At 40.9% G+C, this 54979-nt stretch overlaps 2 protein-coding genes across 6 annotated transcripts in view; both read left to right on the top strand.

The window, feature by feature from the left end:
• The window catches only part of ncoa2.S (nuclear receptor coactivator 2 S homeolog), a 93123-nt gene extending 74875 nt beyond the window's left edge, over window positions 1-18248 (top strand). For 3 of the 5 annotated variants that reach the window (XM_018268607.2, XM_018268606.2, XM_018268608.2), the window contains exons 11-21: window positions 1-171; window positions 821-1027; window positions 1288-1494; window positions 2155-2284; window positions 2518-2683; window positions 3533-3808; window positions 4429-4518; window positions 5361-5859; window positions 8728-8899; window positions 11038-11239; window positions 16837-18248. The exon at window positions 1-171 is cut by the window's left edge and continues 37 nt beyond it. In XM_018268607.2, coding sequence (XP_018124096.1) covers window positions 1-171; window positions 821-1027; window positions 1288-1494; window positions 2155-2284; window positions 2518-2683; window positions 3533-3808; window positions 4429-4518; window positions 5361-5859; window positions 8728-8899; window positions 11038-11239; window positions 16837-16848 — 2132 coding nt within the window. In that variant the 3' untranslated portion in view covers window positions 16849-18248. 5 annotated transcript variants of the gene reach the window in all.
• Window positions 18249-34021: 15773 nt separating this feature from the next.
• Window positions 34022-44993, top strand: prdm14.S (PR domain 14 S homeolog). Its single transcript, XM_018223789.2, has 8 exons — window positions 34022-34308; window positions 37856-38520; window positions 38732-38779; window positions 38861-39018; window positions 40754-41024; window positions 42048-42256; window positions 43286-43387; window positions 44536-44993. Exons 2-8 carry the CDS (start codon window positions 37905-37907, stop codon window positions 44761-44763), a joined length of 1632 nt encoding a protein of 543 aa, XP_018079278.1. The 5' UTR covers window positions 34022-34308; window positions 37856-37904; the 3' UTR covers window positions 44764-44993.
• The last annotated feature ends 9986 nt before the right edge of the window (window positions 44994-54979 follow it).

The raw sequence follows: 54979 nt of genomic DNA, 5'->3' as shown, positions 1-54979 counted from the left end.
ATGACCTGCAAAACAGCCAGCTAAGCCAGCTTTTCTCCGACACACGGCATGATGGCAACTCAGCGGATAAACAAGCCATCATGAATGACCTGATGCAACTGGCTGGTGAAAACAGCACAGGTCTCCCTGCCTGGGCCCAAAAGCAGAGAATGCTCCGGATGCAGCAGAACAGTAAGTGATATCAGACCCTCTGAGTTAAACTTCCTGTTACTTATCTCTACAAACAACATCATCTTGTCTGTACCTCTGCCAGTATAAAGCCCCAACATATTTGTATATCTACATAAATAGTGCCATCTGCTGGTTTCTGAAGGAATGATTGATGGGGAAGTGTGGAGCCACACATAGCATGTACAACCCCAAATGTTTAGCATAAGATTATGATTTATTTATTTACCCTCCATATTTTTTCACATTTGCATAATATAAATTGGTGCATTCATTTACCCTAATAAGTCTAGGGTACTGGTTTGCACTTAATTCCAGAGGTGGATACAAGTACAGGGGAGCAATGTGAATTTTTGGGGGGAAAAACATGTCCATGTTTTTGGCATTTTTCATTTTGCTATAGTAAATGCTGTTTTTTAAGCCTCCTCTCCATCCCTAAGCCTGTGGATCTTATAGTCTCAGGCCCCTGTTATATTCATGTAGCACATACACAGCTAGGTCTGTTTGGAACTTTTCTCTATGTAAAATGTGCACCTTTAAATTCTTGCAGCTTCGGTGTCTGTCCCTATCGGCCATTGGCCTTCTTAAATACCTATATACACGTCTTTTAATTATTGCCTGTCCGTAACATTTGTTTCCTATTTTTATTAAGATGGTTTCAATAGCCAACTGGCCGCACAGCTGGGACGCTTGCCAAACCAGAATTTACCACTGGACATTCATTTCCAAAGCCAAGCAAGTGCAGGATCTTTTGCACAAATGAGGAGCAGCGGTCCGTACACTACTGTGCCTCAGTCTGGAGTGATTAATAACCAGGCAATGATGGGCAGTCAAGGCAATGTCCGTAACAGCAGCCCAGGTAATTGTTTACTTCCACGTGTGACCCCAATATAAGGAAAGGCTCTTGAGGGAGCTACTCAGTTCATAAAGCAGTATAATAGCGTTTCAGAACTTCAGAGATCAGCTCACATTGCTCTGAAGAGTAAATCCAGCATTGGGCATTCTCACCAGATCCAGTTAATCTGTGGGATCCAGAGCTGTAGCTCCAGGAAGAGGCTATAGAATAACTTGTGTTCTTTATTCATGGATTGCTAAATTTCTAAATGTGCTTTTCTGCAGGTATTGTAGGAGTGAATGGCCCTAGGCCACCATTAAAGCCAGGAGACTGGGGCTCTCAGGCATCTGCTGTGAGACCAGCATGCCCGACCACAAGCACTGCTATGAACAGGCATGACATGACCCGCAGTCCAACTGCCAGCATTCCTATGAGGCCGGGCAGCCAAGTGTGCCCTAGGCAAGTGCTTCAGTCAGCAGTAATGAATATGGGTAAGTGACATTAGCGCAAAGCAGTGGGGTTCTTATTGGGAGTTATAAGACAAACCAATGTGTTTATCCTGCCAGTAGGAAGGTTGGTGAGTATACTAAAGCTGCACATTGTTCTGTTTGGATGTACAAATGATGACATTTTGGCTGGCGTCTGCCTTTAATAAAAGTTGTGGGGCTCATTTATCAACACTGGGCAAATTTGCCCGCGGGCAGTTACCCATAGCAACCAATCAGTGAATAGCTTTTTAAAGCCAGCTGCAAGTAGAACAATGAATGCAGCAATTTGATTGGTTGCCATGGGTTACTGCCCATGGGCAAATTTGCCCAGTGTTGTTTAATGACCCCCACTGGATGCAGATGGCACTAGGCTGATCCAAGAGTTTGCATACAGTATTCATTACAATTAAGGATCAACTGCAGTCAGTGCAAAGCCTGTAATGTGAAAAAGCACTTTTCAGTGATCAGTAGCAATATATGTTTTCATGCCTGGTAAGAAGGTATTCATGTCTTATTATGTGCCTCAATATAACAGGTAGCATATGCATAACAGTTCCACAAAATAACCATCTGGGTGGCATGAAACTGTATTTGTTGTGGAGTCTATTATAGTAGCTATTATCTTACATAACCCACAATTTTCCCACTGTCCAATATTCTTAGGGTCTTCTGAGCTCGATATGAACATTAGCGGTCCTCAGTACACCCAGCAGCAAGCACCCCCTAACCAAACCGCACCCTGGCCTAACCGTATTTTGACTATTGAGCAACCCTCCTTCAACAATCAAAACCGGTGAGCTGAAATTATTCAGTAAAACAGTAAAGCGAATATAACCAACAGAGATTAGAAAGTTACTTTACTGCATTGCTACAAATGATGAAAGAATTGTTTAAAATACTTTATATCACCTTTAAAAAGGTGTATTCGTAATACAGTATTCTGGGTCCTACCCTAATAGGGGATTAGCCAAATTATCTAGCACTGTTCATAAACAGCCATTCTCATTTGCATGTGATCGATTTTAGGCAGCCATTTGGCAGTCCTGCGGATGATTTGATTTGTCAGCCAATTGTGTCCGAGTCTCCTGCAGACGATGGGAACCTTCTGGACCAGCTTTATATGGCCTTGAGAAACTTTGACGGACTAGAAGAGATTGACAGAGCCCTTGGAATCCCAGAGATGGTTAGCCAGGTAAACCAGCACATTGGCAATGTTTAATCTCCTGTTGAGGATGGGCTGATTGTTACAAAGCAGGATGTTACCCATGTTCTGGAGTAGTTACACAACACATTTATGATGCTCCTGTGATTATTTGTACAACATGATGTAAACTGTCAATCACAGCACTGACTGTCGGTGTCCCTAGCACATTCTACCTGCTGCCTTGCTTATCCTCGTCCTTGTTCTGTACTGAACAGGTCTCAGCCCAAGCCTATAGATACATATCATACACTTGCTTTCATTGTGAGGCTATAAATTAATATTCACTTTTAAGGGAGAACATGCACACTACACAAAGGTGTATACAGGCTCCTTGGCATTTTGCTGCAAGAGCCACCCACCCAGCCTGCTCAAAAATGAATTTATAAGAATCCTGAAATTATCAGAAGCCAGGACCTGTCGGTAATTCCATGACTCCCTTAGCATTTTCCATCCATAGCCCTGCAAAGCTCATTGGATGATAATATTGGCATTGACACTGCACACCAGAAGTGACAACATATGCAATTGCAAAGAATACTATTATGCTGGTACGCTAAACACAAAACAATGCCAGTCTCTGTAATGATGTGCCCAGTTCAATGCACATCGGTGAATTAAGATCCTATGGCACCGCACCCATGGCATTTTGATCACCTACGACTTATAGTGGTGATCAAGGATTACTACTTATCTGTGTTGTGACTGCTGTAATAAGCTGCGCGATCACAATGCAGTGTGGGCCATAAGTCTAAGGTGTAATATATTGTTATATTTTATCACTGTTCATTTTTTTGCCTCTCTCTCTCTTAATGAACCACTGTTTGTGTATTTGTATAGGGTCAGGCTGTTGAACAAGAATCCTTTGGAAGTCCTGAATCAAACTTAATGATGGAGCAAAAGCCGCCTGTCTATAACCATGCATATGCAAATCAGGGCCAGATGGCTCAGAATAGTTACCAACCAATGCAGGATCCTGGTTTCAACCCTATGGGCCAGCGTCCAAGCTATGGAATCTTGCGTATGCAAAACAGGCCTGGGCTACGACCGACAGGAATGGTGCAGAACCAGCCAAACCAGCTGAGACTCCAACTGCAGCACCGCCTTCAAGCGCAGGTATTCCTAACCATGTTATTATTTCCCTGTACTCGTGTCACCTCTAGCAGCAGTCCATATAGTCTCTGTATAAGGCCATATTTAAGGTAAAGAGGCATCTTTACAGATTTTATTACATACATTGCACAGAACACACAACGTATTCATTTGTTGGCTATAAATGAAATGGCTGTGCCAAATACAAAACCTGTTTAACAGTGCAATGAGTCAGGTGGAGGTTTTACTATTACAAATAATAAGTCCTGTAATTCCAGCATCGAGTACTGCAGGAAGTAATTAATAACCTGTGTATGTGCTCTTGGTCGAAAGGGAGTTGCACTATCTCCCCCACCCACCCTCTGAGTCAGTATGCACTGCACTTCTATAACCTGTAGATTAAGTCCCTATTCCAACAGGATTAGCCTTCCCAGTGCAGTGTGGCCAGATTTGTGCTTGACATTAAGGAGCAGAATTATTAAACTTTACACATGGGCATTTCATTTTATCAAATTGAGCAGGTTCTTTGGGGCATCTCTAACACCCCTCCCATGCAAATTGCAAGCAAGGAGTAATTCTGACAACAGAGAGTGGGCATTATGAGGATAAGTTTACTTACATTTTTATTATATTCTGTTGTTTAGAACCGGCAGCAATTAATGAACCCAATAAATAATGTCTCAAACATGAATCTGGCAATGAGACCTGGAGTACCAGGGCAGCTGAGAGAGCAGGTATGTACACTATGTAACAACACTTCTTTCCCTTCTCTCACAATGGATGTGATATTTAGCCAATTGATCACCATACTGAAATTTAAATCCAAAATACATGATGGTCTTGATGATGGTGGTCCCTCAAAGGATCAGTAAACCTTAAAAATAAGTGAAAAAAAAAAATTGGGGAGGGTGCTATTCTAAGCACTTTTGCAGTGTACATTCATTATTTATTTTTTAATTCCAAGATATTAAAGGATACATGTACTGTTAAAATGAATGAATTGTGTTACAGCAGCGCCACCTGCTGGTCATTTTCTGACCACCAAGTAGCCAAGGAAGTTGTCAGGAGAAAGAAAGAGTCTGCTGTGATGTTCTTCTGGTTAGGAATGATTTGAGAAAGGTTTCTAAATTTTTTCCTAACCAGAAGAACATCAGAGCAGCATCTTTCTATCTCCTGACAACTATTTCTTTGACTACCTGGTGGTCAGACTTGTCGGAAAATGACCAGCAGGTGGCGCTGCTGTAACAAAATTCATTGATGTTAACATTACATGTGACCTTTAATATCTTGGAATTAAAAAAGTGCTTAGAATAGCACACTCATCAATTTTACAATCACTTGTTTTTAAGGTTGACTTATCCTTTAACAAACATTTTGGCCTTCTCCTGTAGGGGCCTATAAGGATGAAACAACTGGACATGTCTTTTCATTTTTCATTAGCCCTGGTAACACGGTTACTGTGTTACTGTCAGAAACCTTAAAAAATGCAATAATTGTCATTATGCTTTGTCCTGACGGAGAAAAGAAGTCATCCAATCTGTATATGAAAAGGATTAATTATGCTGTCTGTTTGCAGGGGCCCATCAATGCACAGATGTTGGCACAGAGGCAGAGAGAGATATTGAGCCAACACCTACGCCAAAAGCAACTTCAGCAGCAACAACAACAACAACAGCAGCAGCAGCAACAACAACAACAACAGCAGCAACAACAACAACAACAGCAGCAACACAGGGCCATGATGATGAGAGGCCAAGGCCTGGCTATGCCCCCTAACATGGTGGGCTCTGGAGGCATTCCTGCATCAATAAACAGCCCACGGATCCCACAAGGCAGTACGCAGCAGTTTCCATTTCCTCCGAACTACGGTACTGGAATTCCATCCCCGCCACCTTTCACCAGTCCTTTTTCCCCAGTGCCCCCCAGCCCTGGGTCACAGTCGCTCTCTCACAGTTCTTTGCATGGCTCCCAGATGAATCTGGCTAACCAAGGGATCATGGGGAGCATGGGAGGACAGTATGGGCCTGTCATGAATCCCCAAATGCAGCACAATGCCTTCCAGTTTGCCAACTCAGGTACCACCTTCAACTTTAAACGCAGGTCTTGCTTATCCTATCTGGCATTGCGCAGGCCTGCAACCTATTGCAAAGCAGTACATTGCAGTCCTTCCCTTCAGGGACCTTTACATGTCTGCAGTCTCCATAGGCTTGACTAGTTCTTACAAGTGACTGGATTTATATTCCTCAAATATTACTGTATAGCTAATTCACTTCACAAATGCCTAAAAGGCTGAATATGTTTATCTGAAGCACCACGTCTGTGCCTCTAATCTGGCTGCTTTGTGAAGTCCTCTTCATTCATAATTATAGGAAACCGACTACTAAAATAGGAGTCACAGCAATACCTTTATGGATGCCTGGAAAGTGGCACATTTCACCAAGAGGCAAGTTATTGTGCTGTTCCGTATGCCTACTGGTGTGGCGTAGGACATTATTACGTGTCAGTCCCCAGCAGCTGACATCAGGAAACACCCCCTAGAAAAGACCAATTATTTATCATCATAACACCTTCCCCCCTCCACTTTCCCTTGCCTTAAAAATATTCTGGTGGTACAAAACAAAGGGGGAAATAACTGCATGTGACTACTAACACATTATTAACATCCATTGACCTATAATTTCTATTCATTTATTTGTAATAGGCCAGTTCACTGAATTTGCCAAGCCTATACCTGTAACAGCAAAGGCAATTCCATCTGAATGTTCACTTACAATGGCTGCTGCTGTGTTGCTGTTCTGAGAACTTTACCTGCTGCTCTGGCACTCCCTGCATCTTATCCACTCATTTCCACTTCATGCTTTCACCTTGTCTCTGTGTGCCCATGGGCTTGGCTTGCTCCACTTGTGCAGCTGCTTCTTCTCTTGTAGATGTGTTTAATGGCTGTGTACAAATGTAACAGGAATTGGTGCTCTTTTTTTTACATTTTATTGAACAACTTCACAATATGGTTCTAGTGTAAATGATGCCACTGGTTACTATTTGCCACACCGTGTATTAGTGGCTGAACAGCTTGGACACAACACTATATTTCCCCTTTGAACATTATAATTCCAAAGTGTTTCACCTAGTCCTACCACATTTGTACATATAATATACTAGCTAATACTTCTACTTCTGAAACACATATCTTTAAAGGGAAACTGTCATGAAACAAAATAAATAAAAGCTTAATCTAATGGAAATCAGAAACATTCTAATCGTAAGACTCTTAAATAACCATGTTACTCTTTCCCACATCTCAGCAGTTGGTCTCTCTACATGCAGGCTTTGTGTCAGAGTATGTGTGTTGGATTGACAGTGAACTCTAATATATCATAGGTTTGCAATGCCCGCAAGCGATCCTGCTAGGGTCCACTCTATGCTCTGTTGGATATAGAATGTATTAAATGGTACCTGTACTATACAGCCCTATGGTACAAATTAAAACCTACTGAGATTTATCAGACAATGGGGCCTGCCAGATGCTTCCATTATCCTCACAGGCCAATCTGACCCTATTACGGTTTTCTGTCTTTCGTAAATCAAGGTCCAACTGGAGGCCTGTGGTCCAGATTTGGCCTCCCAAAATGCTCAAGCCTGCCACAGAGACCTCATTGTATGAAAAGCTAATTCTTTCCAAAAAACTGACTCCGATACAAAGCCTGGATGTAGAGACAAATTGTAGAGTGGAGCTTGTGTAGAGTATCTGGCTTATTTCAGAAGCAGTACAGAATGGCTAACATTGTATTTTGACAGTTTCTTCCGTGAAAAAAAGCTTATGTGGAACTTTTGTTTTCAAGATAGTTCCCCTTAAATTAATGTATTGTTGGAGATAGCAGTAGTATGCTGTTATTACATACTTTGCAATTGGTCTGTGATTTATTTGATTTTGGGGTTTTGTTATTTCACTATGTCCTGTTGTAATCATCTTGTCAATGAAGGGAACCGTGGTTACTTACATTACCAAAGAACTACTGCTTTTAAAGGAACAGTTCAGTGTCAAAATAAAAACTAGGTAAATAGATAGGCTGTGCAAAATTAAAAAAATGTTTCTAATATAGTTAGTTAGCCAAATATGTAATGTATAAAGGCTGGGGTAACTGGATGTCTAACATAATAGCCAGGACACTTCCTGCTTTTCGGCTCTCTAACTCTGGCAGTGACTTTAAGGGGGGCCACATGGGATGTACAGTAACTGTTGAATGAGTTTGCAATTGATCCTTAGCATTCAGCTCAGATTCAAAAGCAACAGTTATGACCCATGTGCCCCCTTCAAATCACTGATTGGTTTCTGCCTGGTAACCAATCAGTGGAAACCAAGAGAGCTGCAAAGCAGGAAGTAATGTTCTGTTATGTAACACATCCAGTCACTCCAGCCTTTATACATTATATTTTTAGTTTACTAAATATATTATATTTTTTATTTTGCACAGCCTATGAATGTACCCAGTCCTTTAATTCTGCAGTCCATGCAGAGCCAGATCTGTCAATGACACAGGACTGGTGTTGGTGAGATTCTCCTATAGATTAGAGTGAATTCATTTTCCTGCCTATAGGAATGTGGCTGCTCCCAATCCAGTGTGTCTGGCAGATCTGGCTCTCCATGGACAGCACCTGAGCTCTAAGAGTGTTGGAGTGTCATATAGCAACTCCTGTAATGCTTATAAATAGCACAGTGGTACTGATTTTGGCACAGTTCCCATAATTCTCACCTGGTTGTTAGGGCCCTGCTTACCCTTGCAACCAGGTTGGAATGACAGACTGGAAGATTATTAGTAGAGGGCCTGAATAGAAGGATAAGTAACAAGAATAGATATGCATCTTTAGAACAGATCTGCTTTAGGTGTTTGTTTGTTGCTTACACTTCTATGGTCCCCTAACCTCCCCACTAAACTGTTTCTTAGGAATGAGTCAACAGTCAGACCCAGGATTCACTGGAGCAACAACCCCACAAAGTCCAATCATGTCACCTAGAATGGGCCATATTCAGAGTTCTATGATGCAGCAGTCACAGGCCAATCCTGCGTACCAGTCGGAGCTGAATGGATGGGCCCAGGGGAATCCTGCTGGAAACAGGTAATTTGGCAATGTGTATTCTTAAAGGTTATCCGAAAACATTGGTTTAAGGCCTGATCTCAGTGTCATATTCTCAGACGAGCTAAGAGACTAGCTAGTTTCTGGCATTTTTAGTGGCTTCATGTGTGTTTAACAAACTTTAGTGGCAATGACACGTGTAGAAATTCTGGGCCTCTCATTGCCCAAGTGTTAAGTAGCTCTGTTGGCATTTGATTCCCATTAATCTCAATGGCAATCACTTGGTCCAATATCTAGTTCTGGCCAAGTAAAGGATTTCTAATAGAAGCCTTCTCCTGCATTATAGTATTTTCTATTGGTGTATAGAGAGGTATATAGCGCTTTGGTGCATTGTTTGTTTTACTTGGCACCATTTTAGTGGTCGGCACCCTGATATCTGCTTAAAAGGGACAGCATACCCCATTGTTCAACATGAGTGCAATGAATACGGCTGTCCTCTTTTTGTCTACTGCCAGGATAAACATATTGTTTTTGCCATTTTTTGAACTAGGGTTAAAGGGAGGGGTTGTTTCCTGGTAGTCTTACAAGGACCAAACATGGCATATCTTCAATCCCCCTGTTTAGCTCAAGAAATAACAAAACCATATATTTTTTGTGATTAAAACAATAGTAAAAAGTATGTTCAGCACAAACCCTATTCATTGCACTCATTGTGTCAACATACTGCCCCTTTAACCTTTAAGTTAAAGGGGACCTGTCACCCAAACATAAAAAGCTGTATTATAAAAGTCCTCTTAAAATTAAACATGAAACTCAAAATTATTTTTATATATTAAAACATCTCTACCTATTATATACTCGTTTAACACTCCCAGCTGTCAATCATATATTGCCTGTTCCTCCTCTATGCCTTAGGCATAGAAGCGGGGCAGGCAATTACTTTCACTTTCCATTCTGCACTTCCTAGATGTCACTGTACTTCTTACATCCCCCCTCCCTCCTCACCATCTAATGGTGTAGACCAGGGATCCCCAACCTTTTGAACCCGTGAGCAACATTCATAAGTAAAAGGAGTTGTGGAGCAACACTAGCATGAAAAATGTTCTTGGGGTGACAAATAAGTGCTGTGATTGGCCATTTGGCAGCCCTTATGTGGATTGTCAACCTACATTGAGGCTCTGTTTGGCAGTACACTGGTTTTTATACAACCAAAACTTGCCTCCAAGCCTGGAATTCAAAAATAATCTCCTGCTTTGAGGCCAATGGGAGCAACATCAAAGGGGTTGGAGAGCAACATGTTGCTCACGAGCTACTGGTTGGGGATCACTGGTGTAGACAGTGCATGGGTATGGGCATCAGGTACCCCATTCTGATGCATAAACAAGATTTTGGCATGATCTAAAGCTTGACTTAATAACAGTGTCCACAAAATGGCTGCTGCCTGTTTCAAGGGATTGTGAATTCCAAGACCAGAAGAAACCATATTTAGATACTTTTATATAGTGTGAGTAAAGTTTATTTTGCTAGACTTATATCATAAAATAGGATTTAGAGTTATTTCTTAGGGTGACAGGTCCCCTTTAATACACCACAAGTATCATATCCTTTATTTGCATTTAGCCATTTTGCATAGTACTTGAAAGTCCAGCTTGAAAGCCGGCTGCATAGTGTATCACTGCGCCAACCCTGAAGAACTAGGGAAAATATTTAAAGAGAACTAATGATTTAATGCGGAGTTAAAGGCTGTAAAGCGTAGGGTGCTGGGTAGTCGGCAAGTAAAGTGACGGCCCGCCAATAGCATCTATGTTTCTCCGTTTAAGGGGCAGAATTCCCTATCACCTCTTGCACCCTACGCAGAAGCTCTTGCCAACGAGAAGCCTTCTGAATAGGGCACTTTCCTCATGCTATTAATGAGCTATGCCAGGCTCTCGTTGGTTAGAGTAGTGCCCCAAACCCAGCACAGTGATTTAATTGCTTCTGCTGCCCTCTACCCTTGTTGTGCTCAGATGAAGTTACTGAATGAAAAGCACTAGCTATAAATCGTTGTTACTAGCCTTCAGACCAGCTTATTTAAAGGAGGCAAAATATATAGCACAATGGTATTAGCCTGTTACATACCAACATATGAATGAATTTCTTCTGGAGGACATTGTGATTAAATCCTCTTGTATATGTCACAGCATGTTTTCACAACAGTCCCCTCCACATTTTGGGCAACAAAGTGGCACCAGCATGTACAACAGTAACAACATGAACATCAGTGTGTCAATGGCAGCCAATGGGAATGGCATGAACAACATGAACCAGATGACCGGGCAAATCAACATGACCTCAGTGACCTCTGTGCCTACATCAGGGTTATCTTCAATGGGCCCAGAGCAGGTCAGTACATTTTTTGCATCTGTTTTTAACCATAATTCTTCTTTGCAGTATTTATATAAAGCAGCACTAATATTAAAGGGGTTGTTCATCTTTATATTAACTTTTAGTATGATGTAGAGAGTGATATTCCGAAACAATTTCTAATTGGTTTTCATTTTTTATTATTTGTGGTTTTTGAGTTATTTATTTAGTTTTTTTTCAAGCAGCTCTCCCGTTTACAATTTCAGCTATCTTGTTGCTAGGGTCCCAATAATCCTAGCAACCATGCGCTGATTTAAATGAGAGACTGGAATATGAATAGGAGGGGGCCTGAATAGAAAGATGAGTAATAAGTAACCGTAACAATACATTTGTAGCCTTTCAGAGCATTTGTTGTTTAAATGGGGTCAGTGACCCCTATTTGAAAGCTGGAGGGAGTCAGAAGAAGTTACCTTGAAGATGAAGCACCCCTTTAAGACTACTGCATGCTTTTTCTTTAAAAAAAAAAAAAAAAGATATTTAGTAAATCTTATATACTATTATGTGTTTGGCACAGTCCCTGACATATAACAGTATACTTCCCCTTTAGCCCCTACAAAGGGTTACATATGTACAATAGGGCACTTTCCTAATGTCCACATATACGCATAAAAACAGTTTCATTGCTGTAGTTCCAAAAGTGTATAGTGCACCCCAAACACATTCATCGCCACCTCCCTATTAAATAACAAGCTTAACTAGGACTAAATTATCCCAAAGAGGCTCTGGAAGGGGTAGTGGTATTCTTTTCTGTTTCCTTTTCTTCAAACAGCACATGTGGCGCAACCAAAACATTAAAAGGGCAGTCTTTCCCCCTTGTTCAACATGGTTACAGTGGAGAGGGCTTGTGCTGAGCATAGCTTTTGCCTGTTGTTTTAATCATGAAAAAATCTATGGTTTTTATTATTTGAGCTAAACAGGGCAACCAGGGAAACTGAAGCCACGCCATCTTTATTCCTTGTAATAGATTACAACAGTTTAAATAATTCCCTGCATTATGGACTCCTGCAAAGGGGTGATGGTAAATGGTTTGTAATCAAAATGTCTACCTGGCAAGGAACAAAGATGAAGTCGTTTCAGTTTCCCTCGAGAATTAAAAAAAAAATCTTTATTAAAACAATATGTAAAAAGTATATTCACACAAGCCCTATTCATTGTATTCATGCTTAAAGGGAATATACTGCTTCTTTAAAAAAAAATATCTGTGGTGTGTAGGCAAAATGCTTCCCCTCATATATGTTTTAATCTAACAACTAATGGAAAACCTTAAATATTTCTGGGTTTTCATAAAGGTTCGTCCACAAATAAACAATTGATATTTTTTTTTAGGATCAGTGTGCAGCCTTTAGCTTGGTTACTTACATCTAATGAACACAACACATAAATAATGTACAGCAATCCTTTTATATGTATGGCATTGGTGAAAAAAAATATATATATATATATATGAGCCATTAAAATAGATTCATTAGCCTCTGCCCTTTCAACCTACAAATCTAAATGTCATGAATGTGATACACAAAATACAAATAATTATTATTACAATACAATTCTTTCTGTTGCTCTGTATGGAAGTTTAGCTAACAGATGCAAGTCTTATAGGTTCGCCTGCTTGGTATTTGTGTTGCCATTGTGTGTGCCCAGCTTGTGCAATGGAATGCTAGTTTTCCTTTTTTTGGGCAAGAAAATATATATTGGCATGGCACAATGTTATTTACATTTATGGGCACATTTAGCTAAGTTTGAACTTTTCTGATCCAAAAATCAGAAAAAGTTGTGGGGAAACAACTGCCGGGATTTTTCGGGATTCATTATGCGACAAATGTGAATCGGAAAATACTCCAGCTAAAACCTGTCTTGTAGAAGTCAATGGCAGATATAATTTTTTTTTTTTACAATTGGACGAGGTATCTTGCCTTGTTGATCTTAGACAGTTTCAGGCATTTGACTCTGGTTTTTGTGTTACAGTCCAAAAAAGTTGTGGTTTTCTAGTCGATCAATTCGGATTTGGTGATCAATTTTGTCACCACTTTTTCCGCATGTGCTTCTTTTGTTCTGGTTTTTTTTTTTTTAGCAAATTAAGAGCATTTGTGGTTGGGCGTTTGTTCAAAAAACTTTTAAGAAATACCCCTTCGTGTTCTGTCACTCTAAGGGAAGGAATCAGAAAATCAGAAACCTGTTTCCCATCTCTTTCTTGAGCAGAGCAACATCAGAACAGCTCAGTTTTCCTTCTGAACAATTGTCTCCTATTTCTTCCATGTACAGCTACAGAAACTGACCAGAAGGTGGCACTCTTGTTATAAAATTCATTATATTGGCAGTTACTAAAAATGTAGATCTGAAACTAAAAAAAAAGTATAATATACAAAACTGCAAAAAGCACCCTGAGCTATTTTTAGATTTCTTTTTTAAAGTTTGATTATCCTTTCAGTTAGGATTGCCATCTGTCTGTTTTTTTACACAGGCTGTTTGGTTCATAAGGTAAAGGGTTGTTTCTGGTCTGTACAGCTGAAGAGGAATTGAATGTTCTGCTTCCAATTAAGTTGCTCTGTGCCAACAACTCCACTGTGCTACTGCCAGTAAATCAAAATAATAAAGGAAGGAGAACTCCGGCAGAATCTCTGCAAAACTTTTATTCCAGGTTGTGGTTTCATTACAAGTGTACACTTGATAAAGGGTATCTACCCGAAACATGTCGTGTAACCACAACCTGAAATAAAAGTTTTGCAGAGATTCTGCCGGAGTTCTCCTTCCTTTATTATTTTGATTTACTGGCGTTCGGTTCCTAACTGCCTGTCTAGATCTTAGGACTCTGCCCTAATTGATGCACAGTTTGGCCAGTCATGGGCTGCATGTCATATCCCTGATACCACTGTTCTGCCCCTAAACTTCACTGTCCCACCCTACCCCCCACCCCCGTCTACCTATCAAAGCTGTGAACCCTACCTTAAAGGGGATCCGTCACCCAAAAAAATTATTCTAAATCCTATTTTATCACATTAGTCAAGCAAAATGAACTTTAATTACACAATATAAATTATTTGAATCTTGTTTCCTTCAGTCTGGGAATTCATAATTATAGCAAGCAGGCAGCAGCCATTTTGTGGTCACTGTTATTAAGGCAAGTCTTGTATCATCTCAGAATCTTGTTTGTGCACCAGAATGGGAGACCCGATGTCCATCCCCATGCCTTGGTTACACAATTAATTAATGTTGAAGAGAAGGGGGCAATGTGTGGAGAGCAGTGACATCTAGGAAGTGCTGAATAGAAAGTGAAAGTAATTGTCTGCCCCGCCTCTGCCTAAGGCATAGAGGAGGGGCAAACAATATTCGATTGACAGCTGAGATTTTAAATGAGTTTACAACAGCTTTGAATGTTTTAATAAAAAATAGAAATTGGATTTCAGGTTTAATTTGAAAAGGACTTTTATTAAACAGATTTTTGTGTCTGGGTGACAGGTCCACTTCCAATATAGGTCAAGCAAAGTAAATATCACTGCCCCCCCCCCGGGGGGGGTCACTTACACTGGACTCTGGGCCTGAGCTCCTCTTACCAAAACACATACTGACGTGGGGAGTGTTCCTCTCAGTGGCACGTTCCTCAGCCGCAGGGCCGTTTAAATAAATTAGTAACATTTTGAAAAATATTGGACTCCGTTTTTTTTATTATGGTGCTGGACCGCTGGCTTGCAACATTGTTTCAGGAGTCGCAGCCAGGAGTGCCGAGAATGTAAATAGACAAATACTGCTTTCAGTAATTTACAATGAATGGGCATTGGAAAGTTGCTTGGAATTGTATTTTTTAGTATGTAAATGTGTCGGGGTAGAGAGACACAAAGCTTCAGCCCTCTACTGCCAGAACAAAATGCCCTAATACAAGCTTTGTCCCTGATATACTTTATTAAATACCCCCAGACGACCTTTAAAAACCACAATAAATAATTAGGTCAGTGCGCAGCTAATTACAGCTTTTAGGGTTTGATGGTATCCATAACTATTACGTGCCATGAAAACTACAAACTGCATCAATGATTCATGTTCCCTCCCCATTCTTAAGCAACTCGTTATTCTGTTTTTTATTTGGCTTTAGCTTCAGATTTTATATCTCTGTCCTCTATCCAAAACCAGTTGTAGTGAATAATTCAGTGCTTGCCCATTAGCGTGGCAGCCATGATGTAACCAACGTTGGGTAATAAAGTGAATAACAAGCACAGTTAACATTTTAAGAGCAAATCTCTGTTGGAATATTGCGCCGACCTCAGTATAAAGTCCCAGTTTGATTAACTCTAAGCTTGAGCCCTGTCTGTATTGGGTAAGATGGATATGGAAACAAACATATAAATTGTCTTAAATATTGCTACTAGTAGTATCCATAGATAGAAATGTAAAAGGATTAGGTGCTTTAGGAATTAGGAACTTTCTAATTTTAAGGTCAACAAAAAATTAGTTTAGACATATTACTCCATATGTGTTGGGTTTCTATACAAGCCGAAGGCAACCACAGACCTTTAGCAGTAAAGATCTGTGTCTCCAAAGATGCCCCAGTAGCTCCCCATCTTCTTTTCTGCTGATTTAGTATACTGTATAAATGCAGTATATAATTCACAATACAACGCTGGTTAGTAATGAACTCTCTTACATGATAGAATCAAGTTCATTCTGATTTCAAATGAATTCACAATGATGAACACTGAGGTACCAGCTATTATGCCAACTATAACCTTGCTCTCTGCTAATTTTATAATCATATCTGACAATCCCTAATCTGAGAGCCCACTGGCATGCAAATCATGGGGTCACTGCTGTGGACAATATTAAAGCCATGGATGGTGCCTGTTAAGAGGAATACCTAACCTCTGGGCTGGAACAGTAAGTTCAATATATAATATACAAGATATCATAAAGGAGAACAAAACCCTCATAAATAGAAAAGCAGCAGAGCTCATGGACGCCATCCTAGGATCCTCTTCTTTTCCTTCTATAATTTACAGAGCTTTCTGGCGCATTCGAAGTTGGCACTAATATTGCACTGGCTCCAACATGCTCCAAAAAGCTCAGTGTCTGCTTTCCTTTAGCGTAAAAATCCAAAGATGGTGCCTATGAGCTCCGCATCAATGGATCCGCATTACATCCATGGACACTTTTTCAAGTAATAGACTATGCGGGGAGGAAGCAGGGAGGGGGCCAATGGAGATTAGTGGATGGGGCTTTTCTCTTTATGGGGGTTTTTATTTTTACATTTTGGTGTTTCACTCTGGGAGAGACCAATTATAGTTTGGCCAATTTCCATCAAATGACCAACCCTATGTGCAGGGACTTCTGTGGTGCCTGATGGCTTTCCGACACCGCTATTAGAATGTAATCAGTCTCTCTGGAGACAGAATCCGGTCTGCCAATGCTTCTCATCCGCCAACTGTTACACATACTCTTTCCTAGAGATTTGCCCGGGGTTCAGCTGACTAGTTGGACCCAATGTGTTAAGTCTCCACAAGGGGATGAACCCAATGTCTCATGAAGGCTTAGGAAAGAAACTGTATTTGGTTTGCAAATAACTCTTATTATTCTTTTTCCTCCAACAGAAATACTGCTGACCCGAAAGATTACAAAATGTTTTTAATCTGCTGACCATGTTCACTGGCCGGAAGAGTGGTGTGGTCAGAAGAGCTCAGCCAGCTCTGTAGTGTTCTTAGAGACTGGCCCGGCAGCCAGCCAAGCTCTGCTGGAGCAACTAGCAAAGCACTGTAAGCCTGATCTGCCTCCCAATTCTGAGCTGAAGCAGTTGTCCGAGGAACAGCGCCCTCATCTGGCAGTTGGAAGCTAGAGAAAGCCAACAGGCGGCCCCGTCTGTTCACTGCATTCACCTTAGTGCAACTTAGATACCTTCTGCGACGTCATTATGGACCGGCAAATGTAACTGAACTCTCTGAAAATGAATGTATTTAATTGTATGTATTTAAAGACAACTATGCTCTTTAATGTTTCAATTCCTCACTTGACTTCACGAGTTGTTGACACTGGCTTCTGACCTCATGGCCCGCGGGCCATCGGCCCAGTAAATACTGTCGCTGACGTATCACTTTTTTTTTTATTTTTTCTTTGGTTTGATTGAGAAAATACAAATTTTTATTTGCAGAAGGGGTGGAAGCCAGTATAATACACTGATAGGCCAGAGCTAACTGTATCAAAGCCTTGCCCTATTCACAGGCAAATACCCCCGATGTGGTGATAAAGTAGAATTAAACCATGTGAGTAGGGATAGCAGGGAACTGTGTAACGTGACGTAGCGTCCAAAACCATTCGAATCCTGGAATCCCCTCCTCCTTCTGCTGCAGTCCAAATGCTTTGCTGTGTGTTACATATTTATCAGTGTAAAAAAAAAACTGTTCTTCAGATGCAGGTAGAAAACTGACAGTTGTCATTCAGTTCTACTGCTGCACAGTTCTGTTTGTGAACAGGAGCACGAGCAACTGCAGGTTTTTCCAGCAGGCCATGGAACGAATACTCCGCGTGGTAGCATGGCGACATTGCAGCCGTAGGACCTGCCTGTAAAGTACTTTATTTACTGGAAGCCGATCCAATTCCAACTTTTACACTTAATTTCAGTTCTTTCGCAATTTGTTGTTTTTCCAATAACAGGGTGAAAATATTTTTTATGGTACATACAATATAGCTTATGTATAAACAAGCAATAATTTAAGTTGAAAAAAAGTTTTATTTGTGATTTTGTTTTGTAAAAATGTGGTGTCAATTAAAAAAAAAAAAAAAGAAAAAAAAAGAAAAGGTACTTCAGTATTAAAGAGAGAATTTCCTTGTACCGACTGCTCCCTGTGGCTTTTCAGCTCACGAGAACTTTGATAGAACTAGTTTGTAGGCTCCCTTTTCTACAGCCAATCAAATCGCTTGGACACTTTGTACCCTGCAATTTACAGCATATGTTTATGAAGAAATTATATATTATATATATATAAAATCTTCTGGGATACACAATTTACTTGTAACTTTTTTTTGCAGTTAGTCCTGTCCTCAGTTGTACAAGAAAGCTGCCTTGCCTCACGCATGGACAGTCTGCAACTGTAGTCTGGGCGACATCTTGCTACTAAAGCCCTAAGGGCTCTTACAGACGAGCGTTTGAAGCTGCGCTCCCCTGTGTTCCGTTTTTATGCGTTCAGCCGCAGGGGAGCGCAGGAGTAGATGCATTCAGTTTTTTTCAATGGGGCTGTACTCACACAGGCGCAAGTAGTTGCCGAATGCAGGAAAAATGCAGCATGTTGTGTCTCAACCTGCGTTCGGCACCTACATGCGCCTGTGTGAGTACAGCCCCATTGAAAAAACTGAATGCGTCTACTCCTGCGCTTCCCTGCGGCTGAACGCATAAAAACGGAACGCAAGGGAGCGCAGCTTCAAACGCTCGTCTGTAAGAGCCCTAAAGCAGGTGGTAATATTTTTTAGGTGCAAGGATAAAGTAAGGATTTGTCCTGCTGCAATACATAATGGCACAATCAATGAGAGGCTCCTGCAAGCTGGTAGTTATTATGGGGCTAACCAGCAGCCAATCATAGCACTCATCTGGACAAACCCAGAAATGTTTTGAACACTTGTATAGCTCCTGAGAAGCTACCGGTAATAAGAAAATTCTGCTTGAACACCTAGGAGCTTATTTGTCAATGCCTGGAAACATCTATTTTGCTCCTCCGTTTTTTCCCATTTCTTCCAGTTATACAAAAAATTGCATTCAGCAAATAAAATATTCCGTGCTTTTAGGATGCAGTGTATTTTACATTTTTTTTGCACAAATATTTATTGTTCCCTTGGTGGAAGAGAAAACCGTAATAAATGTACAGATATTTGGATATTGGTAACTATTTGGATTTTTGCTGAAACATTTGGGAGAACAACAACATGGGGTGGAGGAATATCCATTTTTCAAACTTTCATATATAAATAGGCCCCATAGGTTGTGGCGGCAACTTGCTCTCCAGGGATTATTGTGCCTATAGCACACACTGCTGATGAAATAAAGGCCGGCCAGTAGTATTATGCCATAAATTCACACCCCCTAAGATTTTACAACACCTGCTTGCACCTGCTTGCATTTTTGCCTCACTTGGGGGTAAATTTATCAAAGAGTGAAGTTCCGCCACTAGAGTGAAATTCCGCAGCTCTCAATTCATTTCTATGGGATTTTGAAAGGCATATTTATCAGTGGGTGAAAGTTCACCCTTTGATATATACGCCTATAAAAATCCCATAGAAATGAATGGAGAGTGGCGGAATTTCACTCTAGTGGCGGAACTTCACTATTAACTTCACTCTTTGATAAATATACCCCTAAATGTTTTCTATTTGTTAGTGTATCGGACGTCGCCAACACATTGCCTGTTTCAGTCATCCCAGCTCAGCGGTATTACTCCGTCCTGTCTCTTGTATTGTGATGCACCTGTCTGGTTCTGAAAAGAAGGAATAATGTTCTGTATATTGTATTTTAACATAAGGCAAGAAGCCGTATCACAATCAGGCCTAATTGACATCCCAGCATTGAGACTGCACACAAACATGTTCACCTGTGTAGAAGAGCTGATTGATGGGAGGCTTTTTCTCCTGGTGGGTATTCTATCTGGCCTCTCCGAACAGCAGAAACCCTTAAAAATGTGCTCCATGTTATCAGCCAAGGAAGAGGCAGGCAATTCCTATGGGGGACTGATAATGGGGGGCTTTCTCCAGCATTGAATCAGGAGGGAATCGCGTCTTACTGACCAGGTTTTTCCTTTTTATTCCAATGTAAAAAGAAGCAATGACAATTACTATTGCGCAGGCCTGGTGATCAGCATCATGTTAACTCCCATACAGATTATTTCACTTATTCCTTAAAATAGTTGCTTTATAATGTGTGCGCTAAGTCACATGATACTCCTGCATATATGATGCTTGATACTCCTGATTGTCCTCCCCTCCTTATACTCCGACAATGATCCCCAACCAGTGGCTTGTGAGAAACATGTTGCTCTCCGACCCCTTGGGTGTTGCTTCCCATGGCCTCAAAGCAGGTGTTTAATTTTGAATTTCAGGCTTGGAGGCAAGTTTTGGTTGTATAAAAACTAGGTGTACTGCCAAACAGAGGCCACTGTAGACTCAAGGAACATTTTTCATGCTTCTGTTGCTTCCCAACTTCTTTTACATCTAAATGTTGCTCACAGGTAGAAAAGGTTGGGGATCCCTGCTCTGTGAGGCCAGCACTTACTGGCTGCCACGAAGATTCCAATTTCATTAAAGGGATCCTGTCATTGGAAAATGTTTTTTTCAAAACACATCAGTAAATAATGCTGTTCCAGCAGAATTCTGCACTGAAATCTATTTCTCAAAAGAGCAAACAGATTTTTTTATATTCAATTTTGAAATCTGACATGGGGCTAGACATTTTGTCAATTTTCCAGCTGCCCATGGTCATGTGACTTGTGCCTGCACTTTAGGAGAGAAATGCTTTCTGGCAGGCTGCTGTTTTTCCTTCTAAATGTAACTGAATGTGTCTCAGTGAGACATGGGTTTTTACTATTGAGTGTTGTTCTTAGATCTACCAGGCAGCTGTTATCTTGTGTTAGGGAGCTGTTATCTGGTTACCTTCCCATTGTTCTTTTGTTTGGCTGCTGGGGGGAAAAGGGAGGGGGTGATATCACTCCAACTTGCAGTACAGCAGTAAAGAGTGATTGAAGTTTATCAGAACACGAGTCACATGACTTGGTGCAGCTGGGAAATTGACAATAAGTCTAGCCCCGTGTCAGATTTCAAAATTGAATGTAAAAAAAAAATCTGTTTGCTCTTTTGAGGAATGGATTTCAGCCCAAAATTCTGCTGGAGCAGCACTATTAACTGATTCATTTTGAAAAAAATCTATTTTCCCATGACAGTATCCCTTTAATATATTTTTCCATTTGTTCATTGGCCTTTGTTGTTTATCATAGTTGCACACATCCTTTTCATCCAGTTTTCATTAAAGGGGGAGGCTTTGCTGTTTCAATGTTCAGGTTAATGTTGGCTCTAGTCTGTATTGCAGAATAAATAGAACAAATGAGAGACTAATGGGCAGATACTCATTACTGACATTACAGTGGTATGTTGCAGCCCTGCCAGCCTCCTTTTTTGGTCATTCATAAAGCAGAGCTGCCACTAATACCCTACACACAGCCAGTGCCCATACAGCTCCCCCAGTCTCACATCACCCCATGCAATGTTCACACAGAGGGATTCTGGGAACTACAGTTGTTTGGCCATTTTCTGGGGTACTAATCAAAATGAGGTCTGGAATGCACAGCTGGTAACAGGGATTCAGCATATGCTATCATTTAATTAAAGGGGTTGTTCACCTTTAAATGAACTTTTAGTATGATGTGGAGTGTGATACTCAAAAACAATTGGGTTTTCATTTTCTATTATTTGTGGGTTTTGAGTTATTTCGCTTTATATTCAGCAGCTCTCCAGTTTGCAGTTTCAGCAATCTGGTTGCTAGGGCCCACATTACCCTAGCAATCATACATTGATCTGAATAAGAGACTGGGATATGAGTAGGAGAGGTCTTAATAGAAAGATGATTAATAAAAAGTAGCAATTAATTAAAGATGATTAATAAAAAGTAGCAATTTTTAGATGGGGTCAGTGACTAGGGTTATGCGGCTCAGCTCCGTACCAGCGGCTTTCGAGCCGACCTTGCACGCTCCTTTCCGGGTCTAGGGTGGGTACGGGTTGAGCTCTTCTGACTGCTCTCCCCGACCTTCCAAGTGCTGGCTTCCAACTTCCAGCTTGAGCTTTTATAGACTATAAAAGGTCTATAAAAGAAACCCGGAAGTCGGGCTTGGGAGGAAGGGTGACGGGCAGGTCAGGAAAAGCCCTACCCACACATCATTATCAGTGACCCCCATTTGAAAGCTGGAAAGAGTTGGAAGAAGAAGGCAAATAATTAAAAAAAAATAGATAATGAAGGCCAATTGAAAAGTTGATTAGAATTGGCAATTCTATAACATACTAAAAGTTAAATTAAAAAGGTGAACCAACCCTTTATGGGGCACTATCATCCCACAGTACAATGGCCATTTAAAATGTTTCATGGGGCAAGGAACATTAGTGTAAAAATCCACAAGAATGTAAAATCGGGCAAACGTTAAACGACTTCGCAGTTACAAGACGAAACAGCACCACCTTCCTTTTAAAATTAAAATGCCTTTATTGGAACCCTTTAGGGCATTACAGCAACGTTTCGGGTCACACCTGACCCTTTGTCAAACGTTAAATGACTTCCTCTGAAAGAAGCACAGAGGGAGTCTCATTGGTACAAGCACTTTACTGAGTGGTGCGCACCCCCATGGCTCCGAGTTTGTTAGCACAGTCTGCACAGTCTGATGAAGTGTGATCCCCCATAGCAAAGACAAGAATTCTCTCTTCTCAAACCCCATTGGGGAAGAAAATCTCTGGACACGTGACAAAAAGGGGATTCTTTAGGCACAACGACTACATTTATGGGATCAGTTATCCGGAAACCCTTTATCCAAGTTCCGAATTATGGAAAGGCTGTCTCCCATAGACCCAATCTTATCCAAATAATCTAAATTTTTTAAAAATTATGTTTCTCTGTATTAACAAAAAAGTACTTTGTACTTGATCCAAACTAAGATATAATTAATCCTAAATGAAAGCAGAACCAACCCATTGGGTTTATTTAATGTTTTCATGATTTTCTATTAGATTTACGGTATGAAGATCCAAACTACAGAAAGATCCATTATCCAGAAAGCCCCAGTTCCCTAGCATTCTGTATAATAGGTCCCATACCTGTACAAAATTTGGTTGTAAAATGTATGAATACAAGGTGTAGGGAAAAGCACCAATAAAAATGTGTGCGACTGCAACAAAATAATTGTGAAAATGTAAAGGGGACGGCGTACAAATTTAGGGTCACTCAGGGCAGCACTCAAATATTTTCCCAAAGCTGTTTCCCCTTGTAGCTGCGCAGTGATGTTGGGGGTCACATATTTATCTGCTGCTCTTCTGTCTGTTACACTTGGTGAGCAAAAAGCTGGGATATTAGGGTTCCCAACTGGCCTGATTGGTAAATATGTTGCTCATTGCCAATGTTGTTAATAGGGAAAAAAACATAAAACAATAGTATTTTTTTCCAGAAAATGTAGCAAGCCCATGTGATACTGGGCCAGTTTGGAGCTAGAGGGGGGAAAGCGAAGCTGGAGACACAGTAATGCATTTGGGGAAGAGGCCATGGAACCTTTGACTGGGGTTAAAGGGAAATTAAACCACACAATGACTTTTCTCAGCACAATCCACAACTGGCTACGGTTTGAAGAACTACTAAATATTTCTCATTGTTTTAGGCAATATGCAATTGTTATTTTTTTTTAAAAAATGTCTCCCATAGAAATTCCTGGCCTCTCATTCCCCTGAGAACTAGTATCCAGAACCAGAACAGTGTGCTCAGATATAATAAAGCCCTTTACCCATTATATTTCTCTGAACAAAACCTACATTACAGGTTTATAGATAGGAATCGTTCAAGCCTCCTCTTTGCTGTGCAAAAGTTGTTATGCCCCCTCCAGAGTCCTGCAAGGGTCCAACTGGAAGGACTGGTGCCCAACCCGCTTACCCCTAACCTGACCCATACCCACCACCCAGCACATTCCCCTACCTTCTGACCCGGGACCCCTCACCGTAGCCTGGAAGTGATGTCACTCAGGCACCCATTCATTGGGCAATGTATCAAAAAATTGCTTACAACACTAAGGAGGGCCAGTCCTGCACATTTGCCAGGTACCCAAATTGGTTACTCATGTACTACCCACACAGTAAGGGAATTAGGAATTTTCTTCCCAGGGCCTGACCGCTTTGCGGGTATTTTGCGGGTACCCAACCCGATGCAGGACTCCCTCCTCCCTTTGTCATCTCAAAAACATATTTCTAACCAAACCCAAAGATGAACAATCAATGTTAATATGCAATTAAATTCATTATTTCCCTTGTGAATAGAATACATTGGGGATTCTGCCCCAAAAATATAGGCTTTTCCCTCTACTCTGGTTCATTATACCCTGGTTCGTTATACCCAATGTGCGTCTTGGAAAGTCCTGCAAGAATTTGGGAGTTCCCCACCCCACTGACAAGGCATCAGTCTATTCCCACATGTTCATTTGGAGGCTCCATCTGAACCTTTTCCGTTTCTTACTACAGGATACAAATCAGATGCTACTAAATAGCATAATGCCCTATAGAGCGGTTTGATGTATTAGATTTGTATAGTGGATGCTGTACAAATTCCATCACATGGATTTGTTTTTATTATATACGGTGGATGGCTTTTCCAAACTCCTTCCCGTGTAATCTCTCCCCTCCCATTCGTTGTGGATATTATGTGTATAGCTCAGGGTTGGGAAATCTATAGACGTGCAGCTCTTTCTAAGCACCTGTGTTCCTGAACAAGAAGAATTCTGTGAGCTGTGGTTTTTAAGAGCTGGAGGTTGGCCGCCATACAGAATAGCTTCTTATTACATGGTGACTGTGTGCGTGTGTGTGTGTGCATTGACATGAAACTAAAGCAATATATAAATATACTCTGCTTCTTCAGAAGAGTATGTCTGGTTCCTTTTGCAGACTTCTCTCTGGACAGTCCATTCTTTCACCTGCATTGATGTTTGTGTTTCTAGGGTCTGAGCAGTTTCTGCACAGTGAGAGCCATTTAAAAGATTTGAGATACATTTATGCAAGTTAATATTGCTTTGCTGGCACAGTTCGCTTCTTTGATGTCAAACAATGGTAATGTAAATAAAGTTTTCTGTTATTGCATCGGTTAATAAATTGTAATGCCTTTGGCTTTATGCTGCCTCCTGTTTTATTTCCCCATGCAACTATTTGCCTGGGTCATTTTACCCAAAACATATTACTGGCACTACCAATGGCAAGACAAAGACTGACAGTTTTGTAACCCTTAGCAACCAATCAGCAGCTGCTCCTGGTGTAGAGCAGATAATAAAAGATTCCTCATTGGCTCTTACTGTTTCCAGCAGAATAGCAATCTTTCCTTTGTTATTGTCTTCTGGCTGCCAAAAATGTGTCATGTCCTGCAGACTTTTAGATGTGTGATGTTATTTTAGATTGAAATATACTGTACATGTCTAAAGCACAAGGAGCTCAAAATACAATATACAGAATGCATATGCAAGCATTAAAATATCGAAAACATGAAGCATCAAGAAGACGCAATAAATCAATACAATTTCACCGTTAATAGTCCATAGTAAAACACATCACAGCGCACCAGGATATTATGTCAGACCATATGCTTTACGCGTTTTGTGGCATCTCCATAGTAAACTACATCACATTTATATCTTAGACCATATGCTTTACGCGTATTGTAGCATCTCCATAGTAAACTACATCACATTTAACTCTTAGACCATATGCTTTACGCGTTTCGTGGCACCTCCATAGTAAACTACATCATATTTAACTCTTAGACCATATGCTTTACGCGTTTCGTGGCACCTCCATAGTAAACTACATCACATTTAAATCTTAGACCATATGCTTTACGCGTATTGCAGCATCTCCATAGTAAAACACATCACAGTGCACCAGGATATTAAATCTTAGACCATTTGCTTTACGCGTTTCGTGGCATCTCCATAGTAAACTACATCACCTTGCCATTTCTACAGAAGTGGCGAGACGACACCAAATGCGTGTTTTCGATATTTTTATGCTTGTGATTGCCTGTAGGGGGACAGGGGAATATGTGTAGCACGGAAGCAAACTTTATGGTGCCGTAGTGAGCTCCCTCAAATTGGATTATATTGCAGACATACGCAAGTCATAGGCTGCTCATGACAAACAGAGGGAAGTTCTGATCTTGTTCTTGCAGTGATATAAGATCATTAACTCCAAGCCATGATTTTAGAATATGACTTTGATTGACAGGAGGTCTTTGGAAGGAATTTTGTCCAAGGAAGAAAAACAATGGCTTCAGATTGGGAATAACTGCGTTCCATCTGCCATTCTTCTCTAAATTGTCCAACTGAAATAATAAAGGATAATGCTTTTGATTGAGCCATTTTACTTGAGTTCTTTACGTTTACTTTTACTGTATATTGTATAACAGTTTGTTGTGGTTTTATAAACTATCAGTGTTTACCTTAATGTGTGCCATGTGCAGAAACACCATATAAAATACACACTGGCTGTGTTGGGATAAGACATTGTCTGGTGCCATCTGCATACACACTTCGCTATCCTTGGGCCAAGCATTCTTTTTATTGTAGTTCATGTGTCCAACTGTTAATGTATTGTTCTGCTCCACATACCCCTTTGTGCCCTGAGTAGTGACAGTGACTGATGTTGATTTACGGAGCCAACTAACTGCTGGGGACCCTCCTACAACTTTTAAGGACAGATGTTAAGTAGAGTGCATTATGGCCAAGATCCTTTTTTTTTTTACTTTATTCCCTGAATGGTGAGTGCAAAGTGAATGAGCAAAGTGCCTTGTCTTTGCCATCACTGGGATGTTATTTACAATTCCCCCAAATATATGTGCCAGCCAGGGACATACTCTATAACCAACTGCCCATTTAGTATATGAAACAGGAGGTTTTTAGGGAAAGGATCAATTGCTCTAGTTCCCAGAGGTACCTGTGGTTACTTGGATGACTTTTGTAACCCAGTTTAAGTCAGGTATTATGAGTTGGACACATAAAATATCTCCATTGAATTAAAGGTATAGGACCTGTTATCCAGAATGCTTGGGACCTGGGGTTTTATGGAAAATGGGTCTTTCCGTAATCTCAATACCAACAAAGTTTTATGTTCCAATGTGAGAGTGTGGTCCCCTTCATATACCCCAGGGGATCGTAATCCTGACAGCTGGAATATTTCCTATAGAAATATATATAAACATGGAATGTACAAGAAGACTGTGCTTGAGCTCTGTAGATGTACAAACATGAGACTAGGTTGTGCAACTGAATGTTGTATAATTCTATTTACGCTGTTGCAGTAGAGGATCTCCCATACTGTGAGATGATAATTTCATTGGTCAGGTAGGTAGGTAGGTAGGCCTGTAACCAATGTTACCGGCAAATGGACCTCATTTAAAAAAAAAAAAAACATGTATATCAATGGGAAAATCCTTTTTTTCATATAAATATGTTTAGCGCTCATCTCTGTTGCTGTAACGATGCCCCACTAATGAAAATAAAGGGGACATTTAGTGGCAGGAAACAAACTACAGTCACATGCATCTTGCAACCTCATATAGCAGGTACAACTGTAAAAAGAATATTATACAGACTCGTAGCTAGGAGATTTTGTGGGCGTCCCGGTTTTATAATATATATATTTTTGGGGAAAAGTATAGACTTTTCCCCAAAAACACAAAGATACGTAATATCTCTGAGAAAGGTATATGACAGACCTCGGCTATTAAGTGAGAAAACACTTCCCCCAAAATCATTGTCAATGTAAGAATGGAAATGTAATTACTATTGCAAAATGTTGCTGAAATTTCATTTTAATGACCTTATCAAAATGTTCCTTTTCAGTGGGAGTGTGTCATATATTGTCCTTTCTTAGGGAGTAATGGGATGTCCCTTCAGGCATGTTTGTGCTGCATTTTTACACTGATATAAAAAAAACACAGTGAGATAAAAACACTTGAAAACCACTAGATTTGGCACAGAGTGTGGCACTGGGGGAGGGATGTACAATTAGTATTTTTAATTATTACTGCATCTCCACTCATACATGCTCAACCAAGCAGAGGAACAATGAGGCACACGATAGAGAAGTTTACATTCGGCACACTCCCTAGAATGACTTTTAATGCTGTGAGTGCTTCCCATACTGAAGATAGCTGAAGCTCGTGGCTGTGATGGCTTGCAAGATACATTTGCACTGATCTGCTCATTTGCCATTCATAACTGCAATAGGCTGATTATTACAAAACAAAACACAGATTTCTTGTAAATTCTAAATGAAAAGACACCATTCTGTGTGTTTAAATGTGATGCAATGTGTAAATCCCCAGTTTGACATCAGTGACCCTGTAAAAACAGCAGTGAGATTAAATAAAAGCCAATTGCTCGTCATTAAATATGTAACTCATGAGTCGGGGTGGAAGCGCCACTAACAGGAGCTTAGTGACTATGGGCCTGGATTCAGATAATTGGACATTCGCTAATTCCAGGGACCCAGACTCACAGTCAGAAGGGCAGAATTATTTAGAGAATGGTGCAGAGAATGCAGAAAGGAGATTCTACTCTTTAAGGCTGTTAAATCATTTAAAACATAATATAAACCCCAATAGGATTGGTTTGCCATAATATAGATTCATGCATCTTAAAGGCCCACCATACTCGGGCCGATAAAATCCACCGACAGACCGAGTTGGAAGCTTATCGGCTCGTGTATGTGGCCCTCCGACAGGTGTCCCTGATCAATATCGTTGATGCGGTCCTGTGATCCCACCGCCCATTAAGGTGGCCATACACAGGAGATCCGCTCGTTTGGCGATGTCACCAAACATGCGGATCTCCTGTGTATGGCCACCTTAATGCCCCCCATACACGGGCCGATAAAAGCCGCAGACAGACCAAGTTGGCAGCTTATTGACCCGTGTATGTGGCCCTCTGACGGGCTTCACCGATCGATATGTGCCCGAAATTCCAGTTGGACCGTGGCCGCATCTGTTCGTTTATACGGTCCAGCATGCAACCACCTGTATTCTGTGAATTATGATCCGATCGTTGGGCCCTAACATCGCCAAATGAGTGGATCTCTCTGTGTATGGCCAGCTTTAGTTACCATCAAGTACAAGCTACTGATTTATTATTACACAGAAAAAGCAGTTTAGCCACAAATGAAGAAATAGCAAGCTTTCTGGATAATAGGTTTGTGGATAATAGATACAGCACATAGACAAGTACAGTATAGTTTTTTATAATATGACAGTTAGGTTGAACCAGACTGCGACAGGGATTTAGAATAGGCCCTGACATTTCAGTACACAGAGACTCAAACCCAAAAAAGTTCCTGGGGTGCCAATTATGGGCTGTGATTGGTTATTTGTTAGCCTCTATGTGGACTGGCAGCCTATAGGAGGCTCTACTTGGCAGTACACCTGGTTTTTATGCAACTAAAACTTGCTCCCAAGAAAGGAGTTCAAAAATAAGCTCCTGCTTTGAGGCCACTGGCAGCAACATCCAAGGGCTTGGTGAGCAACATATTGCTTGCATGCCACTGGTTTGGGATAACTGGTCTATGGCATCTTAGAGCAGCATCCCTGGCAGTGATGTAACAAAAGTGTGACCCCCCCCAAAAAGAATCTTTAGAGGGGCCTGGAACACCCGGAGCTGCTCCTCCACCCATTGCTTGTGCACGGGATTGTGCCACAATTTTAAAGTAGAATAGTGGTGGGAAAGGGGTTATTTGAATGTTATAGAGAAAGTGGGTCCCCTGTTCCATGGTTTTCCCCCCGAATGACCGTGGGGTCTGCTTCCTCTATATTTACACCACTGTCCTCTGGCAGAATCCACAGATTGACAGTCAGGACCTGGGCTGAACTGTATGAATATCCTCCCTCATCCCATATACTGTATATAGTTACCCAAAGCAGATATACTGTACTGCCCAGGCTGTGAAGGACCTAGATAGACTCAGTGTTGCTGCATTCCATTTGCATCTACGTGTGGCATTCCAATGTGCGGCACCTAAACGGCTTATGTCGAATGTTATTTGGTGTGTAGCGACTCCTTAAGGAGCCAGTAGATGTCTCTGCACTCCCTGGGATCACTCCTAGCTTTGTTCTGCTCATATCTGCTGTTAGAGAGACACTGATAGTGTATGAATAGGGCACAGCCAGAAGGGTAAGATCTGCCAGGTTCTGGGCAATATAGACTAGAGCTGTATGGGCAGATTCGGGTCCTTTAGATGGGTCCTTTAAATTGGCCAGATGTCGGCTGGAAGATTTTATTTTCCCTTTGGATTGAGGACTGCATTGGTTCATTGATGCGGCCCTTGCTCTGATGGTTCCTATTCCCGCAGTTGTAATCAGATCATTTGGCCCCAGAGCCAACAATCGGATTAAGCCCGATATAATTCATCACCTTAGGTTGGCATATTGGGGAAAGATCCTTTCGTTTGGCAAGGTCACAAGTATTTGGCCAGCTTAAGTCCAGCGTGCCAGGCAAAACCAACAACCTACTCTGAACTGAGGATTTCTTCCTGCTGCCAACATGACCGCAGGGCTGCTGATAAAGCAAATGTTACTACACTACAGAGTCTCCTGAACAAAAGATTGAGAGATAGGCAGTAATCATAATTTTCGGAGCTTTGTTTTGGGCCCAGCAATTAAAGGAGCTTTGATGTTGAACTTTGTAACCAGTGTCCTACATATAAAACCCCTCAAGAGCCTTATATTTGGAAACAGCATTATTGCCTCAGCTCCACATCAGCATAAACGACTGCAACTCATTCTAATGTCTCACTCACCTCCAGGTCCGGCATATCAATAGCCTCACCCAGTATGTGATTCCTTCTCCTCGGACCTCAGATGCCTGACTTGCTCTTCCAGCAATATGGAGCTCTCTCTTTCTCTGTCGCTATGTGTGTTTGCTTTATTAGCCGGCTGGAAGAGAACCTGTTCCAGGCCTTGTCTTGCACCTTTATCACACATTTACCCTATAGGAAATGGGAGAGAGTAGTACATGAGAAATAGGCAGGAGTCAGTCCAGATATTGTCATTATTGACAACACATGGGTTTATACGTGAATACAAAGATATTTAAAAAGACATACAAAAATATAACTGATAACATGGGGTTGAGAGGATGCTGCTCAAAAGAGCTTACAATCAAAAAGGAGAAAGAGGAGGTATAAAACCAAAGGTTTGGGGAGGGAGTTCCCAGTTACAGACAGACCTACAACTCAGTGACCTGCTATGCAGTTTTGTCAGTACTGTTACTTTTCTGTCCTGTTTAGTGAACTACAGTATACTCATATTCTAGGGAAATGCACCCCTTCCCTACAGTATGCTCACCTTAGAAAAACATCATCCTGTAAAGACCTTAAAGCAGTTGTCCCCAAACCACAAAGGCTGGCACCCATAGGGAGGCTCTGAACTTATTCTGAGGTGGCCAATCCGAAGGCCAATTTGGGGGTTACAGTTAAAAGGGTTGGTTCACCTTTAGGTTAACTTTAAGTATGTTATAGAATGGCTAATTCTATAACATTACCCTTCATTTATTTTCTTTTTTAATAGTTTTAAATGATTTGCCTTCTTCTTCTGACTCTTTCCAACTTTCAAATGCGGGTCACAGACCCATCTATAAAAACAATTCTCTGTAACGCTTCAATTGTATTGTTATGGCTGCTTTTTATTACTCCTCTTTCTATTCAGGCCCTCTCCTATTCATATTCCAAACAGTGCATGGTTGCTAGGGTAATCTGGATCCTAGCAACCAGACTGCTGAAATTGCAAACGGTAGAGCTGCTGAATAAAAGGCTAAATAACTCAAAAACCACAAATAATAAAAAAATGAAAACCAAATTGCAAATTGTCTCTGAATATCACGCGCTACATCATACTTATAGTTATCTCAAAAGTGAACAACCCTTTTAAGCAGAATCCATGTTTGTCCTTAAAGTGATACTAAGGGGCAGATTTATCAAGGGTCAAATTCCGAATTGATGAGAGTTATTTTAAACTCCCATCAACTCGAAATTCGAATAAAAAAAGACCAACTGAAACTTATTTAAAATAAAAATCAATTTTATTTACTTCGAGTCCGAATCGAATTTGGATAGTATTCGACCAAATTCGATTCAAAGTAATTTAAAAAAAAAAACCTTTGATTTTTCAGAGTCCACCAAATGACTCCAAATAGATTCTAGGAGGTCCCCATAGGCTATTCAGCAGGTTTTAGATGGCGAAATAGTGAGTCAAATTTTTAAAGAGACAGTACATGATAAATTATGATATTCGAATTTGAGGTTTTTTTTTTCAAATTCGATTCAAATTTGGACTATTCCCTCATCGTAGTACACTAAGGGGCAGATTTATCAAGGGTCGAATTTCGAAGTTCAAAAAAACGTCGAAATTCGAAATTCGACCATCGAATTAAAAAACTTCGAATGACGCAATTTCTAATGACGGCCCTGACAGGACCCCTCCATTGCCAGTTTCATGTTCTCTCTGATTAATGAGCCCCTCTATGTGCTAATGAGCCACTTATTGTTCCCAATAGCGCTCATAATGTGACCCATTGGCCTCCCCTAACCCCTCAGGTGCTGCCTGTTTCTTCTAATCATAATAAAGACAAATGTTTAGTTCATATGGAGGTTGGGTGTGAGGCGTGTGGGCAGCTCCTACTTCCCCACTGTGCCGGCTCCGTGCATTACAATGGGCTAATGAATACACTTTACTCCACTTATCCCCCCAGCCTGGAATAGAACTGGGTTTATTTAGCAGGATCAGTGTAAAGTGGGTGGTTAGAGCCGCATGTGAGGGGCAGGAGGGCTGGGTGCAAGAGGTGCAGTTACCCAGAGATACAGGTGGGATTAACACTGTAGCAACTCGCAGCTCTATCACGTGTAGCCATACAGTGCGCCGCTAGGGGGCAGGGCATCATCACATCGAGACTGATAACGAGCCGCACATTGAACCAGTTCCATTGAGACCCGCACATGTTTTTTTTCCATTCATTCGAACCGGCACCAAAACTGACCCGGAGGCAGCGCTGAAAGGAAGACACATTGATTATCATAAACTATTGAAACCCGTTATAATAGCCGCAAATCAAACTTCAGCATAATTGAGCCGCAGAAACCTGATAAAGGTCCCGGCGAAGACCGAAACGTGTCCTGTACAATAACTGTTTTTTATATGTCACGTGGTGTGGTCTTATACTAACAGCAGGGACAATGAGAAGAATTATATAAGTCAGCTGCCCTGTCCTGTTTAATGTCCTGTTTAATGTCCCAGAATCCCTGCTGTCTTGATACATTTGGATCTAGTTAAGTGGGGCTTCATCTATATTGGAAGAAAAAACACAAACACATCGATTAAATGTTACCAGAGGGCTCTGTGTGCAGCTAATGCATTTTACTTCCCTACAAACAGGCCTGGGAATGGGCCGGACCTGTGTGAGATCCATTTGTTCTGCTGGGCTCATGTACAACTGCACCCTACACCTTTCTGGCGCTGTTTAGTAGATTGTCTCTCTAATTGAAAGAATTATTACTGATGGGATCAATATTTTAATTGGGCAGCTGGGGTGCCTGATTTGGGGGGACTTTGCAGGTTCCTCAGAGACCCAGAGAGGGCAATAATGGTGTAAGTAAAGGGCCCAGCTGGTGTGAAAGGTGATGCCCTGGTCTACTGCAATATATGTGTATATATATATATATATATATATATATATATATATATATATATATATATATATATATAGTCAAATGTATTGTATATAGTTCAAAATGGACTAGCACTCCAATATTTTTGAAACACACGATTAATTCAATCATCATCACTTGTGTATCCAACCTTTCGGCCCTTATTGGGGCCTTTATCCAACGTTGGATACACAAGTGATGATTGAATAAATCGTGTGTTTCTGTGATAGTCCATTTTGAACTATATATATATAAATCAAGCAGCAGCAGGTAGAGTGAGCAGTTCAGCCTTCTAAAGGTCCCCAGTGACCAAGGCAAGATCTCCAGCCAATGGCTGTTGGGGGTGAGTTGGGAGGGGGGAGCAGTTTTTCAGGACACACTTTGGGACTGCACATGACCCCCATCCCCTTTCCTGAATTTCCTTTTAACACCATCTGCCTTGCACTGATCTCAGACACAAGCAGGAGCCCACACTCTGCGCCAGCAGCGACACCTCCCAAAGGAAGAGATGAGCCAGAGCCCGACCCCAGCAGGAGGCATCAGACATTATTAGGCAGGGGATGAGCTGGGGGCCTCAGGATTGCATTTATCTGGAATTAGCGCAGGTTTCACTCATCACAGTAAGTACAATTCACTTCTAACCCCACTGATCCCCCCAGAGCGCCGAATAAGTGGAGTTTAGCGCATCCAATAGCGCTAAATGCACCATTCCCCGTCTGATCTGCGGTCCGAGCGCAACCTCTGGCAGCCAAGATTGGTGTCTCAATGTTTAGTTAATGTGCAGCGATGGCTTCATTATTTGTGACCTCTTCCCTTGACCCGTGTTTCTCCATTTGTGTGTCACGACCCCGTTTTGTTTCACTGAGAGCTTTGCCATTGATCTCGGTCATCGGATCACATTCATGGACATTTAAGCTGCTGCCCGTTTAACAATTGTGCGGATTGTTTATTGATCATTAAAAAAAGGTTATTGTAAGCGGGGACTGTTTAACCTGACCCCCGCAAATAAACCAGTCGCTAGAGTTTCGCTCGGGCGATTTATTCGTTTGAGATCCAAACTCGAATTCTCACTTTTCCCCTTGCGCGTCGTTTTCCAGTATCTGATAAAAACGAATTTTACATTGTTTATACAGTTTCTCCAAAACCAGTCGACTAAATTCGTTTTAATATATATATAAATATGTATTTTCGTATTGCCTGTAATTTAATTCATTAATGATTGTGCCAAATACAGTGACTGAAATTAACTGGATGCAGAATAATAATAATGTTTTAATTTTACATTGATTATACAACTTTTCCAGAGCCAGTAGACTAAATTCGTTTTAATATATACATATATATATATATATATATATATATATATATATATATATATATATATATATATATATATATATATATATATATATATATATATATATATATTCGTATTGCCTAGAATTTAATTAATTAATTAATGATTATGCCAAATACAGTGACCGTAATTCACTGGATGCAGAATAATATTATAATTTTACATTGATTATACAAATTCTCTAGAGCCAGTACACTAAATTCGTTTTAATAAATATATATATATATTTTCGTATTGCCTGTAATTTAATTCATTAATGATTATGCCAAATACAGTGACTGAATTAACTGGATGCAGAATAATGTTTTAATTTTACATTGATTATGCAAATTCTCCAGAGCCAGTAGACTAAATTCGTTTTAATAAATATATATATATGTATTTTCGTATTGCCTGTCATTTAATATAAAAATGAAATTAATTAATTATCCCTTGTGGCAGTATAAAGGTTGTACGAAAAGTTATATTAAATATAAAGCACATTTATTACTCCAACAAGGAAAAGAAAAAAGAAAAGGTACACTATACTATACTATACTATACTATTATACTATACTAGTCTATACTATTATATATCGGCTGCTTTGTTGATTGTAATTTGGTAATTATATAAATAGCACAACTTGGAATACTAATTACTGAACCTACAAAGGCCTTGAGAGTCAAAATCCTTCTGTGGAGGATTCAGGGCTACATTTGCACAATATTCAAGTAATCTCCCCATTTTCTCTTTCTCTTTTGTGTGAGTGAATATATCCCCTGCCCTGGGCATGACTTTTGGTATCAGCAATCACTTAATTACCTGCTAGAGAATAATAGAGAGAGAGATAAGATTGCAAAGCAGCACCTTAAACCAACTCAGGGAGGGGACGGTGCAAGTCAATGAGATTCCTTACTAAGCAGGGCTGGGAATGATTCTCTTCATTATGGTATTTGGTACCCAATTAGCAATCTAATAATAGGACTTACCTGACAAACCACTGTGCTGAGATCTCTGTTTATTGGCAACAGAAATGTTCTCCTGGGAAAGAAATGCAACAGTGTTTGGTCACAGAAACTGTTGGTAGACCCTGATTCTTACCATATTAAACGATTTGAAACATAAAGAAAACGAAAATTAAAGAGAGAATAAACGAATATTTTATGGTACATCTGAACTGTTAATTCATATCATTTCATGAACCAAATATACAATTACATTTTAAGATAAAAGTAACTGGTCATTTTAGTTAGTAATTAGACAAGTGCAAAAATAAATAACTAAATAAATAAAAATAGAAAAAGTAAATTAAATAATCTAATGGAATCAGAGCAGAACATATAAAAATAAATGTTAGGAAAAAACAGCTGCCAGGTGCTCCATCAAATTTGTACCAGGCTTTGTATATGGTGTAAATGGGACAGAGAGGATATTACTAATTACTGCAGATTATAGAACAACGGTGATGTAATATATATATAATACACAAAAGCCATGAATATCCTGTAAATTTTATCCTTATAAACGGTGAGTAGTGATGTCATCAGTTATAAACGGTGAGTAGTGATGTCATTTCTGTCACATGACTCACTAAAATTTGTGTATTATAATAAATAAAGTACCCCCAGTTGTAAAATATGAGGATATTAGAAGTTATCTCGGAGTTCCATGGCCTTCGGCCTCATGTTTTTATATGGTCATGAAACTCCTCGGTAACTAATAATATCCTTATATTTTTTTTACAAGAGGGGGTACTTTATTCACTATATATATAATATATAAGGTAATGATACATTGGAATTGGTATCATCATCGTCATCTCAACTGTAAGAATTTGTACCTTTTTCTGCTTTTATTACACTTCTGAGCGATTGTAATGAAATGAATGAGAAATGAATGAGAAATGATTGAGAAATGAATGAGAATGTATCAGGGAAATTCCGGGTACGTGGGGGGAACAGAACCACATACACTGGGTTATAATGTGGGTGACATTTCGTTTGAACTTGTTCTTTTTAGGGATTTTACGTCTAAACAAGGGGTGTCCATCCCGGTATTTGCTCATTTTATGTTTATTTGTCTCTGGAAAAACGGATTAAACTCCAGATACGCCCCGTGCGTTGTATTATATTGCACTGAAAATAAATATACTGTTAGAGAGTAGGAATCGCAGTGCAGATTTAATTTGCTGATAACGTGTATTTTGAATTTAAAGTGCAACTATCTATCTATCTATCTATCTATCTATCTATCTATCTATCTATCTATCTATCTATCTATCTATCATCTATCTATCTATCTATCTATCTATCTATCTATCTATCTATCTATCTATCTATCTATCCCTGTCTTTGTTTCTGTCTGTTAACCATCTAGGTATGTCTATATGTACCCAACTGTACAAATCTGCTTATAGCTGTATTGCTCTCAGATAAACTTTATTTCTGTTTGTCACTATGTATCTACTCCCCTTCTCTATGTGCATCTATCTCTTTGTAACTGTCTGTATCAATGTATCACTGCCTGTATATCTTCAACTTTGCCTATATCTAAGATTGTCCTTTATTTATACAGCACTTATATATTTACAGTACTTTAAACAGATTATACATCATCCACACTGGATGACTCTGCCCCAATGGAGTTTACAATCTATGTTCCATTTATTTGTTTATTTATTTGGGTCGCTTTTAGTCTATTTCTCTAGTTGTATTTTTAGTTCTCAGTGTAACTGTCTGCATTGCTGTCTGTCCTCTTCTAGCTCAGTGTCTGTATGTCTCCCAGTCCCACTGTAGCTCTAACAAGAGAATGTGCTGTTGTTTTCTTGCAGGTGAGGGACTGATTTCCTTCTGGGATCTGTGTGTGCAAAGCCCATCTCCATGGCTCTGTCTGTTCCCAGTCACCCCAGCCCAATTCAAAGGACTTTCCCTTGTGACTCTCTTCAGATCAGCCCATCAGCTGTACCCCCTTATTTCCCAACATTGCTGCCCCCAAGCCAGTACATGAGCATCCTGGCCACCCCTCATGAGATGTTTAACCCTCTGAAATCCCTGGGCAGGCTGGTCAGCAACTCTTCTCATTTGGGGTCCTTCAACTTCCGAGACCTCCCCATCCTACTGAATCATGGTTCCCCCCCAAATGATGCACAATTGAACCCGCTCCTGGGAGCCTATTCCCTCCTCACTAAGGTGCAACAGCAGCAGCAGCAGCCTGTCTCCCACAGCAAACAAGACTCTCTTATCCGTGGCTCCTCTCTAACCCAAGCCTCCAACTCTAGCAGCCCAGAGAACCCCAAATCTCCCATTGTCCCCAAAAAGTGCAGAAGTGTGTCCATGGGCGTCCCCAGCCTAGAGGTGAGACCCACTCGCACTTACCACTTCACAGAGGAAGACTTACACACAGTGCTCTATGGATACACCTATGGTAGCGACTCAAGGACCCGGAGTATCACTCACGCCCTGTCTGGCCTGCGCATTCCCTCCAGCACTTCTACAGGTAAATGTTACACCTGAGGGCACAAGCCCAGTCCTTGGTGCGATGATACAGTAATATATATATATATATATTCGGAATTACATCAGTTATCAGATAATATATACGTGAATGTTATTATTGGGCTGCACAAAAAGTTGGTGCTCTTGAAATAAACTGGGTCAGAAAGCAGGTTCTATATCCTAACTGAACACCTTATTGTACCCTATTGCAGGGCTGGATACACACATACTGGACAGGGACTCGTTGCAGTTGCCAGAAGGTAAATCTCAGACCCTTTGCTGATATTTTTAGCCCCTTTCCCCTTTATTGCACCTGGGCGCTAATAGCAGAATTATTCCAGGTCTGACAGTGCTGAACACTTCCTATGGGACCTTGCCCAGATCTGGAGTTTTCTGCAAGAATCTCATCCCCAAAGGAGCCAAGTTCGGTCCATTTCAAGGCAAAGTGGTGCACCCCAGCGAAATAAAGACTTATGGGGACAACTCACTTATGTGGGAGGTAAGTGTGCAACTTCTGCTCTACTCGTGTTAAAGGGGTTGATCACATGTGAGTTAACTTTTAGCATGGTGTAGAGAGTGATATTCTGAGACAATTTGCAATTGGTTTTAATTTTTTATTATTTGTGGTTTTTGAGTTATTTAGCTTTTTATTTAGCAGCTGGTTGCTAGGATCTGAATAACCCTAGCAACCATGCATTAATTTGAATAAGAGACTAGACTATGAATAGGAGAGGGTCTGAATAGAAAGATGTGTAACAACAAGTAGAATTAACAATACATTGTTAGACGTACAGAGCATTTATTTTTTAGATGGGGGTCAGTGACCCCTATCTGAAAGCTGGAAAGAGTCAGAAGAAGTCAAATTAAAAAAAAATATAAGCAATAAATAATGAAGGCCAGCCGACAAATTTGGTTACAATTGGCCATTCTATAACACACTCAAAGTTAACTTAAAGGTGAACCACCCATATATCCACCTGAGGTTTCTAAGGAATCAGTAGAACTGATATTGCATTTCTCACGGGTTTCCTTGTCACATGGGGGATTACAGAGGTTAATCTCCACTTAATATTGCTCCAACCACAAATGGCTCTGCCATCACCTCAAATCTGAATTGGCTGGTAACAGAAGCATTCCTTACTATTACATGATAGACAGGCGCAGGCCAGAGAAATAAAATACAGATACAGTGTTGGAGTCACTGTATGTACAGGCGATATTACTGTTATATCATTCCCTACTGATCGATAGGCACTGGAAATGTTTAAAATATTATTGTGTTAAATAGAAAAATAGATATTATAATGATAATATATGATAATATTAAATATTGTATACAATACTGTAAATTTAGCAGACAAGCATACGAGTTATAATATCATAGACTGGCCTAATATGGGGTAATGTATTCATTGGCACAAAGTTTGCAGTTCTTGTTAACAAGAACCGGACAAACAGTTGTCCGGTAAATGCTCTTTGGCAGCTATGGGTAACACATTAAGAGAGTGTTATTACACTGCCCAATACAAAGGACAGACTAGTAGTAAAGGAGGTGAAATGGTGAGACTGTGAGGGGAGCACAGAATTAAAGGGGAACTCTGGCTTCCAAACCAAAATTTGATAAAGAGGCCCACATAACACAGAAACCCCTAATATATCCAACACAGTTACCTGTTTCTTCAAAAAGTATGAATAAATACCATTTTCTATGCTGAAATCCAGCTGTTTAACAGTTCTTCTCTTTCTGTATCATTTGAAATCCTGGCAGGGAAGGAGGGACTAAACACGGATGTTACAAATTGTAACAACTTCTCCACAGCTTACAGACAGCGTGCAGGAACTACATAACCCACAATGCATTGCACTGTGATGTTCCTTTCCTTATTGAAATCATGTGTGCAGGGAATTGTGGGGTTTGGGGGATGCAGGCTGTGGACAGCTGGCTGTTAATACAAAGTAACAGTAGTCAGCCAGCTCAGCAAAGCAGTCAGAGAGATCAGCAGGAGAGCAGGGGGCTAGGCTTAGGGAACTGTCAGAAACCATACAAAAATCATGAAAAATTCTGCATTTTGTTAAATGATGTATATTCAAAAAGCTTAAGTTATGTTTTTGTGAAGTTCCCCTTAAACTATAAGTAAAGGAACGCTGCGCTGGATGAAACTATGGCGGAGATATTGGACTAAATGAGTGGTGCCCGCACGGTTCCAGTAACCTGTTTGCTCCTCTCCTGGCAGATCTTTGATGAGGGACGACTCAGTCACTTTATAGATGGGAAAGGATCCTCGGGGAACTGGATGTCCCGAGTAAATTGCGCCCGCTTCCCTGAGGAGCAGAACCTGATTGCGCTGCAGTGCGAGGGGGAGATCTACTATGAGTCGTGCAAAGAGATTCTCCCTGGGCAGGAGCTGCTCGTCTGGTATGGGGACTGCTACCTGCAATTCCTCGGCATCCCACTCAGCCTCAAGGGCCATGGGGAAGGAAGGCCACCCTACCAACCCACGGAAGGTAAGTACCAGCACCTAACCCAGTGCCCCTACTCTTAATTCTCTAATCATTATCCTTATTCACCCATCTCATGGGTCCTGGCCCCCACCCATTCCTCACAAACCCTTCCCTACAATTTCTTGCTCTGTCTGCACAAATCTCACTCAATTCAAGAAGGAAATTTGAAATTCTTATGTTAAGTCTCTCACATTATAATTCCTGGGAAGTCTCCGCGTCCCTACTCTGTGCAGCCTCTTATATCCATGCGAATAGTTTCATTCAAAGGAGAAGGAAAGTCATTTACCACTTGGGGTGCCAAATGTTAGGCACCCCAAGTGAATATTTACTTACCTGAAACCCCGGGCCGGTGCTCCTATCAGCAGAAAACTGCACCGGCCCGGGGTTATACCAACGAGCACCACAGAGCGATCCTCTTCCGCCTTCTTCTCGCGGCTGCGCATGCGCATTAGAGTGAAAAGCCGAACTTTAACTAAAAGTCGGCTATTTCATTCTACTGCGTCTGCCCTGGGAAATATGAAGAAAGAAGAAGCCGGAAGAGGATCCCTCCATCGTGCTTGCTGAAAATCACATATCGGATAAATAATGGATTATTTGGGTTACCCAAACGAACTCTTTAATTATTGAACAAACTAATTCCTCAGGAAAGTGTTTCATACCCACGTGCCTTTTTTAATTTAAGAGGCGCACTACATTTGTTTTATTAATTAAAATAAGTTACCAAAGAAGCTGTAACTTTGTGTACTCAAGTACCAGGAAGGATCGAAAAAAATGCTGCTGGGAAGGGGGTACTATCTAGGATTTTTTTATTTTTTTGGTGCTGCCGTAGAATAAATTGCTCTTCTCTTCACTTTGTATTCAGCTGAGATTTAAATATAATTAATACCAGAAGTGAATGATCTTCCCTATATTTAGTATTTAAGACTATTTAGTTTTCCCCATTTACGCATCCAGCCATCCCCTTGAACCCCAGTGTGTGAGCATTGATGTCACAATCGGGTAAATCTGTTCTGTTTCGTTTAACAGAGCCGGCGGCCGCGGAGGGATACAAGTGCGAGCGATGCGGAAAAGTGTTCGCCTACCAATACTACCGGGACAAGCACCTCAAGTACACGCGCTGTGTGGATCAGGGGGACAGAAAGTTCCCGTGCCATCTGTGCAACAGGTCCTTTGAGAAGAGGGACCGGCTGCGGATTCACATTCTCCATGTACACGAGAAGCACCGGCCCCACAAGGTAAATTCCCTGCTCTGTTTGCCTACTGGATCGCACACATTTTAAAACTTAAATTATCATAAAACGAAAGAAAAAAAAGGTCAGATCTGCCTATAAAACAGAATATGTGTCTGTCAAGGGATGCTGGAATTTGTATTTTTAGAGGAGACCTCAGCAAAGTATCAACAGCCATATCCATGAGCCCTCTGTCCCAGTAAGTTCCTAGACATGTTCATATCATTTCCCCAAACACTTCCCCTAAATGGACTGGGTCACCCCCAACCATGCTAATGAACTCTCTTAGAAGTCCAAATCAAGCCAAGTATGGGGACCATGCGACTGCCTGGTTGTTGTAGTTTACCATAAGGAGTCTTTCTTCTAAGAATAGCTGCCCCTATCCCCCCTCCATACTGTACCACCCATAGCAGTGCAGCCAGCAGCAGCATTTGCATTTGCACTAAAACACCTAATCTAACCCCAATTTCCTCCTATCTCCCTCCCCCCATTGTTTTCTAATTGCCACCATTAAATTCTCTTTTACCCCCTGACAAAAGAAATAGAGGAAATGAGTAAGTTGACGAGCAGTCATCTGCAATCTGTGGCAGCTCAGTTAGCTCAGATGATTTTCTTGAGTGTTCAACACATATCTGGAACTAATGTATTGTGAGTAATATTAGAGCTGTGCCTGTGATCAATAGCACGTTCTTCTCCTGACAAGTAGAAATGGGAATCGGGGATAGCGCCAGTTCCTAGTAATACTGCCGGCTATACATCGCTTCTCTCATTCACAGGACAGAGAGAGACAGAGACACCTTCCCTGCCCCTTTGCCAATAATATCTAGGGAGAGCACAGACAGGGAAGCCACTCTTATTGAGAACCAGAAAGAAGGAATTACTTGCTCTGCCCTTTATTATAGGGATGCCAGAGACCCAGACAATCTAGGAGAAGTGAGACAGCGGCAATATCTTATGTCAGCTCGCCATCTTTTACTGAACAACAAGCTAATTTCATCCGTCCAATTGATAACCAGATCTCTCTTTAAATTCCAGTGCACTGTCTGTGGGAAAAGCTTCTCCCAGTCCTCCAGCCTGAACAAGCACATGAGGGTTCACTCCGGGGAGAGGCCGTACAAGTGTGTTTACTGCAACAAGGTGAGTGTAACTGTAATTCTGTGTATATGGGGGATATTGGAAAGGAACTTCTCCTCCCACAGGGGGTTTACCATTGTACATTATGAGTTATCCAGGCAACTAATACCAGTTTTTAGGGGAGTAAGTTCCAAAATCTGTTACTTTGGGTTTCCATTTGGTGTGCTCCCCCCCAAGCTCAATGGCTTTTTAATCCAACACACTCTTCTAGACAGTTCACTGCCCAACAACATCAGTCTTTGGAGGTTGCTAGAGGTTGTGATGTGCAGTGTCCTGGAATCTCCCTGCAGTAGCAAGACTTTTAGCTTCCTAAAGTTCTAATAGTTTGTTCTGGAAAGAAAACATGTCTACGCTGTGAACCTACACCAACAATCAGCTCCTTCTTTTCCTGCACTTGTGCTTGATGTGGCTGATTGTGGTGCAAATTCTTGCATTTTGGTGTCGAAATCCTCTACTTGTGCTTGCACCTGGGCTGATGCAATGGTTTCTGGGGGCAGGCAAAGAAGGGGCTGATTATTGACGTAGGGCCAGCATTTATCCAATAGAAATGTCACAGTACCTCTCCTTTTCACAGCCCAAACTGCTGTGTTGGCTCTGGCAAGAAGTAGATTTTGGTGAAGAAACACAAGAGTTTGCATATTGTTACAAGTATATTTGCGCTGGAGCTGAGACAACTGTTCTGAATGCAAACAGGAGACTACTGCCAGTGTAGGGGCTGAAATCGGCCTCCATATTCCAGTAGGGTGATTTTAGCCCTAGTGTGGCACTAGATATTCATGGTAGGACTGGCACAAACCAGACTTCACTTCAATACTTGATGCAATTAAAAGTATCTGGTTTGTGCCAGTTTTACCATGAATATCTAATCACATTTATTGCCTCCTAAAAGCTGAAGGTCTGGGGCTTGTGAACCTGGACCCCCCCCATCTTTATTGGTAAGTTAACCCTGCTACTACAATCAACACTGGATTTTTGTTTGAAAAATGTCTCCTGTGTGGCACTAACCTAAGACTATGGAGTATACTCATAGCTGGTGCGGGGAAGGGGGTCCAAAAACACTCAGACTGTCTGTACTTTGCATCACCTCTGCATTTCTATCCATATGACCCTGGACTAGAACATTTCTCTAACCTTGTTCTTTCTTCTCTTAGGCATTCACTGCGTCCAGCATCCTTCGCACACACATCCGACAGCACTCGGGCGAGAAGCCCTTCAAATGCAAACACTGCGGCAAAGCCTTTGCGTCACATGCCGCCCACGACAGCCACGTGCGTCGCACTCACACCAAGGAAAAGGGCTACGTCTGCTCCCTGTGCGGGAAAACCTTCCTGGAAATGGAAGAATTTCGCTATCACATGCAAATACACTCCGGCCTTTAGCGAGTTCTCTGCTGACGCCCCATTCCCTCTCTCCTTTGGACTGTGCCAATCTTAATTTATTATTGTTTTCAAGAAGAAGCTTATTTATACACTATTCTGTGAAGAAATGTATGTTCAGATATTATGGAATGTTATATAAGGATTCAACCCTCCTATAGCAAATGTACACTTAATTTATTTCAGATTTATGCCTCAGAATGACATGGTTCATTAAATATGGTATCCAGCTACTCAAGTTGCTTTATTTTATAAGGAAATGTGCAGTGATTCTGATGTTACACAGTGTTTGGGTAACAGGGAATGTCATAACATTGCTCCTCCATTTTTTGTTGGTCTACAGTTCCAAGTATCCTCTAGGCAGGTTAGTTACTGGGGTTCAGGAGAAGCAAGTGAGCTGCGAGTTTTCATATTTCCGGAGCAGAGGAACAGCACATGCCAATTGAATTAAATGCTGTAGCTCAATAGATATAGCAAATCACTCTTAATTATACAGATACATTAAATAAGCCAAGTTCTGTAAACCCCAAACAATGAAAGTGTTTTAAAGTAATGAAAATATAATGTACTGTTGTGCTGCACTGGTACAACTGGTGTGTTTGCTTCAGAAACTCTACTATATTATAGATAAAAAAGCCTCTGTGTAACCATGGGGGCAGCCAAAGCTGAAAAAGGAGAAAAAGCACAGGATACACAGCTGATAATAGATAAGCTCTGTAGTATACAATGGGATTCTACACAGCTTATCCATTAGCTACTGTGTATCCTGTGCTTGAATGGATGCCCCAATGGCTACACAGCAGCTTGTTTATATAAACCAGGGGTCCCCAACCTTTTTTACCCGTGAGCCACATTCAAATGTAAAATTAGTTGGGGAGCAACACAAGCATAAAAAAGTCCCTTGGGGTGCCAAATAAGGGCTGTGATTGGCTATTTGGTAGCCCCTATGTGGACTGGCAGCTTCAGGAAGCTCTGTTTTGCACTATACTTAGTTATTATGCAATTAAAATTTGCCTCCAAGCCTGGAATTCAAAAATAAGCCCCTGCTTTGAGGCCACTGAGAGCAACATACAAGGGGTTGGAGAGCAACGTGTTGCTCACGAGTTACTGGTTGGGGATCACTGATATAAACTATAGGAAGGATATTACAGAGGGTATTAAGAGGAGTTCTGTGACCATATAAACCAGAAAGCTCAGAATTATGGAAAAGCTCCCATAAACTCCATTTTATCCAAATAATTGAAATTTTAAAAATGATTTCCTTTTTCTCTCTAATAATAAAACAGTAGCTTGTATTTGATCCAAACTAAGATATAATTAATCCTTATTGGAATCAGAACCAGTCTATTCGGTTTCTAGTAGACTTAATGTATGAAGATCCACATGACAGAAAGATCCATTACCTGGAAAACCACAGGTCCCCAGCATTCTGGATAACAGGTCCCATACCTGTATACAGGTATTAGTAAATCATGAGACAGCTAAGCTAACTCCTCTTTTTATGGCAGATTGGTACACTCGTCTACACAACTCTGTAACTCTGCATGGTATTTGTGGCTGTGTTGTGTATTTCAGTGGCAATTTCTTTATAAATTAGGTTTACATTTTGTGTGTAAGGCTTAATAGTCATAAGGCTAATCAGGAGTATAGGCTTATGTCTCCAAGTGCATCTGATGTATGTCTCTCTAAAGGAAAGAGAATCTCTCTAAAGGAGAGATGATCAATGTGCTGACTGCTTTTCCAAGATCCAAGTGCAGTCAATGAATCAAAGGGATCAGAGAAGTTGTGTTAGCTTTAGGCTTAAATAAGCTAGGCTTGAACCGTGATTGGATGTTCGAAATCCCTACATCAGGATCAAAATCCTAACAGCTTCAGCTGCTCTCTAGATTAGACTGATAAAAAAATGTGTGTAAAAGAGAATTCAACCTTAAAAACAGTAATGATTTTGGCCTTAAAAGTAATATACAGGGGGTCATAGTTTTGGATTTTGTTAGGCGTGTCAGTGGTACTGCACATGCTCCATAAACTCTGGGCAGCCTTTAAACGGATACGTATAGGGGTTGTTGCTAATCATCAAGAAGAAAATGAGGTCCATAGATGAGAAGCTGATGTAACAGGGCAGATTATTAAATTCTGATGTAAATTGCATTGATTTTTGAGCTGCCATGCAATGTAAATCTGATATATTGTGCGTCAGTCCCTAAGCTTTGTAAGTGACAGCAGCACAGAGCATGTGCCGTGAATCAGCAGAAAAGAAGACGGAGAGCTACTGGGGCATCTTTGGAGACACAGATCTTTACTGCTAATAGGCTGTAGTTGCTTTGGGCTGGTACAGAAGCTCAAAACATAATGTACAACATTTCTAGTCTACTTCTTTAGTTAAGCTTTATTTCTCCTTTACCGACAAGGGTGTCTCTCTTTTGTGCCTGCTTACCATAAATCATCAGAATAAGCAGGGGGTTCAGTTGTTGCCTGGTACATGGAGCATTCTTTTTATCTGGAGATGGTGGATTAGTGGTTGAATAGAGGAGGTGTTGGATCAGATTATAAACCAACTGTTGTTGATATCTGTCCACTAAACTTCATGTCCCAAATACAGTAATTATGCATAACATTCAGTAGGTTGTAGAGAAATAGATCCACTAATGCATTTACATATTAGTGTTCATATGTATCTCTATAGTGTACTGAATTGATGGTGGCTCAGTGAGGTGCTGGTGCAGGGCAAATGCAGAATCATATAATACAGTCATTCAGTGTGTGTTTTTTAATTTCATGTCAATACAAAAGAAGGTTGTCTTGTACTTATTATACGGGATGGGACGCCCAACTTTCTGCCAGCCAACTGCAGTCAGTGGCAGCGTATCAACTGCTCCAGCTCCAGGCTGGGCATCCCTGGCATACAGGGTACAGAAGAATTTTCCATTATTGTTTCCTTGTCCCCAGATGAACAAAAGTGTCTGAGTAATTGCAATCTCTTTTTGTAAGGGACTTACATCTTTAAACAACAACAAACATGGACATTTGGGCTGAAAGGTACCTTCGTTGCATTACAATAGCCACACAGGCTCATGGAAAGTCACTTGTCAGTCACAGAAGGAGGTGCAGTAACTGCTGTTAGTCAGCCAGTGGGGGAAGAGCTGACACTCAAATGGAGCAGAATTCTCACTGTCCATATTTGTGTTTTGTACCATCTGACTTTGCACTCTGTCCATGTATGCAGATATTTTATAGCTGGCTGTATAAGTGACTGGCACCTTATTACATGCAACCACATGCAAACATGCCTTTATCTGCAAGAACAACTCTTTCAGTCATTGCGCCTTTACTCCGTCTCAAAGTGGCAGACTAAGCTATCTGCTTGTTTCCTATGTTATACTGGCTCACTTTTATTTCCATATCTACCATGTACTTTCTGGATTCAGATGGTTGTACCCAGTAACGTAACTAGAGGGGGGCGTGCCCTGGCGCGGGACGTGCAGCCGGGCCCCCCGCCCCCCTCCGTATGCCCGGAAACGGCCGCAATTACTGAAGAAGTCAGTGGCGTGCGAGCTGCCGGGGGGCCCTGAGAGGGTGCGGGCCCTGGCCCAATCGCATCCCCTGATCCCCCGGTAGTTACGCCACTGGTTGCGCCATGAAAGCTCAGGATGGTGGTGATACCCACATGCATCACTAGCACCTGCATTTCTTGCACAAAAATTGGTGCATCTGTTCAAGCCAAATGCAAGTTCTCTTAGTCCTGTTAGGAAACAAGAAGCCCTTTGAAAGCACCACCTCTCTGCCACATCTTAGTGCACCCATGTACATATTATATAATTAGGGCTCTTACACATGAGCGTTTTTACCTGCGCTCCCCTGCGTTCCGTTTTTCGGCGTTCAGCCGCAGGGGAGCGCAGGAATAGACGCATTTCATTATTTCAAATGGGGCTGTACTCACACAGGCGCATGTAGGCGCCGAACGCAGGAAAAATGCAGCATGTTGCGTCTCAACCTGCGTTCGGCGCCTACACATGCCTGTGTGAGTACAGCCCCATTTGAAATAATGAAATGTGTCTATTCCTGCGCTCCCCTGCGTCTGAACGCTGAAAAACGGAACGCAGGGGAGCGCAGGTAAAAACGCTCATGTGTAAGAGCCCTTACACAGTCAAGAATAAAGTTATACTACAAGTTTGGGATCCGGAAACCTGTTATCCAGAAAGCTCTGAATTACGAAAAGGCCATCTCCCATAGACTCCAGACAATCCAAATTTTGAAACAGAGAACCCCCTAAAATTGGCTTAAAATTCGAATTTTTTTGATTCGAATTATCACTTCGATCCTTGATAAATCTGCCCCTTAATCTTTATTCCATTAAAACTGTGTTTTCAGGAATATCTAGTACAGGTATGGGATTCCTTATCATGAAAGCTCCAAATTACGTGAAGGCCATAGACTCCATTTTAATTAAATAATTCAGATTTTTCAAAATTAGTTCCCTTTTCATCCGTAATAATAAAAAATTACCTTGTACTTGATCCCAACTAAGATATAATTAGTAATCATTGGGGGGCAAAACAAGCTTATTAGGTTTATTTAATGCTTAAGTGATTGTTTTTTTATTAAACAAAGTATGTTGATCCAAATTACAGAAAGATCCCTTATCTGTAAAACCCCAGGTCCCTAACCTTCTGGATAACTGGTCCCATACCTGTCAGACCTAAAACAGAATCCATATCTGCAGCCCGTTGGCTCATGTACTGTAAACATGGATATTTCATTACAGTTTAGTGTTATATGTCACAATGTAGATAACTGCTGATATGGAGGATATGATATGACTGATATGGCGTCTGTACACTTGATTCTTACTGTAGCACCTGTAGTTAATTTTGTTCTTCCGAAGAGAAGCTCAGTGGAGAGGGTTTATGGAAAGATTATGCACTATTTAAGATCTTGCTGTTACCTATAACTTGATATATTATGCAAAGGCAAACATTATCAAGGTTTTAGTATCAAGTTTATGATTATAAGATAATGATTAAAACCCCCTATATTTTAATGCACATGCACAGATTAAATGACTAATAAAACATGGGGCCAGGGAATGTGAATTGATGAATCCTTCCTCTCGTTTATACCCTTATGAAGAGCAAACATAACAAAAAGAGATTTGCACATGGGATACACTAGCAAGGTGATTAGGAGCAGAAGGAATCCAAAACATTTCCAACCTGTTAAAAATCAGTACTCACAGGTACATCACAGTGGACATGAATGTGCCAATATTTAATTGTCTTGCCCACATACCATATTAAGAACACTGAATGCTTAGGAAAGGTATTACCGTAGCTAAATAGGCTCTCCTCCTCGGCTGGTTAATTTCAGTAGCAGAGGTAATGATGATTATTCAATTTAAGCGAGTTACATGTGCATTGGGTTATTACCCTCTGAAGTTATAGCAGAGGGGAGAATGGTGCCTAGCCAGGGTTAGAGTGTATTACTGTCAGGACTGCTGCCCATTGTCAAACATTGTTTTAGCATTCTATTAAGATTCTGCTGTCCTTGTAAAGATGTAGCGGCTTGTTTGCCTTGTCAGCTAATAGGATCTCTTATGTTTCGGGTAGGAGTGAGGGATGGGTCTTTTGAGCTTTAATCTGTTGTGTTCCCTGAAGGATTCCTGTAGTTTTGTCTGGTCACTCACATTAAAGAAGGGGCTTCCTCTCCTCATTAGAGGCAGAATATGCATGTACATTACTGTAAAATATTGATCCTTCTCCAAAGGATTATTGGCCAGCTGTTGGTTCAGTGTTAACTAACCGTCTTTGCTCAGCTGTTATTAAAGTCAATAATTTGGGGGACAGGGCTTCTGCTGTGTCATCTTTGGGGCTAAAATGTAATTTCATGATATTAAACATGAGAAATGCGTCTTAGATTGATGCTAAATAAATCCTCACTAATGGGGAAATGTAATAAGTCGTGAACAGAAAAAATATCATAAATTAGAGAAAGATACGCATTTATTATAGTTATTGCTAACTGCTAACATTAAGGGGCAGATATATCAAGGGTCGAATTGAAAAATCCCATTTTTAAATTCGAATTTCGAGGTAATTTTAGTGTACTTCGATTAGAGAATAGTCCAAATTCGAATTGAATTTGAAAAAAATTTGAAAATTCAAATATCAAAATTTATCATGTACTGTCTCTTTAAAAAATCATCTTCGACTATTTGCCATCTAAAACCTGCCGAATTGCTGTTTTAGCCTATGAGGAACCTCCTAGAACCAATTTGGAGTCATTTGAAAAATGTAAGTTTTTTTTGGGAAAAACTTCGAATTTGATCGAATACGATCCGAATTTCGATTGGAATGATCGAATACAGCCCATTCACCTGAAGTTAAAAAATTAGATTTTTTAAATAAATTTCAGTTGGTCTTTTTTTATTTGAATTTCGAGTTGATGGGAGTTTAAAATAAGTCCCATCAACTTGAAATTCGACCCTTGATAAATCTGCCCCTAACTGTGTCTAGAATTTTTATGACCTGCATAAGGATGCAAGTTTGGTAAGCTGTTTTAGTACAGAGCACACTGGAGCAATATAACATTGATATTTTCCCCTACTGTTGGATGGGTAGATGAACACTGTACAGGTATGGGACCTGTTATCCAGAATGTTTGGGATGTGGAGTTTTCCGGATAAAGGATCTCTCCAGAATTTGAATCTCCATACGAGTATATCTCCATTCTACTAGTGATGGGCGAATTTATTCAGCAGGTGCGAATTTGCGGTGAATTCCCACGATTCGCGAATAAATTTTTGAAACCGCCACGAAAATTTCGCCTGCTTCAAAAAAGATGGATGCCGGCATCCGTTTTTCTGGAAGCCGGCGCAATTTCGGCAAAAACAGATGCCGCCATCCAAAACAACGGGCGCCGTTTCGTGAATTTTTCGTGGTTTGCCTCATTTCATTTGAATCTTTGATTCCACTGTTCTATGCCAACACAACCTTTCTATAAACAAAATAAAGAATCACATGGGGGGCAATTGGTTACCCCCTACCACACGTACACTCACAAACACACATTCCAAAAGATACTTTACTTTTATTTTACACATTGTTTTCAGGCACCAGTACATTCATATTTTTTGCTGCGATGCCTCTTTAAGATGGTGAGACTCACAGTATATCAAGTTATTGCAAAGTACCCAGCAATTCAGTCTCCTGTGGCTCAATAAATCCACCTGCTCAGAACTCATTGGCTGCAGTAGAGGGAGCACAGCCCCTTGTGTTATAGGGGTTCTTGCGATGAATTGTGTTCCATCTATATACAGTATATTATATAAATATAGGGTCCTTGTTTCCCTCTGGGTGCTCCTTTAGGGATGGATGAATTTTTTTGCCTTGTTTCACAAAAATGACACCCATAGACTTGTATGGCGGCGAGCGTAAAAAAAAAGACGCGTGTGAAAAAATTTTTTTGCCGCCCACAGACTTTAATAGGCGTCTGCGATATTTCGCCGGGAGCACATTTTTTTTGGAAAAAACAGCAACTTTTTTGAATTTGACGCCAAAACCCATGAAATCTTTGTATTATTGAACAAAACCCAGTGCATATCAGGATATCTTCAAAATGTCAACGGGACATCTGCCATTGACTTCTACATGAACTCGACAGGTCTGAGTTGGAGAACTTTTTTATTCTGACTTTTAACACCGTCAGGGTTTACTAAATCTCAAAAATAAATTGTTTTTTTTCTATGAAAAAACTGTGTTTTTTTCCTTTTAAAGTCCAACCAGAAAAAAATCATACTTTAATAAATAACCCCCTGAATTTGTAATACCATATCCAAATGGACAATTAATTTTGACAAATTTATCCTCTATAGCTATTTCAATGAAGCTGCCCTAATGCTGGCTAAGCTCTTCCAAGACAAGGTTGAGCTTTCTGAACTTCATAGTTGCAACACAGCCAATCTATTAGGGTGTTGCTGTGTGTGTGTGTGTTATAAATTGTGTATGTATGATTAAAAATATAGCACTGGATGGTTGATTGGAGCATCAGGGTAAAGCTTTGCATATATAGGGAGATAATTGTAGCTTATTGGCCTATGCATGGGCAATTTTGGATGGCCTTCAAGATCAATATTTGGATGGAAACTGGCCAGATTGTTCGGAAAACCATTAGGTCAAGAGCACATTGGTGTGGTCCTAAGTCCAGAAAGCTGGATGGGAAGGCCTCATTGGCATATCAGTCTGGTAGATACACCAGTAGAACAGAGAACAATAATCGAGCCAGGAGCAGAACAGATAATAAAAAATATTATTGAGGGTGGCTGTACCCTAAACAGAGCAATACCTAGGCTGACAGATTTATGATATGCATACATACAGTTAACAATGATTCTATTTGCTATTGCTGTGCCTAAAATGTTCCAGATTCATTTGTCCACACCCCTACCCTGATGTTTCCTAAAGGAGTAGTGCTGTCTTAAGTGATGCCCAGGACCTGCACCCACAAACTGCCAGGCTACATCCTACCAATGACTTATCCACAATGAGAGGAGCTCAGCATTATTTAGCTAAGTCACCTGAGAGCAAATTGAGTGTTGTGCATCCATCCAATAAATGATATAATTACTAAGTATATTTCAAACATTTTTACTTGACACATATACAGAGTATAAAGTGAAATATAGAAAAGAAGAGCAGCATTAGAAGAAGATGCACCGGCTGAGCTAAGAGCCTTATGAGCTGGTGTTGTTATCTGTTAATCTCAGTTGTGTAATGACTGTGTAATTACTATTGCCCCAGTAAATCCCCTTATGTCACCAGAGACCAGTGCCACCCAAGGATTGCCCTGTGTGATCTCCCATAAGCCATCAACAATGGTTTTGTTGCTTTCATTTTTTTTTGTCTTGCGATTGGAGCGTGTCATTTTATTCATGATGTCTTCCTATTCTGGTCATACCAGCAAATGACTACGAATTACCATTTTTTGTATGAACATTACACCCATGGTTCTGAGGGACATATAATCTTTTGTTTTTACTATTTTGATAACAGCATCCCAGTTACCCAGTGAGCACAGAAGAGGAGGAGTAAGGAAACTACAGTGTGTGTTGCAAGAAGTAGGGTGGAGAAGCTGTAAGGGCAGAAAATGAATGACAATAGAATGAAATAATGAGATGGACCTAAAACCCAAACTGACGAGTGCCTAAAACAAAGGATCCTCCTTGTGACATCTGCTGCCCTTTGATTGATTCCATCATTGCACCAAATGGTCAGAATCTTTTTCTTACATTTCAAAGAAGTTGTGTATAGACTTAATTGCCCAGAGTACTTACACCAAGTGCAGGTTTTCTGCCTAAACCCCGTAGATACACTGGCTCAATAAGCAGCAGACATATAGAGAATGAACTAAGAATGGTTACATGATCCTTATGTGATGCGGCAATAAAGGTGGCCATACACGGATAGATCCGCTCGTTTGGCGATGTCGCCAAACGAGCGGATCTCCCTCCGATATGCCCACCTTGAGGTGGGCAATATCGGGCTGATCCGATCGTGGGCCCTAGGGCCCAACGATCGGATCCTAGCGTTCGCCAAACGGGCGGTCGGATCGCGGGACCGCATCAACGAACAGATGCGGCCGCGATCCGACGGGATTTTTAATCCCATCCGATCGAGATCTGGCCGACTTTCGGCCAGATCTCGATCGGGGAAGCCCGTCGGGGGCCCCCATACACGGGCCAATAAGCTGCCGACACGGTCTGTCGGCAGCTTTTATCGGCCCGTGTATGGCCACCTTAAGTCTTGTTTCAAACCTTACAGCTTCATGGGCTCCCATATGCTTTTCTCACAGACTCTTTATATTGTCCTGATGGGCAGAACATAAGATAATATGGCTGTTATGCCTTTCCGAGAACTCACATGCATGTTACTATAAAAGCAATTCAAGGTTATTTAATAGAAACACGATATGTTTGACGGTTTTGTTATTTCATAAGACCTTGCAGCATCAACCTTGTGGAATTTCTCAGTTAAAGAACCCTGCATTATATAAAGTGACCAGAATATAAGGACCAGGCAGCTCTAGGTATGGGCCCAAAATGTATGGGATGCGCTATTTTTTAAACTGGACTTGGGGCAAATGCATCTTGCCGAATGGCTCTGCTCACCATGTTGCCTTACAGAAGGCCTTTATGAAACCAGAGTAGAATTAGGGTCCAAGCACACCA

The sequence above is a fragment of the Xenopus laevis genome, chromosome 6S (assembly GCF_017654675.1).
Source record: "Xenopus laevis strain J_2021 chromosome 6S, Xenopus_laevis_v10.1, whole genome shotgun sequence".
Classification (NCBI taxonomy): Eukaryota; Metazoa; Chordata; class Amphibia; order Anura; family Pipidae; genus Xenopus; species Xenopus laevis.
The sequence above is the reverse complement of the archived record's forward strand: the minus strand, read 5'-3'. Positions and strand labels throughout refer to the sequence as shown.

Bases quoted from the DNA above. Each gene is read 5' to 3' on its own strand.
- prdm14.S (XM_018223789.2), top strand. From the start codon at position 37,905: ATGGCTCTGTCTGTTCCCAGTCACCCCAGCCCAATTCAAAGGACTTTC. The intron at 42,257-43,285 runs GTAAATTCCCTG...TTTAAATTCCAG, and splicing joins AGAAGCACCGGCCCCACAAG to TGCACTGTCTGTGGGAAAAG. The intron at 43,388-44,535 runs GTGAGTGTAACT...TTCTTCTCTTAG, and splicing joins AGTGTGTTTACTGCAACAAG to GCATTCACTGCGTCCAGCAT.